Source organism: Pongo abelii, chromosome 3 (genome assembly GCF_028885655.2).
Source record: "Pongo abelii isolate AG06213 chromosome 3, NHGRI_mPonAbe1-v2.0_pri, whole genome shotgun sequence".
NCBI classification, from domain to species: Eukaryota; Metazoa; Chordata; class Mammalia; order Primates; family Hominidae; genus Pongo; species Pongo abelii.
In genome coordinates this window covers 3,579,467-3,651,328 of record NC_071988.2, presented here as the reverse complement: position 1 = coordinate 3,651,328, position 71,862 = coordinate 3,579,467, and the positions used below count along the sequence as shown (strand labels likewise).

Here is a 71,862-nt window from a genome sequence, read left to right as displayed (position 1 = left end):
TCACACACACAGGGATGCCTGCCCTGAACCCCTCAGGGACCCCCACCCCTAGAACTGTCCTCCAAAATCCTCTCAAACCCCCACAGTCACTGCCTCCTCCTGCCCTACACCCTTTAAGTATACTCAAACAGCACCAAGAGCTAATTAAGGCAAGGTGGCTCCATGACTCCAGAGCTCCGTGGGACCCTGGGGACACCCTACACGCAGAGTGGGCTTGGGGAGCAGGGTCTGCTCTCAAGGTCTTGGGTCTGTGAGGCCGTCTCCCACATGTGGGCCCACGTCCCTGAGCAGAACCCACAGGCATCCTCGGCTCTGTCTCCACACCCCAGGAAGACACAGTCCTCGCCCCCGGCCTTCCCAGACCACGAAACCCTCAGCTCCACGAGGACTGACAAGTACCTTTCCCTCCTGTAACCTGCCGCTGGGCCCCCAGGGCGAGGCACCCTGAGAGGATGCCTGTCTGCCTAGCCTCGCTCTCCGCACTCCACACACCAGCCTGTCTCTCAGCCCCTTAGGCTGGTGCCCAAGGCCGCTCCCATGAGAAACCTCCCCCAAAAAATAAAGGAAGTCCCTGCTTTTCTTCTTTCTCTGGTCTCCACAACCTGAGGAACTTGCAGCCTGGGTGCTGCTGGAGGCAAGGGCGCCAACCACCCTGCCCCATCAACCCCAGTACACAGCAGAGCCCGTGTGCAGCTCCAGGCTGGGCTCCAAGCTAACAGCCAGGCCAGCAAGTGCGAAGAGCCTCTCTCAGCTCCCGCTCAGCTGGGAGCCTCCCCAGGCAGCAGGGTCAGGAGACGGGGCACCCTGCTGACCCCCTACTCTCACTCAGGGGCCCTCACTGTATGGGGGCTCCAGGACAAGGAGCCCCCTGGGCAGAGATGGTGAGAGCAGGAGGCCAGGCCAAGGTGTCAGAAACCATCCCCACCTCGATGGAGGAGAAATCCCCCTCCTACAGAGAGCAGGGGCTGAGTGAGACAGGGGAGTGGCAGGACAGTGTGAGGGGAGGGCAAACATCCCTGCCCGTGTGTGGGTGCTCCTGGAGGCCTCTGCCCAGGAACACGCACACACAACACACCACACACACACAACACACTTACAAACCACTCACACAAACCACACAACACAAAGCCTGAGGTGAGCACAGTCTTCCCGAGACACCCAGCATGGCCCCAGGAAGATTGATGGTTTGACAAGGACAAGTAAGGGGAGAGGAAATACCTGTTTAGACAGATGAATGGATGGGTGACGGATGATGGGTAGATAATGGATGGGTGGATGGATGATGGATGGGTGGGTGGATGATAGGTGGTTGCATGGGTGTATCATGGATGATGGCTGGATGGATGGATGAGTGGATGATGGATAGATGGATGGATGGATGAATGGGCAGATGGATGATGGATGGGTGAATGGATGGTGGATGGGTGGGTGGATGGGTGGATGGATGATGGATGGGTGGATGGATGATGGATGGGTGAATGGAGGATGGATGGGTGGGTGGATGGGTAGATGGATGGATGCATGGGTTGATGGATATTCAGGTGGGTGGATGGATGGGTGGATGATGGGTGGTTGCATGGGTGTATCATGGATGATGGCTGGATGGATGGATGAGTGGATGATGGATAGATGGATAGATGGGTGGATGGGCAGATGGATGATGGATGGGTGAATGGATGATGGATGGGTGGGTGGATGGGTAGATGGATGATGGATGGGTGGGTGGATGGGTAGATGAATGGATGTGTGGATGGATGTTAAGGTGGGTGGATGGATGGGTGGATGATGGGTGGATGGGTGATTGAATGGGTGGATGGATGATGGATGGATGGATGGGTGGATGGGTGGATGGATGATGGATAGGTGAATGGATGATGGATGGGTGGGTGGATGGGTAGATGGATGGATGCATGGGTGGATGTTAAGGTGGGTGGTGGATGATGGATGGATGGGTGATTGAATGGGTGGATGGATAATGGATGGATGGATGATGGATGGGTGGATGGATGTTCAAGTGAGTGGATGGATGGGTGGATGGTGGATATATCACTGATGATGGATAATGGATGAGTGGATGGTGGATGGGTGGGTGTATAATGGATGAGTGGATGGGTGGATGGGTGGGTGGATGATGGATGAGTGGATGGAGGATGGATGGATGCATGTTTGAATGGATGGATGATGGATAGATGGATGGATGGTTATATCATGGATGATGGATGGATGAATGGTACATAGGTGGATGGATAGATGGATGGATGTTCAGGTGGGTGGATGAATGAGTGAGCAAATATTTGGGTCATAAATGAAAAGTGTGTGATAAGTGAAGGGACAATGAGTCAATCAAAGGCCCAAACTGGCACCATATCCTAGCAGAGTGTGGCCAATGAACAGAGGCCAGATCAAGCAGCCCCCAGGGTAGGGCTGGGCAGCTGTCAGAAACACCCTCTACAAGCCCAAGCCATGGGACAGGCAGCAGCAAAACAAGGCTGCACAGCCATCCAGGCTGAGCCTCACCTGCCTGTGTGCGTGCATCTGTGTGTGGCTGTGTGTACACATGGAGTTGCGTGTCTGAGAGTTCAAGTGTGTGTTTCTAACTGTATGCAAACCTGTTTGAGTGTGCTCTCATGGATGAATGTATGTGTGCATGTAAGTGTGTGTTGGGGCATAGCTGTGTCTGTGGTGTGTGGGTGTGTGCATGTGTCTGTCTGCCTGTCTGAAGTGTCTGTGTTTTCGGGTGTTGGATGTATCTGCATGTAAGCGTGTCTATATGTGCTTGCATGTGCTGGGCATCCTCTCCACACCTTCTGCCTGGGACCCCTCTCTGTTCTGAGCTCTCCCTCTTCCCTGTCAGTGCCATGCTGGTAAAGATTTAACAACTGGCTCTGCATCGGGGCTTGGGAGAGCCCTGACTTTAGCATTTGCTGGTATCCATGGTGTAAACCCAACCATAGCTGACTTTGAGCCCCCAAGGCACTGAAAGCAGCATTGGGAGGAGACACAGGAGCACAGCCAGCTCTCCAGAGCCTGTGTCACTGACTCCAGATGTTTCGGCCTGGCTCTGACCCCTCATGCATCAAAGCCCTCCTCACGTGGTTCTACCTTGGACCATAGGCTCAAGCACCTCCACGGTGGCCTGGGGCCTCTGCTCTCTTTGCACAGTCAGGGGCCAGCCTGAACCGTCCAGGTATGCTGGGTCACAGAACTCTACCCAGGGGTTCCAGGGGCAGGACAGGGCAGGGCTCTGCAGAGGAGGGGACCAGCAGCTCCCCAGGGTCGGTGCCTACAGGCCACAGCCCCGGAGCTAACCCTGCCCTGAGAGAGTGGCCATCCCATGATCCCTCCCTGCCCCACTGCCTCCAAGAAGCCCTCCCTGCCCCACCAGCCACCTCTCATCTTGCAGACAGCAGTGCATTCATCGTGGAACCCTCGAGTCTCTCCTTGAATGTGTGCCATGCTGACTCAAACCCAGGGTGGGGCTATGGGACACCACTGCTGATCCATTCTACAGAAAGTCTACTCTCCTCCACTCGGTTCCAAGCATCGTGCTAGATGCTGAGAGTACAGAGACAAATAAGGTCTACCCCACTCTCATGGAGCCCCCTAAAATGAGCCCCACCACTGCAAACTTTCACTCCTTCAAGCTCAGCCTGGCCCCTGGCCAAGCTATATCCAGACCTGACAGCTGCATGTTAATAAGCCCCTCCCCTGCCGTGGCCACAGTGCACACTGAGCAGCCCCACCTGGCCAGTGGACACACCACCCCTGCAGGCTGCCTAGACGAGGGACAGCCCTGCTCACCCCCCGGGCCCCCATCTCTTACGCACACACGGTCGAGGGCAGCACAGAGCTCAGCTCCCTCTGCCCAGGGCTGCCTGCCAGGTCAGAAAGCAGTGCCCCCACCTCAATGGAGAGGGAGGAAGGGTGCGTGCCCTTGGCAGACAGTGCCCGGGACGGGGGCAGGCCCTGGAGTCTGCACAGATGGAGGAGGCCTCTCCACTCTTCTGTGTCCAGCGAGGTCAGATGGCCCCTGGCACAGTCTCCCTGCTTGTGAGTGTCTCACCATCTGTGCACAACCTTGGCCGCCAGCTCAGCCCTGGGCCTGCTCCCAGCCTGGCCCTCCTCTTCCCCACCCGTCATTAACTTTCTCCGGGGAGGGTTTGTCCAGCATGGCTCTGCCTGTAGCTTCTGTGGCTTCCCATTGCCCTCGGGACAAAGCCGGGACTCCTATGCAGCTAGCACAGACCGTCTCCTCTGTCCCGGGCCAGGTCTGGCTCTGCTCTCCACATAGACCATCTCCTCTATCCTGGGCCTGGCCTGGCCCTGCTCTCCGCCCAGGCTCTGGACACATCCTTCCTCTCCCCTGGACACTCAATGTGCGGCCTCGGCCCTGTCCTGGGTTCACGGCTCCACACGCCTGTGCATAGCGCGTTTTGCACTGCTCCTTGTAGACCACTCCTTCTTTCCACATGCACTCCGAGTGCCCAATCCATGCCAGGAAAGCCACAGGGAGCAGGAGCAAGGGTGCATGAGAGACAAAACCCATAAAACAGGGGGGTCACCTGCAGGGGAGACCTCGCTGGGGGTGCTTAGGGAGAAACACGGGGGCCGGGGAGGGAGCCAGGTGGACACAGGGAGTCGTGTTCCAGGCAGCAAGTGCAAAGGCCCTGAGGCACCAGCTTCCAGCAGGCTGAGGAAGAGTCTGAGGGCAGGGCAGCCGCGTGGGGTGAGGGCAGTGGGTGATGTGCTTGGGAGAGGACAGGGCCGCCGGGCTGCGGAGTGGGCATGCCGGGCGCGAGAATTCCATAGGATGGGCTTCTGGGAGCAGCCCACAGAGTGCCTGGCCCAGTGATACTGATACCTAATCGGGCTTCCCATGTGCAGGCCCCGCCCTACATACACATTCATGCACCACAGTTATGCAATCCTCACAGCTCCCCCACTAGACCCATTTTGCAGATAAGTAAGCAGAAGCAGAGAGATGAAGTCACAGGCCCAGGGCCAAGCAGCAGGCAAGGGCAGAGATGGAAAGCAAACCCAGGCAGGCAACTCTGCATCCACCCACGTGTCCCACCCCACTGTGGCTTGGTCCCTGGAAAAAGGGATGTGTCCTCCTCCTCCCCGAGCCTGGCCCCGGGCCAGTGAGGCCCCATCTGCGTGGATCATGAGGTGACAGCTTAGCACCCCACAGCATCCAGAGACCTCCCAGGAACTCGCTGAACTGAGGGACCTAATGCACCTTCGTCCTCCAGGGTCTATGGGCTCTGAACTCACTAATTCATTTCTTCATTCCCTCACTCATTCACTCACCTAGTAACTCATTCACTCACTCACTCATTCACTCACTGAGTCATTCACTCATTCATTCGCTAACTCATTCATTCATTCACTCACTCATTCATTTACTCACTTATTCACTCATTCATTTGTTCACTCATTCACTCACTCATCCATTCGCTCATTCATTCATTGACTCATTCACTCACTCACTCATTCACTCATTCATTCACTCGCTCACTCATTCACCTGTTCACTTATTCACTTGCTCACTCACTCACTCACCCGCCCATTTGTTCATTCACCCATTCACTCACTCATTCAGTCGTTCACTCACTCACTCATTCACTCTTTCACTCACTCATTCACTCACTCATCTATTTGACAAATCTAGCCTAGCCCTACCTACTCCCTGGGGCCAAGCTAAAAGTGCTGAAATGCATCATTGTTGTCCCACCATGGGGACATCTCAGGCTGGTGCTCATGGACACAGACAGGGACAATGAGGGAGGCCCAGGGGTGTCTGAGCTCTGAGGAGACCTCTCTGCTGGGCAGAGTCAAAGGGCACTCCCCTGCTAGGTGGGATGGTGACTCTCTCTACTCTGTAGGGCCACAGTGTCCATTCCTGTCCCAGGTGTCTCAGGGACACAGAGACCCTGTAGTTTCCTGCCTGGCCCCACATCCTGCTCTATGTCCCTCCCTGAGAAAAGAGGAGTCACCTGACAGTGTCTACAGTGATGGCACGCAGCCTGCCTGCCATTCCAGCCAGCATCAGAGACCGCTGAGCTCAAGGGGCCGGCAGACGGACTACAGCAGGGGCTGGCTGTGCCTGGCAGGCCCTCAGACAGATGGAGGCGGGCAGGGGCTGGTCAGGCCAGACCTCAGGCAGGGACCTGGAGCCAGGGTCTCTGGAGCCAAGACAGACTGGGAAAGAGAGAGGGTTAGTTGTCCTTGCCTCAGCCCACGGGGGAGGGGGTGGCTGAGAGGGGCTGGAGATGTGGTCACCGAGGGGTCCCAGACACCAGACAACCCAGAAGCCTAAAGCAGAGGGAGCCCTGCGCGGCACAGGACAGCCCAGGGAGACTGCAGACATCGGAGCTGGGGTCCTGCCTGGCTCATTACTCCTGGCTGCACAGGCTTGGGATAATGGTGACAGCCGGCCCATCTGGAGCAGTTACTGAGTGCCAAGGCCACACCTGGCCTCACCATCTTTGACTCACTCAAGCCTTTTAACAACCGGTGAGGTCTCCGTGGTTCCCACACAGTTAACTAAAGCTCAGAGAGGCCAATGGTCTCCTACACAGGGGCCTATGAGCCCAGCACAGGTGGGGAGCCAAGAGCCCCTGCTCCCTGCCCCTCCAATCCCTTACCAAGGAAAGGGGACACATAAACATTCCCTACGGACATTCCCTAAGGAGGCCCAGAACCTGCCGCTTCACTAGTAGGGTCCTGGGCCCAAGACCTTGTGGGATGGCTAGGCCAGCCCCAGGAGCCCTCCCTGCGAAGCTTGAAGTGCTCTGACCCACGTGCCCAAGAAGGCCAGCCTAGGGAATGACGAGGGCTCCAGGCATGCCCTGCCTGCCTCTCCCTGGCCCCTGCCCTGGGGCAGCTCAGCTCACTCTCAACCCACTGGCTCCCTGACCACCTATAGGCCCCAGTCCGCATCCCCACACAGCTCCCACAGCCCCACTGGAGGCCCCCGGCTGCCCCACCTCTGGTCCTCAGACATCCTAGCAAGCCCCTCCCAAGCCCCTCCCTCTGCAGGAGTCCTAGGGACCTGGAAGGGAGGTGGGGCACTGGGAGGTCCCACGAGAGGCTTCTAACAGGAGTAGCCTGGTCCTGGGCTCAGACCTGTCCAGGTCCCACGAAGGCCAGCCCGGTGTGGCCAATGGGCTCTGCCTCAGAACCAGCGGGGAGGTGATAAATGCAGGTCCCTCACCTCATTCTGACTTTCTGAGTCCGGATCTCCAAGTGGAACCTGGAAACTGGATTTTACAGGTGCCAGGGCCTTCTTAGCGGGAGGCTGGTGAGCTGAGAATGCTGGTCCCAGAGGCCTGGCGAGCCCCAGCTCGTGAGCCCCCGCCCGCAGAACAGCAGCTCCTGAGGCAGAGCCCGAAGGCCACTGCCCCCCACGCCCTTGGTGCCCAGCACAGTGTGGGCAGAGTAAGGAGCCAGGAGGATGAGTGAATGAATGAATGAATGGGTGGGTGAATGAATGAATGAGTGAATGAATTCAAACTCCCTTCCAATTCAGCCAGTGCCACTGCCCCGTGCCCTCGGTGCCCAGCACAGTGTGGGCAGAGTAAGGAGCTAGGAGGATGAGTGAATGAATGAATGAATGAATGGGTGAATGAATGAATGAGTGAATGAATTCCAACTCCCTTCCAATTCAGCCAGTGCAACTGCCCCCAAGAGGCCTGATGCTAATCCACAATAACTTGGAAGAATGTTGACCCCTGGCCCAAGACCCTCAGCCACTCAATGCACAGGGCCTCCCCATGCCCCCTCCCACCCTGAGGTCCCCGCTCCCCTGACGAGAGACATCAGAGACCAAAGTGGCCGAGACAGAACGACTCAGGGTTAATTTCCTTGTTCTTTGGGTGGTGTGCCTCAGAGCCAGTAACTCAACCTCTCTGAGCAGCCGTTTCCCACTTCTGAAAGCCCCACTTACTTCCCAGGGGTGTTTGGGGCCCAGTGAGATAACAGATAGTCTGGCCAAATGGGGAAGCGCAACCCACTGGAAGGCCCTGTCCAGACAGGGCTGGTACGGCAGCGGCACCCTCACTCCATGCTCCACACACACAGCCCTGAAGCCGCTGGGTCTCCCTGCCTGGGGCTTTGCACACACATAGGCCCAGAGAGGTGAGCACGTTGCCAGAGGTCCCAGCTCCTCCAGGTGTGGGGCAGGATTTGAACTTGGGGCTCCCTGGCCTGTGAGCACTGTTCTGAACTCTTCTGCCAGCACAGGTACCCCATACACACCACACTGGCTCCTCCACAGCATTCCCTCTGCTTGGAATGCCTTTCAAAGTTCAGCACAGACCAGCCACCTCCTCCAGGAAGCCTTCCCTGACTTCCCAGCCCCACAAGCTACTGGTGTACATGCCACCTTTCTGGCAAAAGCTACTCTAAAGACACATGCCCTGTTGTTGGTTCATTCAGCACACTCTGTGCAGGCACCATGCGCCTCTCGGGTCTTCTCTCCATTCCCTGGCAGGCAGTAGGGCTGGTACTTTGCTGGCGCCGTGCTCCATGGGTCCCTGTCTGAATCATTTCCACCCTTGGGCAGCTATGAGTAAATGCTGGGACCTCCAGCCAAGATCTTTTCATTGGCTCTTTGTTTGGACTGTTTTTGCCCTTTTAAAGTAAAAATAGTTTATTTTTAACATATTGATGCTGTTGTTTTCTTTTTAAGAAGGTGCAAAAATAAAAAGCCAGGCTGGTTTCTCCTCTTGGCCAGTATGTCTGTGGCAGCCCTTATCAGACACCCGGAAGCTCTGTCAAGGACCCCCAGGCACCCAGGGTTCCCGGAGAGAGAGTGGAGGGGCTCAGGATTGGGGGCGCTGCCACCAGAGGTAAAGGAGGCATGGCCTGTCCTCTTGGGGACAAACCAAAGGTGCAGGGGAGGACCCAGGAGGACCCTCTCCCCCTGGAACAGGGGCCTCTGTGAGTGGAACCAAGAGCGGGAGAGCTGCCTGGGCCATCTGGAAGACGAACAGCAGTCCTCTCTGCAAGTGCCTCTGGGCAGCGCCTCCCTAAAGCCAGCTCTGCCCTTGGGAATCTCACAGGACAGAGGGGGAGGCAAGGGGAGTGGAGGGCTGAGGCCAAGTAAGGAAAGAGGAATAGGGACACAAAGAGGAGCCCAGGAAGGCCTCTTGGGAGAGGTGGCTCCTGAACCAAGCCCTGAAGGATGACAAGAGTTATGCAGATGAACGAGGACAAGAAAGGACACTGCAAGGAGCCACCCCCCTGAGACGAGAACCATATCCCCCACCTAGAGACTCAGTCTCCTACGCTGTTGAATGGGACAGTCCTAGTGGGTCTGGCAGGGCAGGGTTCTCACAAGGACCCAGCAGTCTCACTACCCATTTGTTCATTGCTTTCATGATCAATTGTCACCTGTCTTCTTGGCCGCATCCCATGCCAGGGCCCTGAGAGGCCAACAAGGATCAGATAAGGCCCTGGAGGGTTCTGGCTACTCCCAGGCAGGAAAGGAAGATGGATGAGAAGAGATGATGACAGTCTGCTTTCCAGCGGGGTCTCCAGAGGGGGAGGGTCTGAGTCTTTCAGGGACATTCACGTCCACTTTGCTACTTGACCAAGGATGAGGAGGAGGTGGGTGGCTCAGGCAGGCCAACAGGGAGATATACTGAACGAGGAAAAGTCCCCAGGTAGGGCCCCTAAAGCAGAAAGCCGAGGCGGGAGCTCAGGGACCCACCCTGGCTCGAATGTGCCACAGAGGCAGCAATGGCTGCACTGAAAAGGCGGTGGGACCCAGTGCAGCCACCCACAGCTCTGCCTACACTGCTGTGGCCCACAATTGCCCAGTGATCCCCACAGGGACTTGCTGAGGCCTGGAGTGGGGCCCACTCCCCAGGGCAACCAATCAGAGACAGCTGTGGCACATGGACATGAGGCCAAGGGCCGGAGCAGCTCCTGTCTGGGTCTCAGTTCCCTCCTCATCTCCCCCGTGATAACATAAAGACAAAGTGAGGCTTCCAGGAACTCAGTGCTGCAGAGGTGGCTGTCACCATAGCAGTCTGCCCTGAGCCAGCAGGACCTAGTTCCTGATGGGGAGATGGGAGGGGGAGAAAGAAGAGAGAAGCAGGTGCAGCCGGTCCCCTGCCAAGGCACCAGGGCCCAGCGCTGGATGCAGGGGATCCCCGCAGCGCACCGTCTGCCCTACACATAAAGACTTTCTGACCACTGCCTAGATGTGGTTCTCCGGGCTGGGAGCGGCCTCCTTCCTGCCCTGCAGACCATTCTCCAGCAGCAGCCAGAGGGGTCTTTCAAACGCCAGAATCACCCCCAGGCTCAAAACCCTGGGAGGCTTTGTCTTTGGAACACGTTTCACAGTCCTTGGCCTGGGAAGCAGCCTGGCTGGGAGTTTCAGGCCTGGGCCTAAATCCGACCTCTCAGAGCACCAGCCATGCGGGTGTGGTCAGTGCTCCTGCAGCCGGGCCCAGGGCCTCCCTCACACACAGAGGAGGGTCCATGGCGTCAGAAAAACAAAGAAAGAGTATATATGGGCCAAGCTCCTTGCTGTCAGGCACACACAGCCCTCAAGGACAGAGTGGACGAAGGCACAAGCCTCAGCCCTGGACCCAGGCTTCCCCTGCGCACGGAATCCCTCAGGCTTCCTGCCCTCAATGAGGTGGGTCTGGGCACATGAGGCCCCTGCTCCCTGTCCACCGGGCTGTGGGAGGGCCACCTGGGTCACCCCAGAGGTCCAGCAGCTCCTGGAAATCAGTGCCCACCAGGTGCGGGAAGCGCCTCTGCCCTTGCCCCTCCAGGCCCAAGGCAGGGAACAGTAATTGTCCAGAGAATGTCGAGGTGAGGCTGCTCCTCCAGGTGCTCCCAGGTAAGTTCCAGGTAAACGGGTTTTCCCAGCCCCTGCTGGTTTCCCTAACCACCCCTCTCACCCCAAAACATCCTTCATCAGCCCCACGATTGCCCACTGGAGATTCTGTGTCTCCTTCACACCAGGCCCCTGATTCATGGAGAGTAACTCAAAGGGAGACAAACTAGAAAGTAGAAGTCTTGGCCGGGCGTGGTGGCTCACGCCTGAAATCCCAGCACTATGGGAGGCCGAGGCAGGCAAATCACTTGAGGTCAGGAGTTTGAGACCACCCTGGCCAACATGGTGAAACTCCATCTCTACCAAAAATACAAAAATTAGCTGGGCATGGTGGTGTGTGCCTTTAATCCCAGCTACTCGAGAAGCTGAGGTATGAGAATTGCTTGAACCCGGGAGGCAGAGTTTGCAGTGAGCTGAGATCACGCCACTGCACTCCAGCCTGGGCGACAGAGGGAGACTCCGTTTCAAAAACAAAACATAGAAGTCCCATAGCCTCAGCCCCGGGAGGCTGTGGGGGACGGCCCGGTCCCCACCCTCACTCCCTGCCTGGCCCAGGGAGCAAAGCCCCCACAAAAAGCAAGTGCAAAGCAATGCATGGGCAGAGGTGCAGGAGGGGAACTAGGCTGGCAAATGCGAATTTAAACGAGCCATTCATTGCCAAGCAGTGTGTCATGGCACTCAGAGACTTATAAAGGGACGCTTGACATAAAAAGGACCCCCTTAGCTCCAGGCCCACCTGCTGTTCTTGTTCTGTCCAATCCTTCACCTGTGGGCATGAGGCTGGGTGGGGTGTCCCTCCCCTTCCTATGATTTCTCCTGCAAAAAGCATCCAGGGCAGCATTTATGGACCACCTGCAGCATACCTAACCCTGGGCTTAAAAAAGTAAGGAATGTCAACTGCCGTGTCTGGGAAGCCTTGCTGGTGCTGGTGATCAGGGCAGGACGCTGGGTGGACACAAACTAGGGGAAGGGCGGGGCTTGGAGTTACCATCGCCGGCGGCCTCCCACCTCTGAAAAGGTCCCTGTCCTCGGGCTGGGCCCACCAGCCGCATAGCTCAAATTTATCTTCCTGCCTCCCCAGCCTGTGGAGAGGGGAGGAAGCTCTGAGGGCCTGGGACTGCCTGGGACTCCCACTAACACTATATCTGGGAGAGCAATGCCACACACACAGATGCACACAGACACATGTGCACACCTGACCCACACACACACAGACACATGTGCACACCTGCCCACACACACGTGCATACCTGCTCATACAGACACATGTGCACACCTGCTTACACACATACACATGTGCACACCTGCCCACACAAACATGTGCACACCTGCCCACATGCACACATGCACATGTGCACACCTGCTCACACACATGCACTCCTGCCTTCACATACATACACATGTGCACACCTGCCCCCCCCACACACACACAACTGCTCACACACGGACATGTGCACACCTGCTCACACACATACACATATGCACACCTGCTCACACACACGTGCACATCTGTTCACATGCACACATACACATGTGCACACTTGCTCACACTGAGACACGAGTGCACACCTGCCCACATACATACACATGTGCACACCTGTTGCCATGCACACATACTCATGTGCGCATCTGCTCACATATACGCATACCTGCTCACACACACAGGCACGTGCATACCTGCTCACACACATACACGTGTCCACACCTGCTCACACACAGACATGTGCACACCTGCTCAGACACATACATATATGTTCATGTGTGCACACCCCCAGCAGGTGCATGTGCTCTGTGGTTCCCTGACTTCCACACCACAGGCTTATGGAAGTGATGGGTGCTAATGTTGCCAGCTGCATCTCTGGGCAGGTTTCCTTGGCAACCTCTGTCCTACTCTCTCAGTTTGGGTCCCAGTGTCTCTGTGAGAGCATCAGAGCCATCGGGAGCAGAGTTCTGTAACCTCTTAAAAAGATGTGTCGGAGTTGACAAACACATCTTGGCACAGCACCCAATCATGGAGCTCTGCGTTTGAGGTGCTGGCCTCATGATGGAAACCTGCTTGGACCCCAAAACGCTGTGCAACCTTCTGGGAGACTCGGCGTTTCTGAACCCCCGCTCTGGGGCTGAGACCACGGGAGTGCTGCTGCTGCCTCACAGGCTGGGTCCAGCACACGTGGCTGGGAAGGGCAGCCAGTCATCCCAGGAGCTGCACCTGGGACACGCTCTCCCTTGCAGACCCAGGAGGGAACCATCCCTGCTCACACCTTGACCTCGGATTTCTGACCTCCAGAACTGGGAGATGATTCATTTCCGTGGCAAAAGCCCCTTGTCTGTGGCATGTTTTCCCGGCCACCTTGCAGCCATCAGCCCCACCTCCACCTGCCCCGCCCACCAGCTCTGTTGCAGGAGCCTCAGGTCCCCGGGCCTGTGTCAACTAACCCAGGGGTCATTCAGGAAGCTTTTGAGAGCAGCTGAACTGAGCCGCGAGGGGCCAGCCAATTGGATCCGTCAGAACTGACCCTGCCTTCTGATGGATCGGACACCTTCTGGCTACAGGATAGAAAGTGACCTTGGCTGTAGGGCCAGCTGCACATGGAAGACACCTTTGGAAAAGCTCATCCTGAGACCGGATCCCCGGGGCCTGCCCCTTCAGCCTGGATCCTGTCCTGCCAGGCCCGGGTGCCCCTCCCCTGCCTGACTCAGCTTCCCTGACCCCACCCTGGACTCTGCTTCCCCAGCCTCACCCCATAGGCCAGGCCTTCCCGACCCTGTTGGGCCCCTGCACCGGGCCCCCGAGTCTAGCGGAGCCTTCCCGCCCCTCCCTTCTGCTCCAGCGTCCACAACTTGACCCTCAGCTTGGCTCTCCGGGTCTCTGCGGCCTGCCCCTCGCAAGGTGACCCCCCGCCAGCCTCCTCCACCCCACAGGCCCCTCCTGGACCTGCCGCCTTCCTCTTGTCTGGATGGCACTGAGGCAGGGGCTTTGTCCTTCCTGCACAGTCTTCGAGGGGCTGGAGGGTCCTCAAAGGCAGAGCTCCTGGGGACGGTGTGGCCGTCACCTCAGTGGCAACAGCAGTCCCACGAATCATTCACCAGGCAGACGGGCTGGGGGTTCTGGGGCTGGCCTTGCCCCTGGTAAACCAGGGGGCGTCGTGAGTCTTGCCTGAGTCCCTCGAGGAAGGGGTTCCTTTCAGGAAGCCTTTTTCCAGAACACACAGTAGGGGGTACAACCGAGCCTGTGCTGAGCGCAGGTGAAACTCAGCATTATAAGAACAACTGGATAAACATTTAGAAAAGATAGAATGGGATCTGACTTTATGGCATATCCCAGAGTAAACTCCAAGTGGATCAGAGGTTGAAATGTAAAAAATGAAACCACAGGGCCTGGCGCAGTGGCTCACGCCTCCCAGCACTTCGTGAGGCTGAGGCGGGAGGATCACTTGAGCCCAGGAGTCCAAGATAGGGACTCAACATAGGGAGTCCTCAACACCCAACATAGGGAGTCCTCGTCTCTATTTAAAAAAAAAAAGAAAGAAAGAAAGAAAAGAAGAAATGAAACTACAAATGATCCTAAGGAATTTGCAGCATGTGAATTTCTTTATAATCTAAGAGCGGGAATAACTGTGGCTCCGAAGTCAGAAGCAATCATGGAAGATACTGATGATATTGATGTGTGAATGTTACAATTACATATAAAAAATTGAGACCTTGCCAAAAAGCAAAATATAAACAAAGTTAAAACACACATATCAACACAGAGGGGAAAAAATCCACAATTTATGTCACAGTCAAAGGGCTGATCTCCCTAACACAGAAAGAGCTCTGATCAAAACAGGGAGGGAAAAAGACCAAAACCTGATCAGAACAAAAGGGACATAAAAGATGTCAACAGGCAGGTCAGAGAGACACGCAGACATGCAGACCACCCTCAAACAGAAGCCATCAGAGGGACCTCACTTAACAAGAGTGCCTGGGAGCTGCCTGGAGACACCGCTTCTTCCCCATCAGTGGGCGCTGCCCTGGGGCTTGACCACGTGCGCCGCAGGCAGCTGTGCGGAGAAGTGGGCCCTGTCTCCCACCGCTTGGCGCGTACACAATGGTACCATTCCTGTGGGGCGCAAAGTGCCGCAGTGCGCAGGGAAGATCCAGCAACCTATGAGCAAAGTACAGGTGCAATCGCCTGATGCAGCCGTCTCCAATGTAGGAAATACATTGCCCAAGGGCATTTGTCATGGCATTATAAGCAGTATCAAAACAATGGAGACACCCCAGCTGTGCTTCAGCAAGGGCCTGGTCAGATGAACCAGGGTGCGGCCATGTGGTGGGCACCAGGCTGCCACGAGGAGGAAGCAGTCCGCTCTCTGCGCTCTCCCGCAACCTGCTCTCCAGGATGCGGCCTTCAGGGACAACACAGAGGAACAAGGAGTGCAGAATGCCCCCTTCTGTGCAGCGGAAAACATACACTTGACCTTCTGCTTCTGCCATGACAAACGGGCATGCACAGGACAAGCGTTCCTACCATATACCTGACTGGCAAGCTGCGCAAAATCGACAAAGCGGCTGTTTGCAGACACTGGGCCACAGGCTGTGCCACTGTGCCCTGTGCTGTCCCTAACTTCTGCCTGGAGGCACTTTCCAGACACAGGATGGGCAGGTGGAGCCCAGGCAGAGCACAGGGGTCTCACTGAGCTCGGTCAGTCTGGGGAGACTGAGGCAGCTGGGATTTGCAGGGCAGAGGATCAGAGAGGAGGGAGCTGCACAGAGAAGAGATTCAGAAATGCATGGAAGGTCCTCTAAGGGCTTCTGGATACTGAGCTGCCCACATGAAAGGCAAGGTGAGGCCTGACAGAGGACATCTCTGAATGAAGGGACTGGAGCTGAGGACAGCCTGGAGGTGACATGCTGCTGGGAGTCATTCACGTCCCAACCAGCCAGAGCGGGAGGCCTGGGCGCCCAGCAGGAATGCCAGGCATTGGGAGTCGGCTTCCTGGCCCTAGAGTAAAGGCAGCACCAGACCCACCCTAGCAAAGCTGAAAAGCAGCTTGGCAGGACCATCTGACCCAGGAAAATGCCCACCAGCGAGGATGCACTGCTGCAAGTCCAGATGCAACCGTGGAGCATCTTTAATGTCCAGCCTATGTTAAAAAAAAAAAAAAACTACACATGGAGATTTGGGAAAATCTGACACACAGCCAGGGAAAAGGACTAACGGTAAATAGAAATACACCCAGAGACACTGGAGTTCACAGACGAGCACTTAGAAATGGCTATTACAAATATGTTCAAGAGCTTAGAAGAACAGATGGTGATGATAAGCAAACAGATGGAGACTCTCAGCAGAAATGAAATGCCCTGAAACAAAATGGAAATTCTGACACTGAAAACTACACTCTCTGGAACAAAAACAACCCTGGGCAAGCTTCACAAACAGATTGGAGACGGCAGAAGAAAGAATCAGTGAACTGAAAGACAGAGCAACAGAAATTTGCGATGTGAAGGAAAGAGAGAGAGAAAGCATTCAGAAAATAGAGAGATTCAGTGAGACAACATCAAGTAGTCTAACATAAGTGTCAATATCCACAGAATCCATTCCTGGAGACCCAGAAAGAGAGGAGAAAAAGACTGCAGCTGGGATAAAAAACGTATTTGAAGAAATAATGGACAAAATTTTTCAAAATATCATGAAAAATGCCAGGCACAGTGGCTCACACCTGTCATCCCAGCACTTTGGGAAGCTGAGATGGGTGGATCTCCTGAGGTCAGGAGTTCTAGACCAGCCTGGCCAAACTGGTGAAACCCCGTCTCTACTAAAAATACAAAAATTAGCTGAGTGTGGCGACGTGTGCCTGTAGTCCCAGCTACTTAGGAGGCTGAGGCAGGAGAATTGCTTGAACCCAGGAGGCAGAGGTTGCAGTGAACCAAGGTCATGCCACTGCACTCCAGCCTGGGTGACAGAGCGAGACTCCATCTCAAAAAAAAAATCATGAAAAACATCAACCTACAGAAGAAATAACAAATCCTAAGCATAACGTGCATGCGTGCACACACACAGACACACACACACACACACACACAGACACAGAAACACACAGACACACACACAAACATACAGACACACACAGAGACACACAGACACACACAGAGACACACACACACACAAACACACGGACACACACGGAGACACACACACACACACACACACACACACCATACACAGACACACACATAAACACACAGACACACACAAACACACAGACACACAAACACATAGACACACACACAAACACATAGACACACACAGAGACACACACAGAAACACACACACCATACACAGACACACACAAACACACACACACATAGAGACACATATACAGAAACACACACACCATACACACAGACACATGCACACCACACACATACAGAGACACACGCACAAACGCACACCACACAGAGACAAACACATGAACACACACATACACACACACAGACACACACACAGAGCCACACACCACACACACAAACACACACACAGACACACCACACACAGACACACACACACCACACAAATATGTGCACACACACACCCCACACACAGAGAGACACACACACACCATACACATACACAAACACACCAAGGCACTTTATAACAAATACTGAAAACCAAAAATAAAAATACACTCTGAAAAGCAGCTAGAGAAAAATTAAACATGACATGTAGGAGGGCAAGAAAAGAAATACCTCCAGCTTCTCATTAGAAACAATGCCGGCAGGAGACAATGGATGACATCTTTGCAGACTGAAAAAATCATCAGCCTAGAATCCTACATCCCACAAAAATACCTTTCAAGAGCGAAAGCAGATTTCCAGTTTCAGCTTGAAGACAGCAGAAAGAGCCTTGCTTTAGCCCTTACAATAAGAAAAAAGGCTGAGAAACTGCAAGTTAATGATTTTTCATCAGGCCTTCAGAGAAATGGAGTCACAGGGGAAAAAGCAAGCCAAAATCTGGAGAAAAACAGACTTCCGGGGAGAAACAGGACCTGAGCGTGTTCTCACCTGGGGCAGATGCCACTGAATCTATTACAAGCTGGTAGATGTAGATCTATATTGGGTAGAAGTGTTTAAGAATTTACTAAAGGCCAAGCATGGATAAGCATGGGAATATGACACCCCTGGGGCCACAGACATATGTGAGGTTCTCACCCTCTTGAAGCTTTTCTTCCAAGGATCCCACCAACGGCTCCCAGGGAAGACACAGGGAAAATCTTAGGGAAGGTTTACCTGGGGTACTGGTGGAAGGAAACACATTTACCCCCAAAACTCTGCCCAGACCCATCCCCACTCTCTGCCCAATGGAACAAAGTCTGCAAAGAAAAACAACAACACAAAAATCCGAGCCTGTGTCACTGGTAGGAATTCATGGAAGCTGGGAGAGGAAAACAGAAAAAAAGAAAAAGCTCTACCCTAGGAGAGGGTCAGACACACATGCTAACCCTGGCACCACCCCAGAAGAGGGCAGGCACACGTGGGAAGAGGCTGGAACAACATTGGATGGCCTAACATACAAGCAGTGCAGTTCCAGAAGGAGAAGACACAGAGAAGAGGCTGGAAGAAGTATTTGAAGACCTGACGGCTAAAAATTCTCCAATATGAGTGACAGACACCAGATCACAGATTCAGGAAGCCCAGAGAACACCAAGAAGGGTAAACACCAGGAAAATCCACACCTGGACACATCTTCAAACCACCACAAATGAAGGACAAAGACAATCTTGAAGCTGGATGGGGAAAAAGATACATTATCTACAGAGAAACATAGTTAAGAATTTCCACAGACTTCTCATCAGAAACCATGCAAGCAAAAAGACAAAAGAGAGATTTCTTTTTTTTTTTTAAGAACTGAATGAAAAATGAAGACTTCCAAAAAAAAAACAACCTGAAAGAATTCATTACCAAAAAACCCACTCTATACAAAAAATGTTAAAGTTCTTCAACTGGAAGGAATATTATATAGACAGAAACTTGAATCTAGAAAAAGAAACGATGATACTGGAAATTGACTGAAGACAAAATAAAATCATTTTTAAATTTAATTTCCCTAAAACATGATTGTTTGAAGAGAAGATTATAATAATTTATTGTATGTTTGTGGCATATGTCAATGCGAAGTGTGTAATAAAAATGACACAGGAAGAGGAGGGAGGAATTCCATGTATACTGGTCCTTACACTTCACTTGAAGAAGTACAATATTATTTTAAGGTATGCTCAGATTGTTCAAAAATATATATTGTGGGCCGGGCACGGTGACTCACACCTGTAATCCCAGCACTTTGGGAGGCCAAGGCAGGTGGATCACAAGGTCAGGAGATCGAGATCATCCTGGGTAACATGGTGAAAACTCGTCTCTACTAAAAACACAAAAAATTAGCTGGGCACGGTGGCAGGCACCTGTAGCCCCAGCTACTTGGGAGGCTGAGGCAGGAGAATGGCGTGAACCCAGGAGGCGGAGCTTGCAGTGAACCAAGATCATGCCACTGCACTCCAGCCTGGGCGACAGAGCGAGACACCATCTAAAAAAATAAAATAAAATAATATATGTGTGTATATATATATAGTGAACCAGAAGAAAACCTCTAAAAAGTTTTTAAAGAGGCACCAATAAGTCAATAGAGGAGATATAATGGTATAATTAAAATGCTCAATTATGATCAGAAGATGGAGGAAAAGATGGGAAATGAGATCAAAAACAAATGTAATAACCTGTCACATGGTCCTAAAGCACAGCAGCATGAAGTATAGTAGTACAAAGAACATACCTTCACTTATGGAGCATAAAGTGAATCCTTATAAAGGTTTTATACCTAAATTTCAATTTACAGAAAAGACAGGGAGACAGAGGAACAAGCTGAGACTGTCATGAGGAAACAGAAGAACACCAGCTGTGGTCGCTCTTCAAGACATAGCCCTTCAAGAGGAAAAGTCAAGAAAATAATGTCAAGAAACTATATGTTTAACCTAAAACTTCCAATCTAGAAGGAACAGGAACTTTTCTAGTTTTAGAGACAGGTGAGGCAGTGCGTGAAACTTGGTTAAGTCTTGGTTCAAAGTCACAGCTGTAAGACATGTAGGGAGCACTGGGCACTTCTAATCTGGACAGGATATTAGATAGTATTTGAGAACTGATTCTTAATATCCTTACATGGGATCATGGTACTGTGGTTCTGTAGAAAATGTCCTTCTTTTTAACAGATGCAAGTGAAGGGATTGGGAATAAAGTGTCACAGTGCCTCAAACTCATTGTGAAATGCTCAGCAAAACTTTAGAGGAAGGAAAGAGAAAAATATACATGGCAATATGCTAATAATGGTTGAACCTAAGTGGGAGAGATACAGGTTTTCATATGCTATTCTTCATTTATTCTTCCATAATGAACATTTTCATAATTTAAAAAATCCTGCCATTATCCACAGACCCGATTTTCAGGAGGTGCTGCCATCTGGTTCACAGGCATATGCCCAAAAGTAAGTGAGGAGCTCTGAGCAGCCAGTGTGGCAGTCACCAAGCCCTCCAGGCTGCGACTCCCAAAGTGGGTGTTTATTGATTGAGCTCAACATCTGCTCCCCTTTCCCGTGTGCTCTGACTTCCGTTTGGAGATCCACGTGGTTTAGGAGAAGCTGGCTCCACCCCAATCTGAATATTCTATCCCCTGACCACAGAGAGTCAGAGACACACATGTAATCTAAGGCAGTCCAGTCCCCCCACAGGGGGCAGGATTTGCCCACAACCAGCTCAAGAATGTAGAGGAACCAGCCCTAAGACAAAGCCAATCCTGCAGAAGGAGTGCCCAGAGGTTAAAGGACCTTGGGGACATCATGGAGAGCCCCTGGAGCATCCCTCACCCGAAGCCACCACGTCCTCTGGATTGGTCTGTTGAAGAAGCCAATAGATTCGTTTAGGCTGCGATGCTGCTGCTTGCAACCAAAAGATGCTGAGTCATACAATTCCATAGGAGAATCCCTCAGGCCCTCAATTTCGGCCGTAAATCAGTAAACAATGTTCAGGTGCAATTCTGAAATCTGTATCTTGTTTCCAGGAATTCAGGAGTGGAGACCCTGTAGACTAAGAGAGGCAAGGGCCGTGCAGGCAGGCATGCCACCCACAGCCACAGTGAGCGCTGACAGCCCGCAAGCCGGCAGGCTCTTCCCAGGAGAGGAAGCCTGGCACTCAGCTTCTGCATAATTAGAGAAATGGAAATTAAAACCACAACAAGATCCACTTCACACCCACCAGGCTGGCAAAATCTCCAAGCCGGGATAATAGCCAGTGCTGGCAAGGATGTGTGACACCTCAAATACCCAAATGCTGCTGGTAGGAGTGTAAATTTATGGAATTCACGTTGGATGGCAATTGGCAGATAGCTACATATGTTATATGCACGTGTATATACATGTATGTGTGTATGTATGCGTATGCTTATGTGTGGATGTGTGTGTGTGTGTGTATTTCCATGCACAGTCATGTGCCACATAACAGCACATCTGTCAAGAATGGACCGCATGTACAATGGTGGCCCCATAAGATTAGAACAGAGCAGACCTTGTACAGGTGTACTGTATTTTATCTTTTATACCATATTTTTACTACACTGTTTCTATGTTTACGTATGTTTAGATGCACAAATACTTACCATTGTGTTACAATCACCTGCAGCGTTCAGTACAGTACCACCCTGCCTGGGTTTGTAGCCTGGGAGCAGGAGGTCCTGCCATACAGCCCAGGCGTGTGGGAGGCGATAAGTCTGTGCCATCTGGGTTTGAGTAAGTTCACACTATGATGCTCGCATAGACAAAATCACCTAACAGCGCCTTCCTCAGAACCATCCCTGCCATCGGTCGATGCATGACTGTATGTGTATATGTGTATACACAGACATGTACATGTATACATACAGTGCAAAATATTGACAGTTGGTGACTCTAACTGAGGGCATGCAAGTGGTCCTTGTCTATTCTTTCAACGTGTCTGTTTGCTCGAAAATCCTCAAGGTAAGCTGGGGAAAATCATCTAAAAAAAGGCAAGAAAGGAAAGAAGTTATACACAGAATCTGCAAACAAATCGTATGCATAAAAGAAAACAGCAGCTCCAAACTTAGATGTATCAGTAATTGCATTAAATATAAACAGATGAAGAGCTCTACTTGTGAGCCAACGTCATTGACTCTGTGTGTGTGTGTCTGTGCGTGTGTGTGATGGATTTGTCTGTATGTGTTTTCTATTTTTTAAGCCAACATTGGCAGAGCAAATGCAGTTACCTGGAGCTGTCCAGCAAAGGTAGCCTGATACCCAGCATCCTCTGCATGTGGCATGTTTGGGGAGTGTTTTCTCTAAAATAACTAAGAAAACAAAACAACGCATTCACACATGGAGGGTGTCTCTAGCTGTCACGCCATGGACTTAGGGGCTGAGGCTTGGCTGACGCCCCCACCCCAGGTGGCACTGCTTGGCGCCCTCCCCAGCAAGGGTCTCCTAGCCTGGCTCACTGGGAAACCCCACCACAAATCACCCTGGATCTGCTTCAAGGAGAGGGGTTTGCTGAACTGCACTAACACACACCCCAGAGACCCAGGTGCCAGCCAGATGCCTTGTATTAGGTGACCTGAGGGATGGGCCATCCGGCAGCCAGACCTTCCTGTCACTGGACCAGAGCTCTCCTCCCTGGGGACAAGTCCAGTGGGAAGGCATAACCACAGGACAGCTTAGGAGCTGGAGCCAGGCCAGGAGAGGGGGCAGCTTCAGCCAGGTGCTCACCTCCAAACAGGGGCAGTGGGGCAGTTGGAGTTGGGGAGAGGAGACCCTCCACAGTGCTGCTGGGGATATGTTCACCTACACGTATTCTAGACTTCCTGGCTGTGTTGAGACTGGGATACCTTTGGTCAGGTGGCTTTGTCCTCCCCTCCATGTCAAATGTCTGCATGTCCCTCCTCTGCACCTGCCACCGCCATGTCTATCCACCCTACCCAATCCTCACTGACCCTGGAAAAGCCTACCTCCCAAGACAGCACTCAAGGTCAAAGGTCAAAAAAAGCCAGACACTTGTGGAACGCAGCCTAGGTCTCTTCTGCCTGGAAATTCACCTCAGAGTCTGTGCCTGGAGGTGCAGGTGCACCAGGAAGTTCCACCTAGAAGTGCAGGCCCTCAAGGGATTCTCACCAGGAAGTATGGGTGCATCAGGAAGTTCACCCATAAATGCAGATGCAGCAGAACGTCTTACCTAGAAGTGCAGGTGCATCAGGAAGTGCAGATGTGTGAGGGATTCTCACCAGGAAGTGCAGATGAACCAAGAAGTCTGCACCAGGAAGTGCAAGTGCACCGGGAAGTCTCATGTGGAAGTACAGGTGCACCTGGAAGTCTCATCTGGAAGTGCAGGTATGCCAGGAAGTCTCATCTGGGAGTACATGCACCAGGAAGTCTCATGTGGGAGTGCAGGTGGACCAGGAAGTCTCATGTGGGAGTGCAGGTACACCCGGAAGTCTCATGTGGGAGTGCAGGTGCACCTGGAAGTCTCATCTGGAAGTACAGGTGCACCAGGAAGTCTCATCTGGAAGTGCAGGTGGACCAGGAAGTCTCATATGGGAGTGCAGGTGTGCCAGGAAATCTCATCTGGGAGTACAGGTGCCCCTGGAAATCTACATGTTCCACATGAGGTGACTCCTGGGCCTGCTTTCTGATTCTGTTTCCAGCCCTGCCGACATTAATCCACCACCCCAGTGTCTCTCAGCTCTAAAGTCATGACCCCCTCACACTCCACCCTTCTGGCCTGGCCTATGCCTCTTTGCCCCTGTGACAGGGAAGGGTGGCGGAGCAAGTGCTGCCCATAGGAGTCCCGGGCTGGCCGGTGATGGCCACCTTGGGCCCAGGCCTCCTCCTCTTGTGAGGAGGCAGGCAGACAGCCAGTGATGCCTGGGCACCCTTCTGACACTGTGCCCTTCAGGGAGGACAGGAGTGCCAGGCCTGGGGGTGGAATATGGAAGCCTCAGAAGTTGCCTGCTCTAAGAGCATGGGGGGCTGGGCCAGGCTTTCTGCCCAGCCGGGAGGACCCAAGGGCCCCTTGTTTCCGAGGGCCCCTTGTTTCCGAGGGTCCCTTGTTTCCGAGGGCCCCTTGCTTCCGAGGGCCCCTTGTTTCCGAGGGCCCCTTTTTTCTGAGGGCCCCTTGTTTCCGAGGGGCCCTGCACTTTCTGAGGAACTTCCTTGGATTCAGGCCTCTGCCACGTCTCAAATTCTCTGCCTGCTTCTGCTACACGCAGCCATGAGGTGGGGCCCACCCAGCAGCTCCCAGCTCCATGACAGCGAGGCCACGGCCATCTCCAAAGACCACAGTGGCCTGTCCACGTGGATGTGACATCTTTACTGCCCACTGCTGAGACCTTTCTGCCTCTTGTTTCCGTGCTGGGGTGTTCAGGGAAGGCCTGCCATGCCCAGGGCCTCGGGACAGAAGCTCCATTTTCACCAGAAGCTGAGAATGAAAGGAAGGTTCAGGTAGGTGCAGAGGTGAGAATCCTGCAGGGGCTGAGCCGGCCCAGCCCAGCCAAATCCCAGCCCGGGGACCAGGGGCAAACTGTTTAACCTCGGTGCCCACAGTTATAAAGCAGCAGTGATGGCAGCTCCAGGCTCCCACACACTTAGACAGGCGCATGGTGGCCTAAGCTAAGGCAGGCCGCCTGCCCAGGGCCCCCGCTGCTGCGGCTGCGTTCCTTGTTGGTGCTGTTGGCAGTGTCCTATCAGAACCACCCGGGCACACGCCACAGCAGGAAAGCCGGAAGTCTCATCTGGGACTCTCATCTGTGGCTTCCGCCCTGGCAGAGCCATCTGGGCTGTTCTGAGCACAGGTTCACCCACGACCTAAGGAACGGGAAACTCCTCACATTCGACGCCTCTTAGCTTGTTTTAAACAAGGTCCACGGCTTCCATTTCCCTACACTATGGCAGGCCATGAGCTTTACTCATGCCTCCCACACAACAAAATCAAATAAAATAAATCCTGGGTAATTTGTGAACATTTCTTTAAAGTATTGATCAACTGACAAAGAAGCTTTATTCCAAGAGCTCGGGTTAGAGTTCAGTAGGGACTGACAGGGCCTCCAGGAACACGGCAGACGTAAACACAGATCCCTTCTGTACCACAGGACCCCCAGCACTTTGGGAGGCTGAGGCTGGCAGATCACCTGAGATCAGGAATTCAAGACAAGCCTGACCAATATGGTGAAACCCAGTCTCTACTGAAAATACAAAAATCAACCATGCATGGTGGCATGCACCTGTAGTCCCAGCTACTTGGGAGGCTGAGGCAGGAGAATTGCTTGAACCCGGGAGGCAGAGGTTGCAGTAAGCCGAGATCGCCCCATTGCACTCCAGCCTGGGTGACAGAGCGAGACTCCGACTCAAGAAAAAAGGAATTCAGATAATCAGATAATGGCCTTATCACACACAGAGGACGAGAAATTAGAGGACCAAAAAGATTCGAAAAATAACTATGCCCACCCTGAGAAGCTCTCCTAGAATGAAAATACATAACTGAAATTCAAAGGCAATGAATGCATTTAACTGCAGAGCAGACACAGCAGAGGAGAGGATGGATGAGCCTGGGAGAAGTGGAAGCCGTTCTCCATGCAGCACAGGAAGTCAGACAGAAAGTGCGGAGGAGAAAATGGGAGGAGGGGAAGCCGGCAGAAAGGGCCTGGCACACATCCACGTTGACCCCCGGAAGGATAGAGAGGAAAATACAGAGTAAAGTCTGAAAAGAGGGTGACTGACCACAGGTCTGTCTGATTCTGTCAAGAACAATTCAGAAGGAGCTGCAAATAAAGCACTTGGGTTAATGAGTTTGGCAGGTTTGCCAGATACAAACCAAAATGCAAACATCTGTTGTGTTGCCATATATGAGCAACAAAAAAAATAGAAACTATAACTTTTTAAATGATGCTGTATTAGGGCTGGGCGTGGTGGCTCATACCTGTAATCCCAGCACTTTGGAAGGCCAAGGCAGGCAAATCACTTGAGGTCAAGAGTTCAAGACTAGCCTGGCCAACAAAGCGAAACCCCATCTCTACTAAAAATACAAAATTAACCGGACATGGTGGCACACACCTGTAGTCCTAGCTACTCAGAAGGCTGAGGCACAAGAATCGCTTGAACCCAGGAGGCGGAGCTTGGCAGTGAGCCAAGATCATGCCACTGCACTCCAGCCTGGGTGACACAGTGAGACCCTGTCTCAAAAAAAAAAACAAAAAAAGATACTGTATTAGTTAGGATTCTCCAGAGAAACAGAACCAACAAGATGTGTGTGTACGTGCATGCATGCATGTGCCTGTGTGTGTACGCATCGTGCATGTGTGTGTGTGCGCATGTGTTTGTGTACACAGAGAGATTATTAATTTTTTTTTTGAGACGGAGTTTCGCTCTTTCACCCAGGCTGGAGTGCAGTGGTACGATCTCAGCTCACTGCAACCTCTGCCTCCCAGTTTCAAGTGATTCTCCTGCTTCAGCCTCCCAAGTAGCTGGGATTACAGGCACCCACCACCACCCCCAGCTAATTTTTGTATTTTTAATAGAGACGGAGTTTCACCATGTTGGCCAGGCTGGTCTCAAACTCCTGACCTCGTGATCCACCTGCCTTGGCCTCCCAAAGTGCTGGGATTACAGGCGTGAGCCACTGATTTTTTTTAAGGAATTGGCCCACACAATTGTGGAGGCGTAGCAGGTCCAAAGTTTGCAGGGCAGGCCGACAGTCTGGAGACTCAGGGAGCCGTTGGAGTTTGAGTCCAAAGGCCGCTCGCTGGCAGAATTCCCTCTTCCCTTGGGGAGGTCAGTCTGTGTTCTAGTCAGGCCTTCACCCGATTGGACGAGGCCCACCCACATCATGGCGCGCCCTCTGCCTAACTGAAGGTCAACTGATTTCACTGTGTATCTTATCCGAAAAGCAGCCTCACGGCAACATCCTGACCAAGTACTTGGGCACTGTGGCCCAGCCAAGCTGGCATACGATTAGCCATCACAGACCAGTACACTAGTACAGATGGCAAGAAATAGCTAGGAATAAACCTAACAAAATACGTGCAAGATACACAGAGAACAAATATGAAATTTTACTGCATGTCATTAATGAATATTTAAATAAATGCAGAAATAAAATATATTTGTTTTCGAAAAATAAACACGTATCTGGATTGGAAAACTCAATATTATAGAGATACCAATTTTTCCCCAAAATGATTTGTAGAGCCGCTATAATGCCAATCACAATCCCAAGTGGTGTGTGCATGTGTGTGGGTGTGCATGCATGTTCATATGTGTGTGTGCATGCGTGCATGTATATGCATGTGTGTATGCATGGGGGGGTGTGTTTGTGCGTGTGTGTGTGTTTGTAGACTTTAACAAGATGATTCTAAAATTTACATGGAATTAGAGCAGGCACCACCGTGAACCTATTCTGATTCTGGTGCTGGGTGAAGATCTTTTTTAACTTTTTAAAAAGAGCCAGGAATAGCCAAAATATTCTTAGTGAAGAACAAAAAGTGGGAAGGTTGGTCTTTCTGTTCCCTAAGATTTCCTTTAAAGCCTTAGCAAAGCAGACAGTTAGGTATTGGCGCACAGGTAATGCATACCAGATGGAAACAGAGCAGGCCTGGCCGCTGGAGGAGAGAGGCAGATCGATGGGGACAAGACAGTCCCATTTAAAATCAGTTTGGAGAACTGATTATCCATAGAGGGAAAAATATTACTTACACTCCTGCTCTGCACTGTCCACAAAGGTCAATGCTGAGAAAAAATAATTATAAATCAAAAATCAACACCAGGTGGATTAAATATAAAAGATGAACCCACAGATCTTTTGGAAAGGCATAAAGGAGAAAATCTTCTGACTTCAGAGTAAAGAGACATTCCTTAAGCAAGACACAAAGGACACAAGCCATAAAGCAAAAGAGGAATTAATTGGACTTCATTAAAATGTACTACTTTCTGTTCATCAGATACCACATTGAAATGGAAAGATAAGACACATGGGAGAAGATGTCTGCAGGACGGATAATAGGCAAAGAGTCACTTAGGAAATATATAAAGAACTCTCGTAACTATTCACCAAAAAACAAAAAATATTTAATGGACAAAAGACTTGAACAGGTGCTTCACATAAAAGAAAATCCAGATGGCAAATACATATAAGCAAAGATGCAGAACCTCATTCCCTCCCAAGGAAATGCAAATTAAAACCACAGCAAACTAAAACCACAGCTAGTGCTACTTCACATTCACTAGACCGTCAACATGGTAAAATCTCAGGAAGCTGGGAGAATTGCTTGAGCCCCGGAGTTTGAGGCCAGCCTGGGTGACATAGCAAGACCCCATCTCTAATAAGGAAAAAAAAGTTTAAAAATGTTAAATTCAGACAAAACCAAGTGTTGACAAGGATGTGGAGCAACAGTAACTTTTATAGGTTGCTGCTGAGTATGCACTTTAGAAAATCATTCAGCAGTATCTAGTAAAGTTGAAGCTGTCCAAACTGCTGACAGAGTAGCTCTGACTATTTTCAGTAAATACCTGCTTGGAAAAGATGGTTCCAATGTTTACAGTGGCCACAGCAGCATTTCTTTAGTGGTGCAGGCATACCATGGAATACTACACAGCCAAGAAAATGAACAGTGACATCTGCAAAGAGGAGTTGTCAAGCATAGGCTGAGCAATAGCAGCGAGTCATGGAAGCATTCCCAGGATGCGATCCCATCAGGTAGCATTCGAAAACAGATAAAAACTAAACATCTGTTTAGGGGTGCCTACGTAGGTGGGAAAATTGTAACTAAAAGGGAGAAAATGATTACCCTATAAGTCAGGTGAGTGGTCCCCAAGGGGAGAGGGAAGGAACCCAGGAAGTTTCTGGGGTGGTGGTAATAGCGTGTCGCCCAAGGGGCTCACATTACCATTCGTGTGTGCCATTCACTTCATGACAATAAAATCATATTGTTTACAAGGATGCCCTGCTCTGCCCAGTGGTCTGGGAGGGGCTGTCTGGCCCTGTGCAGAGAGAGTCCAGGTGCAGAAGTGCAGAGGGACCAGGGTTGAGCCCAGTTCTGGGACCAGACTGCCAAGAGACCAGAAGCACGGAGGCCAGGGCCCTCCCTGAAGGCATCTAATTTGACTGAGTCACGCACGGGGCTGCACGTGTGACGGCCACAGAGGCCCTGCAGCTGTGCCTGGCAGACACCTCCCTGCACCGGAAGGGCTCCACCGTCTCTGATCAGTCCCCGCATCGCACCTCCTCTTATGGGAGCCCAGGAAAGAGCCCAGGCAGGCACCTCTTCTCCTCCGAGGCATGGCACAGCCCCGGTCACAGAAATGGGAGAAAGTCTGCTTTGACCACCCTTCAGTGTGCCCCTGTCCCCACTGACTCAGACTCCAGCTCTGCCCCCCCCCCACAGCCCCCTTTGAGGACATATTGGTCCCCTCCCTTTACAGAAGAATCTCAGACTCGCTGGCGCTGCACCTACCCAAGCCCCACGGCAGGAAACAGGCTTTGCCTGGTGCCTGCACCCTGCCCCCTGCCTGTGCCCGGCCCTTTTCTAGAACATAATGCAGGACCGGCCCTGCCCACTGTGAGAGCCTGGAGGAGGCAGCTGGGTGGGGCAGGGGCAGGCTTTGAGGATCCAGGGGACCATCTCCACCAGGCTGCCCAGAGGACAGGCAGAGTGACCAGCAGGCTCCTGGCGCCAGAGGGACCATGGGCCTGGCAGATGGCGGTGGATGGGGACAGTAGGAGCTCCCCACGGGACAGGCAGGCAGAGGGTCTCAGGTGACCCTGGAGCTGAAAGCATTTAACATGACCACAGGGGCCGTGGGGCCGCAGGACCAGGGCAGTCCCGCAGAACACAGGGAAGACGGCTGATTCTCGAGCCCTATCTGGAGCCAGGGCTGGGGCCGTACCTCAGGGACCCACGTTGGGGACACAAACTGCCTGTCCCCAGGCCTCTCTGCACCCTGTGCTTCCTGGGAGGAGCTATGGGCATGGGCTGTCTACTGTGCCTTCCAAGGCCAGCTCATTATTCCTGGTCAGTCCCTGCAGCCCAGACATGGCTGTGCCAGGCCCTGAGGGCAGTGCAGGGAGAGCTTAGAGGAAAGCCCCCAGAGAGACTGGATTCCCTTTGGTGGGGCAGAGGCTGTTCAAAATGGAAAGCCACCCCCTTCTCTTTATTTCTCAGAGCAACACATTCAGCCCCACTTAGCTCTCTTCACAGCTGCAGTAGGACTTTGGTCTGTGTCCAGAACCCCCAGAGGCTACCCCGCCTCAATGCACACACATGTCGGGATGAGCCAGCATCTAGCAGGATGCCTGGTTGTAGCTCAGCACAGGCAGTGTTGGCAGGGGCAGGCCACAGTCCAGGCTCTGCTCCCACACACGCCCACACGCACTGACCCGTGGCCCTCACCAGGAGCCTATGAGGTCGGTGCTCCTTTGTCTCTGTGGACCAATGTCATCCAGCGAGCAAATAGTGGGGGTGGGATTTCAACCCAGGCCATTGGTACCATAGCCCACACGCTAACCACTGCTCATGATCGCCAGATCACTGTAGGGGGCGAGATGGCAAAGTCAAGGAAAAATGACAGAGCAGAGGGACAGGGCTAGTCTCTCCCAACACTGAGAAGTCAGAAAAGTCTGTGGGTCCAGAAGCAGCTCCCCTTTAGGTGTAGGTACTTTTTTTTCTAGTGTCTGCTGGCTACTAGGTCCTTTAATAAATATTTCCTAGGTAGATAGGTGAATGGGTGAATGGACAAGTAGATAAATGGATGGATGGATGGATGGGTGGGTGGATGGGTGGATGGATGGATGGATGGATGGATGGATGGATGGATGGATGGATGATTGGAGGATGGAAATGGGTGGATGAATGATGAATGGATAGGTGGGTGGGTGATGGATGGATGGATGGATGGACGGACAGACGGATGGATGATGGATGGAGGATAGAAATGGATGGATGGACGGATGGATGATTGGAGGATGGAAATGGGTGGATAAATGATGAATGGATAGGTGGGTGGGTTGGTGATGGATGGATGGATGGATGGATGGATGGACGGACGGACAGATGGATGGATGGAGGATGGAAATGGATGGATGAATGATGAATGGATAGGTGGGTAGGTGATGGATGGATGGATGGATGGATGGATGGATGGACGGATGGATGGTTGGATGGGTGGAGGATGGAAATGGATGGATGGATGGATGGATGGATGGATGGATGGATGGATGGATGGATGATTGGAGGACGGAAATGGGTGGAATGGATAGGTGGGTAGGTGATGGATGGATGGATGGATGGATGGATGGATGGATGGATGGACGGACGGATGGATGATTGGATGGGTGGAGGATGGAAATGGGTGGATGGAAGGATGGATGGATGGATAAATGGGTGGGTAGGTGGGAGTGTTAAAGGACAGGTGGATAGGAGGATAGAGAGAAGGGAGAGTAAAGGGTAAATTGAGTGGTTGGATGGATGGATGGATGGGAGAATAAGTCGGCATGGTGCTAATGTGATATTTATTTTATGTCCTCAAAGGCATTTTTTGTACATATGATACATTATTCAGAAATTACTTTGGGTTTTAAAAAATTAAAATTTGTACGTACTGATGATACGAAATCAGAAATGTATGTTTTTCTCCCTTAAACTATTGAGCTGAATCTACAAATCTTATCATTATAAGTTTAAGAAATCTCAAAACTCTTTCTAAAAGTTCTTTCATTAGCAGTACTTCCTACTACTTAATAAAACACCGTCAAAAACTTAATTACATTAACAAACTTAATATATTAGATCTTGCCTGACAAATCTTCCCAAATTAAGTAGTTCTTTTAAATTTAAAAACATAACTTCCTAATATGATGAAACTTAGATTCTCTTAAATGTTCTAACATTTTATATAAACTTTATGATTTCAACTGATAGTCATAAGTCTAAATCAGGTAATTAAGTATATATTTCAAATTTTAATTAAAAGGCCGAACTGTCCTTCTAATAACCCCAAATCTCTTAAACATCACAAATGCTTATAATACCAAACATGCCCGGATTCCTTCACTCAAAACTATAAATACTGGAAGTTGATACCATAAAACATTTCTGTACCTAAATCTAAATATTCCCTTGGGTTTAAACATTTTTTTTCACTAAGGAAACAACCAAGATATTTGAGTAGCATTATCTAGATAATTGGAGGTTAGAAAATACTAGCATTATCAGTTAGTGTGCTGATGGTATTTTCATCTACCACACAGACGGGACTTGCAGAAACCTATTTATGTTTTGTTACAGGGACTCCAGATCTTAGAGTTTGGTTTTGAACCCTCAACCCCATATAGAACTTGATCCTGTTCCTTTCATGCACATCTATAAACTCCACCCAGGGGGTTCAGATGGGTTTTGCATTTATCAAACTTCTCCATGATTGGCATAGTCTTCCTGGTGAGACCTGGAGTGTGGCTCCCAGGCACCCAAACTTGGCTGGAGCCCTGAAGCAGGCGCAGCTAATCTGGCTGATCTACTCCTTCACACTCATGGAGCAGAAGGGGAAACAGACCAGAGGGGCAGCCCAGGAAGCAAATTTGGATGATCCAAATCTCAAAGCTGAGTTGGAATCTGTGGACAAAGCTTCTAAGGTCATACCAGTGATGTGTGGTGTTTGGATGGATGGATGGATGGATGGATGGATGGATGGATGGATGGATGGATGAATAGATAGATAAATAGGTGGATAGAGGATGGATGGGTGGGTGGGTAGATGGGTAGATGGGTGGATGGATAGGTGGGTGGACCACAGTCTGATGGGTAGATGGGTTGATAGGTGGTTGTTTGAGTAGGTTGATAGAATGGATGGATAGAAGTTTTATGAGTGTATGGGTGAATGAGGAGTAGTGGATAAGTAGGTGAAGCAGTCAATGGGTAAGTGAGTGAATGTGTAGGAGCATCATGCATGAATGGGTGGGTGGATGTCACGGGTATTATGGATATAGGAGAGGTAGATAAGTATGTGTACAGATGGGTAAAGGGATGGATGTGGGCGTGTTATGGGGTGGTTGGGTAGGTTGACGGATGGATGGGTGGATAAGTATTGTGTTACATGGGAGGAAACAAGTTTAGTTAGGTTGGTGGGTGAATGGATGAGTGAGTAGTTGGATGTAGACATGGAAGCTGGCTGGCTGGGTGGATGGATGATGGGTGAGTGGATGGATGATGGGTGAATGAATAGATGGGTGGGTGATGAGAGAAAGGGAGGATGGATGGGTGGATGGATGGGTGAGTGAGTGAGTGAATGGATAGGTGGGTGAATGGAATAGGTGGATGGATGGATGGATGGATGGATGGATGGATGGATGGATGGATGGATGGAGAAAGAAAGAAAGGATGAATGGATAGGTGGGTGAATAGAATAGGTGGATGAATGGATGGATGGGTGGAAGGATGGATAGATAAGTGAATAATGAATGGGTGGACGAATATGTGGATGAATGGATGGATGGGTGGATGGATGGATGATGAAAGAAAGAAAGGATGAATGGATGGGTGGATGGGAGAGTGAGTAAATAAATGAATGGTTGGATGACTGGGTAGATGGATGGATGGGTGGATGGACGAATGAATAAGTGAGAGGATGGGTGGGTGATGAAAGAAAGGAAAGAGGAAGGGGTGGACGGGTGGGTGGATGAATGTATGATAGGATGGAAGCTGGCTGGATGCGGGGATGGATGAGTTGAATGGACAGATGGGTAAGTGGATGAGTAAGTGGGTGGATGGTGAAGGAATTAATAATGTTGTTATTATAAACATTATTATTATTACATGAATAAGTTTCCGGTTTAGAAGACTAGTATCCTTCTGAGAGCTCTCTCAGAAGGTCAGGCTCTACAAATTCGCTTCCTGGGCTGCCCCTCACTGGGTTGTTTTCCCATTTGCTCCATGAGTGTGAAGGAGTAGATTGGCCAGATTAGCTGCGCCTGCTCTGGGGGCCCAGCCCAAGCCCAGGTGCCTGGGAGTCACATTCCAGAACACTCGACCCCTGCCCTCTGGGGCCAGGGTCAGCAGCCTCTGGCCAGACCCCTCCTCTTAAAACAAGCTCAGGCAGGGAGAGAACACTGCCCTGCTGGTGGTTGCCATGGAAAATCCTTCATTGCTTGTTTTTCTCCTCGACTGATTAAGGAAAGGGAGTCATAAAATGACAGGGCGTCACTGGGCCTTGCCGCTGGCCAGCTTTGACTTATCCCCTGACATTTCCCAGGAGCCAGCTAACCTTTTCTGCCACAAATAGACTGAAGTGGGTCCCTTGAGGCAGTCTAGCCTGAACAGAGTCCGTCTCAGGGGAGGCAAGGACCCGGGACACAGCAACAGGAGCTGGGTCATTCGAATAACCAGGAAGGAGAGCAGACGGTGCTGGGACCAAAAGCACAGCGAGGACCCTGAGGAAGCCACCAAAAAACAGCCTTCACAACAGTCAGGACTGCTGTGAGGACCACCAGGCAGAGCCCAGGGAGCAAACACCTGCTCTCCCTCCCTGGGGTCCCTGCTGTGTTCCCAGGCTTGACACTCGCCTCCCAGCGCAGCAGCCTGGCTTCTGCTCCTCTCTGGGCAGAAACGACACAGGGATGCTCCCCTGACAGTGTGCTGGGGTCCTAGGGGCCTTGGCGACGCCGGGGCAGGTTCCACCATAGATCCTGCTGCCTCAATCCAGAGGGCTTTCGGAAGGCGCCCCTGCTGTGGCATCGCGGAGGGAGGAGACCCGGGATGTGGCCCAGCAGGGCTGTGTATACGCCAGGAGGCCTCCGTCTGCCCTTCCAGCTGTAAATCAAGACTCACCGTGGAGAGGGAGGAGAAAGTCCACAGGGGCTGAGCCTCCTCCCCGGCCCTGGTCTCAGCCTCAGGATAGAAGACTTTAACCCCAGAAGACCCTCAGGAGGCCAGGCAAGCTGACACCCTCGAACCTGTGCCACGATGGGGGGCGATGGGGGGAGGACAGAGCCTGGAGTCACAGACCAGGAAACAGTTGCCTCAGCTCACCCAGGGTCCCAGGGCCAGGACAGGGCAGAGCTGAGACCGAAGTCCCCGTGAGGCCACCCTCATGAAGGGACTCGGGAGGGTTCACTGGGTGAATGGATGAGCACAGCGAATGAAGGCCGAGCCCACGGCTGGGAGCTACCATCCCCGGCTTCCTCCAAACACAGACAGCCTGATGCGCAGGCCTCAGATCTGGGAGGGGGCCTGGGCCACCTGACCCCGTCTCTTCATTTACTGATGGGGAAACCGAGGGGCCAGCCTGCCACAGCAATGCCGTGGGTGCCTGAGTCATCTCCTCCTCCTCCTCCTCCTCCTCCTCCTCCTTTTCCTCCCCTTTCCTCTTCTCCCCCTTTCCTCCTTCTCTTCCTCTTCCTCCCTTCCTCCCACCCATCTCCCTCTCCTGAGCCCCAGCTCTGCTCTGCCACCAGGCCTTGTCCTTCTTAGGGTCCAAAAGAGCAGGTCCTGCCCTGGGGCCAGTCAGCACGAAAAGGAGTGACCATCTCTTCCTCCCAAGGACAGGGACTCTGTGCCCCAGGCACTCCGAGGTCAAACCTGGCTCCCACTCAGACTATGAAGACAGTATCCACTGGGTCAGAGTCATGAAGCCACAGGTCCCAGGGGACAGCTCAGGTGGCCTCAGGGCCAGACTGGCAGGCTGCCCTTTGCCTCCTGTTAGCACAAATGCCCCTCCCCTCAGGCCTGAACTCTGACATGAGCCAGTGGGCACCAGGCCCTGACAGGAACAGGAGGAGGCCACAGCCATCCTCAGGAGAGAACAAAGGACACACAAGCCTCCAGGGAGAGCAGTGGGTGGCAGTGACAAGAGGGGCTACTCAGGATTCATGAGCGAGGGCCAGGCAGTGTGGCCACCTTGGAGAAGCCGCTGCACCTATCCAAGCCCAGGTTTCCCTGCTGAAGGCAGCACCGTCATCTCCTCCTGGGGGTGTTGAGTGGGTCATCCCAGGCCAGGGAGGTCGAAGGGCTCTGTGAGCTGTGAAGCCCTGGGCACCTGTGGGGCGGGGGCATTCGTCCTGAGGTCAGGCTGCCCTGGAGGGCGGAACACCTATGCACTGTTCCAGAGGGAGGGGTATGGTGTCCAGTGAGGCCCAGTTCCCCGAGCCTTTCCTGATGGCACTGGAAGACAGGCAGCATCCCAGAAGCACATAAAAGGCCCAGGGGCTGGTGCTGGGGGCACATGGCCGGGGCGACCCTGGGCTGGGCTGTGTACCCCCGGAGCACTGCAGCAGACAGAGCAGGGATGCGAGCTCCAGGGTCCCGGGGTCCATCTCCTTCCCTGCATCAAACCCCTCTCTGCTGAAAATCCCTGGAGTGGTTCCTCCATCCTGCTCTGAACCTCCTTGACTGATCCTACTGACCAGTGCACTGCACAGCTGCCTGGAGGCCAGAAGATTCCATACGTCTCCCTCCACCCGCCCAACACCCCCATGCCCAGGAGGTTCCCCTCCATAATTCTGGCTTTTCTGCGTGTTTTTCCAAGCACAGGGCACTGGAAGAATGTCTGCATGAGACACTGTTGCAAGCCAGAGCCCTCCAGAGGCATCCAGGAGAGCAAAACCTCCCCACTGTGTCTACAGATTTGCACACATTCCTGGGAAATAAACCTGCGGCCCCTCCTCTCCCCCAGACGTTGGTTTATCTTCCAGGGCAAAAGGATGCCGTCTTCCCTGCGGCAAAGACGGGGGCAGGATGGCTAGCCGTCCCCTTAGAAGATCAAGGGTTTCCTCGGCTGACACAAACCTGCTCTGTTTGCCCCCTGAGATGTGGGGGACAAGACAGAGGGATAAGGACATGCTGTACCCTGAGTAATAAATGGTCAGGACCCTCCAGCCTTGTCGCTTCCTTACTGGTCACATTTATGGAAGTGTGGCACAAACATGGCCGCTACTTGGCCACTTGACTGCGAGTTCCCGTGCCTCTCAGGTCACCGGTGTTTCTCCCTGGCTGTGCCCACACCTCACCTGGCCTCCCAGGCCCTGTCTCCCTGAGCTTCTCACAGCACGCTCCCCCGCGGTCTGTGTACCACCTCTCGGGCCGCCTTCCACGCCTTGAACCAGCGGTGAGAGTTCCTACCGCAGGCCCGGTGCAGGCTCCTGTGGCCCCGCTCAGCCCGTTCTCATCCTTCAGGGAGTCTCAGATTGTTTTTGTTTGTTGTTTCTTTTTTTTCTCCTTCCAACTTTTATTTGAGGTTCAAGGGGTATACACGTGCAGGTCTGTTACACAGGTAAACTGCATGTCACGGGGGCTTGGTGTACAGATTATTTCATCACCCAGGCACTGCGCATTGTACTGACAGGTGGTTTGTTGTTTTTTTTTTTCTGAGATGGAGTCTTGCTCTGTCACCCAGGCTGGAGTGCAGTGGCACGATCTCAGCTCACTGCAACCTCTGCCTCCTTGGTTCAAGCAATTCTCTGCCTCAGCCTCCCGAGTAGCTGGGATTACAGGCACCCTCCACCAAACCCGGCTAAATTTTTTTGTGTATTTTTAGTAGAGACCGGGTTTCACTATCTTGGCCAGGCTGGTCTTGAACTCCTGACTTTGTGTTCCACCCGCCTTGGCCTCCCAAAGTGCTGGGATGACAGACGTGAGCCACTGCACCCAGCCAACAGGTGGTTTTTCTATGCTGACCCTCCTCCCGCCTCCGCCCTCAAGTGGGCCGGTGTCCACGTGTCCATCTGTACTCAGTGTTTAGCTCCCACTTACGAGCGAGAACATGTAGTATTTGGTTTTCTGTTCCCGTGTTCCATCACTTGGACAGGAGTCTCAGAATAAACACAGCGTCCTCAAGATAGGCCTTCCCTGGTCCCTGGCCACTTTCCCAAAACTAGTCACTCACTCTCCCTGCCCCTGTCACTCTTTGGCATTTTCATTCATTCATTCATTCATTCACTCATTCACTCACAGAGCATTCACTGTGCCCCACACTTACAGGCTCCGTCTAGGCTCACAGGATACAGCCGTGAGCAGCACACACGCCCGGCAGTCACGGAGTTAAATCCCAGTGGGGAAACAGAAGAGAAATCAAACACGGAAATGGCCACTGGGATCTCTGGTGCTCTGCGCTGAGGTTAGGAAGGGAGGCCAGGGCAGAGGCCGCCCAGGTGTGGGCTGAGCTGAGCGGAGGGGACACATCACACCCCTCTCCCATCCGCCTCACACCCACACCCCTCTCCCACCCACCTCACACCCACACCCCTCTCCCGCCCGTGTCACATCCCTCTCCCACCCGCGTCACACCCCTCTCCCACCCGCCTCACACCCACACCCCTCTCCCACCCGCATCACACCCCTCTCCCACCCACCTCGCACCCCCTCTCCCACCCGCCTCACACCCACACCCCTCTCCCATCCGCGTCACACCCCTCTCCCATCCGCCTCACACCCACACTCCTCTCCCACCCGCGTCACACCCCTCTCCCATCCGCCTCACACCCACATCCCTCTCCCACCCGCGTCACACCCACATCCCTCTCCCGCCCGCCTCACACCCCTCTCCCACCTGCGTCACACCCACACCCCTCTCCCACCCGCGTCACACCCCTCTCCCGCCCGCCTCACACCCCTCTCCCACCTGCCTCACACCCCTCTCCCGCCCGCCTCACACCCCTCTCCCACCTGCCTCACACCCCTCTCCCGCCTGCCTCACACCCCTCTCCCACCTGCCTCACACCCCTCTCCCGCCCGCCTCACACCCCTCTCCCACCCGCCTCACACCCACACCCCTCTCCCGCCCGCCTCACACCCCTCTCCCACCCGCCTCACACCCACACCCCTCTCCCGCCCGCCTCACACCCCTCTCCCACCCGCCTCACACCCACATCCCTCTCCCACCCGCGTCACACCCCTCTCCCACCCACCTCACACCCACATCCCTCTCCCACCCATGTCACACCCCTCTCCCACCCGCCTCACACCCACATCCCTCTCCCACCCGCGTCACACCCCTCTCCCATCCGCCTCACACCCACACCCCTCTCCCACCCGCCTCACACCCACACCCCTCTCCCACCCGCCTCACACCCCTCTCCCATCCGCCTCACACCCACACCCCTCTCCCACCCGCCTCACACCCACATCCCTCTCCCACCCGCGTCACACCCCTCTCCCATCCGCCTCACACCCACACCCCTCTCCCATCCGCCTCACACCCACACCCCTCTCCCACCCGCGTCACACCCCTCTCCCATCCACCTCACACCCACATCCCTCTCCCACCCGCGTCACACCCACACCCCTCTCCCATCCGTGTCACACCCACACCCCTCTCCCACCCGCGTCACACCCCTCTCCCATCCACCTCACACCCACATCCCTCTCCCACCCGCGTCACACCCACACCCCTCTCCCGCCCGCCTCACACCCCTCTCCCACCCGCGTCACACCCCTCTCCCACCCGCCTCACACCCACATCCCTCTCCCACCCGCGTCACACCCCTCTCCCACCCGCCTCACACCCACATCCCTCTCCCATCCGCCTCACACCCACACCCCTCTCCCACCCACCTCACACCCACATCCCTCTCCCGCCCGTGTCACATCCCTTTCCCACCCGCGTCACACCCCTCTCCCACCTGCCTCACACCCACATCCCTCTCCCATCCGCCTCACACCCACATCCCTCTCCCACCCGCGTCACACCCCTCTCCCATCCGCCTCACACCCACACCCCTCTCCCACCCGCCTCACACCCACATCCCTCTCCCACCCGCGTCACACCCCTCTCCCATCCGCCTCACACCCACACCCCTCTCCCATCCGCGTCACACCCCTCTCCCACCCGCCTCACACCCACACCCCTCTCCCATCCGCGTCACACCCCTCTCCCATCCGCCTCACACCCACACCCCTCTCCCACCCGCCTCACATCCCTCTCCCACCCGCCTCACACCCACATCCCTCTCCCATCCGCCTCACACCCACATCCCTCTCCCACCCACGTCACACCCCTCTCCCACCCGCCTCACATCCCTCTCCCACCCGCCTCACACCCACACCCCTCTCCCACCCACCTCGCACCCCCTCTCCCGCCCGCCTCACACCCCTCTCCCACCTGCGTCACACCCCTCTCCCACCTGCGTCACACCCCTCTCCCACCTGCGTCACACCCCTCTCCCACCTGCGTCACACCCCTCTCCCACCTGCGTCACACCCCTCTCCCACCTGCGTCACACCCCTCTCCCACCTGTGTCACACCCCCTCCCACCTGTGTCACACCCCTCTCCCGCCCGCCTCCCACCCCTCTCCCACCTGCCTCACAGGCCTCTCCCGCCCGCATAGCCCTTCTCACTCTCATTTTCATGCCATTTTATTCCAGGTCCTCTGCAGAGCAGACACCAAGCGGGATTAAACGTGCAAGCAGACTTTAGAATGGAGGGGTGCACCCACCCCGAGTGGCAGCACGGAGACTTTAGAATGGAGGGATGCACCCACCCCGAGTGGCAGCACGGAGACTTTAGAATGGAGGGGTGCACCCACCCCCAAGTGGCAGCACGGAGGCCAGGAAGGCTGGTGAGCATGAGACCTCGATGAACAGGGGGAGGCCGGGCAGAGGCCCCTGGGCCCTGGGAGGCTGAGGAAGGTCTGCAAGGCCATCTGGATGACCATCAGCAGAGGCCTGCCTCAGTGTCCCGGCCACACAGGGAACATCTGTGACGTGGGATCTCAGCCTGGCCCTCTGCAGCTGGAGGTGGGTGAGCCAAGTCCTATGAGCCGTGGACAGATGCTCTCCACACTGGAATGTCCCCCGTCCCAGGCACTGCCCAGCCCGGAGCCCAGAGCTGCACCGGCATGCAGCAGATGCTTCATTGATGGGTGAGTGGGGTGTGTGCTAAGGGGCAAAAACAGCTGAAAGCCCCCCACCCCACATGCTGTGTGCACACCCCTTTACATCTTTCCATATAACTCAGGGACTCCATCAGGGAATAGACCATCTTTCTCCACCCCTTGACAGGAGCCTGGCCGTGCGACCTGCAGTGCCACAGAAGCTGGAGAAGCAGGCAGAGGGAATCATCCCCCACCAGGCAATGCTGGCGGGTAACTCGCAGTGGGACTCACCGAGTGCAGGCACAGGAGAAAGGCCTCTCTTCCTCATACACTCACATGAAGCGGAAGTGCAGGGCATCCTGGCACTGTTCTTGCAACTACGTTCTAATTTCCTCTCTTCTATTCTCGCTCCATGAGCCCCTCTGCAAGTGCCTCTGCCAGCATGGCCTGCTGCGGCACGATCCTCTCTGCCTGCTGTTCCCACAACCAGGATGATTCCTGGAGCTCCAGTTGGAGCATCCAGTTGGAGGCGGGCGGCAGACAGGGGGCAGCAGGGACAAGGCCACGCATGGGCCTGGGAGGCCCCGGGCAGGGACCTGCTTTGCGCAAAGCTTCGGGCACTGCTGTGCTTCTTAGGGTACCACCTCTGGCCATGTCCTGGGGCTGGCTCCCCCCTGCTTGCAGGAAGCCTGTGACTCCTCCACGTGAAGGTGCTGGGGCTCTGGAAGGTGACACTAGCCCAGTCATCTCCATCTCTCCAGCTGACATCAAGCCCAGCACCAAACAGGGGAGGGAGACCATCTAGAACTTCCAAGCCACCGGCTGACCAGAGAGACTGCCACCAGCTGAGACCGGGGAAGCTGTCACCTGATCCAACAAGCATCAGCTAAATAAGATAGCTGGTGTTTTAAGCCACCCAGGTGCAAGAAGTTTTATGCAGCCAAAGCTAGGGAGCCCAGACTGCTCTTCCTCGGGTCCCCATGGGCACTGCAGGCCGAGGCTGAATGCAAGAGCCCAGTCCCCCCGGAGATGCAGACGCAGCACCCCCCACACCTCCAGGACAGGGCGCGGGCTCCAGGTTCTGCTGCTGTCCGCCTCCGTCAAGTACACACATGAGGAATTCCACAGGACAACACGGATATGCTTCCATTCATCACCCAGCTAGTTCCCCAAACTGGAAAAAGATGGTGCTGTGAGTTTTTATTTCCCTACTGCCCAACAAAAGTGAAGGAGAAGGCCAGGCAAGGTGGCTCACGCCTGTAATTCCAGCACTTTGGAAGGCAGAGGTGGAATGATCACTTGAGGACAGGAGTTTGAGAACAGCCTGGGCAACATGGCGAAACCCCATCTCTACAAAAATAAAAAATTAGCCAGGCATGGTGGCATGCACCTGTAATCCCAGCTACTTGGGAGGCCGAGGGGGTGGATTGCTCGAGCCCAGGTGGTCGAAGCTGCAGTGAGCTGAGATGATGCCACTGCACTCTAGCCTGGGTGACAGAGCGAGACCCAGAAGCAAAGAAGAAGAATCATCCTGGTCATGGGAACAGCAGGCAGAGAGGATCCCCAGGCCATGCTAGCAGGGGACTTGCAGAGGGGCTCACGGAGCGTGTACAGAAGAGAGGCAATCAGAACACAGTTGCGAGAACAGCGCCAGGGTGCCCTGCACTCCAGCTTCCTCCCTCACCCCCACGGCCTTGGGGCAGACACAGACACAGACACAGAGACACACACATCTCTAGCATTGCTAAATCATAACTCATTGTTAACATGGACACGATAATGATGCCTAGTGCGCAGCAAATACTCAAAATGTCCCAATTCTCCAAAATTGTCCTTTCCAGCCACATATACATATATAGGATCCAGAAGTCCCGGAGAAACACACGTTGCAGACATTGACAGGGCTCTCCAGTGCCTCTTACACCAAACGAGCTCTTTTCCTTTAGTGACACCACCAGCTTCCAGGGTCTGGCCAGCTGTCCAGTAGGATGCAGCATAACCCGGACTGGCCCAGCATGAAATTTGGGTGTGGCGTTTTGCGCAGCAACACTCACAGGAGACGCTGTCCTCCGCCTGTCACAGCAGGAGACATGTCAGCTGTCCCTCCCAGGTGATGCTACATCCAGTCGCAGGGGAAGGACTGTCACCAGCTGCTCCTGTGTATGTCCCCCTCTCCTTTGTAACTGATGGTCCTAGGAGCGTGAATATCCTGTTCCCCAACAGCCCTTAACTCAATGGCTTTGGCACCCGAGTTAGTTGCCTCTGGCTGCTGTAACAGATTACCACAAACAACACAAGTGTGTTCTCTCCCAGCTCTGTAGACCAGAAGTCTAAAATGGGTCACACTGGGCCGAGATTGATGTTGGCAGGACTGCATTCCTTCTGCCTGTGTTCCTGGGCACCTGTGTGGCCTTTTCCTCTGTTTCCAAATCCCATCCCTCCAAGCTCCACATCCATCACTGCATCCCCTCCTCAGGCTCTGACCCTCCTTCCTCCCTCTTAAAAGGACTCTGAAGATCACCAGGGCCCACCTGAATAATCCAGGGTGGCCTCCCCATCTCCAGGTCCACTTAGCCACATTTGCAAAGCCCCTCTTGCCGTACGAGGTGACATGTGATTACAGGTTCTGGGGCTTAGGACAGGCACCTGCCTTGGGGATGCTATTCAGCCGACTTCAACATCCGTTGCTGATCTTCATGAGAATGTGTTCATTCCAGGGGTATTGCACAAATGGGGACTTTCAAACCCATCGCCTCTCCCACGTTGGCTGGATTGTTCTAGGAGGAAGTGCTCCCTCCTTCTAGGGCCACCATGCACTATACTGTTTATCCAATGCTCTTCATCCTATGTCTCAAATTTGGCCACCAGAGCCCCTTCCACCTGGTCTTTTTATCCTGTTGAGGCATCCCCGTCCGTCCTCAAGTGCGTCCACTCTCCTGGTGCAACACGATCCATACTCCGGCTCATCCTGTGCCCACGTCCACCCAGATCTGGACTTAGGCCCCATCGTGCCGCACAGCTTCGGAAACCACCCGTGTGCCTGTGTGCTTGGGTAGCACCAATGTTAGCTCCTTTCAGCGGTTAGAGACAGAAAATGGATTTTTTTTTTAATTATGAGTTATTGCTGCCGCTTCCGGTCCAAGCACAAGCCCCCAGGAACCTTCTTTGTCTCCCGTTCCACATCCCTGTCTCCCGCCCCACATCCCTGTCTCCCACCTCACATCCCTGTCTCCCACCTCCCAGTGAGAGAAAGAGTCCTGGTTCCGAGGAAGACCACCAAGCTGCTGGGGGTGACCAGCCCTTAATCCACAGACAGTGATTTCAGACAACCACAGCAGCGCCACTGCTGCAACAAAGCCAGCCTGCGACGCGGAGCTGTGGGTCCCCACAGCCAGAGGCCCCTTCGAAAGCCGCTTCCATTCTTTTTTCCATCTGGTGTTGCTGTCGATTGTTTTAGGTTCATTGATTTCTGTTTGAATTCAATGTTCTATTTTTTTGTGCTTGTCAATTTAATTCCATTTCTGAACATGAAAACATTTACGTGTTTCAAAAGTCAACACATATGTAGAGGATTCTCCGACTTTTCACTCCACCCAGTCCTCCCACCTGGTGGTCATTTATGTGTGTGTGTAGTTTCTGTGTGTAGTTTACGTGTGTGTGGCTCGTGTGTATGCTTTATATTGTGTGTACAGTTTGTGTGTGTGGTTTATGTGCATGCGTATAGTTTGCATATGTAGTTTGTGTGTAGTCTGTGTGTGTAGTTTATGTGTGTATAGTTTGCATGTGTAGTTTATGTGTGTAGTTTGTGTGTGTAGTTTATGTGTGTATACTTTGTGTGTGTGGTTTATATGCGTGTGTGTAGTTTGTGTGTGTATCGTTTATATGAATGGGTAGTTTGTGTGTGAAGTTTATGTGTGTGTAGTTCGTGTGTGTGGTTTATATGGGTGTGTATACTTTGTGTAGTTTGTATGTGTGTGTATAGTTTCTGTGTGCAGTTTATGTGTGTGTAGTTTGTGTGTGGTTTATATATGTGTGTAGTTTGTGTGTGTATCGTTTATATGAATGTGTAGTTTGTGAAGTTTATGTGTATGTAGTTTGTGTGTGTGGTTTATATGTGTGTGTAGAGTTTGTGTGTGTAGTTTGTGTGTTATTTACATGTGTGTATAGTTTTTGTGTGTAGTTTGTGTGTGTGGTTTATATGTGTGTGTATAGTTTCTGTGTGTAGTTTATGTATGTGTAGTTTGTGTGGGTGGTTTATATGTGTGTGTATCATTTCTGTGTGTAGTTTACATGTGTGTACTTTGTGTGTGTGGTTTATATGTGTGTGTATAGTTTGCATGTGTAGTTTATGTGTGTGTACTTTGTGTGTGTGATTTATATGTGTGTGTATAGTTTGTGTGTGCAGTTTACATGTGTGTACTTTGTGTGTGTGGTTTGTATGTGTGTATAGTTTGTGTGTGTGGTTTATGAATGTGTACTTCGTGTGTGTGGTTTACATGTGTGTGTAGTTTGTGTGGGTAGTTTATGTGTTTGTGTATAGTTTGTATATGTGGTTTATGTGTGTGTGTAGTTTGTGTGTAGTTTATATGTGTGTACTTTGTGTGTGGTTTATATGTGTGTGTACAGTTTGCATGTGTAGTTTATGTGTGTGTACTTTGTGTGTGTGATTTATATGTGTGTGTATAGTTTGTGTGTGCAGTTTACGTGTGTACTTTGTGTGTGTGGTTTATATGTGTGTATAGTTTGTGTGTGTAGTTTATGAATGTGTACTTTGTGTGTGTGGTTTACATGTACGTGTAGTTTGTGTGGGTAGTTTATGTGTTTGTGTATAGTTCGTGTATGTGGTTTATATGTGCGTGTGTAGTTTGTGTGTAGTTTATGTGTGTGTACTTTCTGTGTGTGGTTTATTTGTGTGTGTAGTTTGTGTGTGCAGTTTACATGTGTGTACTTTGTGTGCGTGATTTATATGTGTGTGTACAGTTTATGTGTGCAGTTTACATGTGTGTACTTTGTGTGTGTGGTTTATATGTGTGTATAGTTTGTGTGTGTAGTTTATGAATGTGTACCGTGTGTGTGATTTATACGTGTGTGTAGTTTGTATGTGTAGTTTATGTGTTTGTGTATAGTTTGTGTATGCGGTTTATATGTGTGTGTGGTTTGTGTGTAGTTTATGTGTGTGCACTTTGTGTGTGTGATTTATTTGTGTGTGTATAGTTTGTGTGTGCAGTTTACATGTGTGTACTTAGTGTGGTTTATATGTGCGTGTAGTTTGTGTGTGTAGTTTATGTGTTTGTGTATAGTTTGTGTATGTGGTTTATGTGTGTGTGTAGTTTATGTGTGTGTACTTTGTGTGTGTGGTTTATATGTATGTGTATGGTTTGTGTGTGTACTTTGTGTGTGTGGTTTATATGTGTGTGTGGTTTGTGTGTATAATTTGTGTGTACTTTGTGTGTGTTTTTATATGTGTGAATAGTTTCTGTGTGTAGTTTATGTGTGTGTGGTTTGTGTGGTTTATGTGTGTGTGTGGTTTGTGTGTGTAGTTTGTGTGTGAATAGTTTGTATATCATTTATATGTATGTGTAGTTTGTGTGTGAAGTTTATGTGTGTGTAGTTTGTGTGTGTGATTTATATGTGTGTGTACAGTTTGTGTATGTGGTTTATATGTGTGTGTAGTTTGTGTGTGTAGTTTATGTATGTGTACTTTATGTGTGTGGTTTATATCTGTGTGTAGTTTGTGTGTGTAGTTTATGTATGTGTGTAGTTCACATGTGTAGGTGTAGTATGTGCCGTGTGTGTGCATGTGGGTGATTTGTGTGTGTATAGTGTGTAGTTTATATGTGCGTGTATAGTGCGTGTATGATTTGTGTGTATAGGTTGTGTGTGTAGTTTATGTGTGTGTAATTTACATATGCATGTGTAGTGTGTCTGCCTGTGTGATTTCTGTGTGTAGTTTATATATGCGTGTGTAGTGAGGGAATGTGTGATTTGTGTGTGTGTACTTGACGTGTGTGGTGTTTGTGCATGTATATGATTTGTGTGTGTGTGGTTTACATGTGCGTGTATGGTGTGTGCCATGATTTGTGTGTGTGGATTATGTGTGTGTATGATGTGTGTGATTTGTGTGTGTGTGATTTATGTGTGTATGTGGTGTGTGTGACTTGTGTGTGTGGTCTCCATGTGCATGTGTGGTGTGTCTGATGTGTGTGATTTGTGTGTGTGGTTTACATGTGCGTGTGTGGTGTGTGTGATTGTGTGTATGGTTTACATGTGCATGTGTGGTGTGTCTGATTGTGCGGTTTGTGTGTGTGGTTTAAGTGTGTGTGTAGTGTATGTGATTTGTGTGTGGTTTACATGTGCGTGTATGGTGCATGTGGTGTGTGATTGTGTGTGGTTTACATGTGCATGTGTGGTGTATCTGATGTGTGTGATATGTGTGTGTGGTTTACGTGTGTGTGGTATGTGATTGTGTGTGTGGTTTACGTGTGTGTGGTGTGTCTGACGTGTGTGATTTGTGTGTGTGGTTTATGTGTGTGTGTGATTTGTGTGTGTGGTTTGCATGTGCATGTGTGGTGTGTGTGCATGTCCCCTTACATCCCCTTCTCACCCGCCTGCAGACGCCTTTGGCGCTGCACCTGCCCCAGTAAGCAGCCTGTCTGCACTCCCGCACTCCGGTTCCCTGAGTTCTCCCCAGGCCCCCCAGGCTCCCCAGGCTCCCCACGGCCACGTGATGCCCCGCGCCGTGGCTGTTCCTGTTTGCACAGCCCTGCCTGGTGAATGAGCACTCAGGTTGTCCCCAGTGTCTCGCTGTGATAAGTGAGGCTGTGCTGCATCCCTTAAGCATGCTCTGTTCCCTATTTGCAGAGGTGTCACCTCGGGAGAAATTCCTAGAAATGGAATCGCTGGGTCAAGGGGCAAAGCCGGTGTAATTTTGTTAGCTACCGCCACCTTCCGCTTCCTCGGGGGAAGGACAGTTTCCCTCCTAGTGTCTGAGGGAGCCAGTTTCCCATAGCCTCCTCCACCGCAGTCGCGCTTTTGAATCGCTGCCAGTCTGATACGTGAGAAACTACATCTCCGCGTAGCTTGTATTTGCATTTCTTTACTACGAGCCTCTTTCTCTATATTTCAGAGCCATTTGTTATCTTGTTCTACACACTCTGTCCATAGATTTTACCCACTTCTCTGTAGAGTTTCCGGGTTTCTCCCATTGGCTTGAGTGAGCCACGCACACAGGGAACCAGAGGCAGAGGGAACGTGAGACCTGCCCACGGGAGGATCAAGGAGGCGACTGCCCCACAGACGGCCTGGGGAAGCCCACCCAGCTGGGAGACAGTGGGCGCGTCACCTTGGCTCTGGAAGCAGTGGGAAAAGCAGAAAAAGGTCACCCCAGGCAATTCCAGTCACAAGCCCACCTCAAGGACAGTGTGGCCAGAACTCACGCTCACTGGATGACCGGAAAAACCTCAGGCCAAAAATTTAGTTTGAGGGAGTCCTGGCAACCCAAGCTTCTGAGAGAAGTAAAGGCGAAACCTTTCCAGAGAAAGGCATTGGAAACCCGGACCTCAGAGAATCCTCGCAGACGAGGGTCCAGGGAACGCAGCCTTGCCACCTTACAAGTTACCCACACGCAGGAGAAAAGCTGCCCTCCTCATGACAGGAGACCCCTGCAACGGTGTCTGGGAAACATCAGGTCCACTCTGCCAGCCACGAGGCCCCTGGAAGCAGCGTGGCCTGGGTGCAAAGCGGCCGACACCTTGCCCGCACCCCTGGGCCTCCTGAGGAAAGAAAGCCCCAGGTCCCCAGAGTGCCTGTGCGGCCCCTCATCTCCTTGCATGACAGCCCCTTTGGCTGTGACCTGGGGGAAAGAAATTGAATCCCATCATTTGGGACTTTCACTTAAAACTCAAAGTTCTGAGCTTTGGCTTTTAAATGGTGAGGGCAAGAAAATGCATTTTCACTTAAAGTCTAGCAACTGTAATTTGCAAGGGCGTTTGACCTACAGACATCTTCCATCAAGTAATGCAGGAATGGAAGAGCCCCCCACATTTGGGCCGCTGTGTGTCACAGTCTTGCCGTCGCCACGGCGGAGCTGCAATGTCACGTGACTGTGCAGCTGGACACCGCGTGGACGGCAGGTGGGAGGCGTGAGTTCCTGCTTTGGCACAAAGGAGCTTTGGGTCGATTTCATTAATCCTGGTGTAACTGCCCAGTGTGTTCACCTCGCCGGCTGCCTAGACACAGCCGATTTATCAAGACAGGGGAATTGCAAAGGAGAAGGAGTAACTCACACAGAGCCAGCTGTGCGGGAGACCAGAGTTTATTTTTACTCAAAAGAGTTTCCCCGAGCATTAGGGGATCAGAGTTTTTAAAGATAATTTGGCAGGTAGGGGCTCAGCAAGTGGGGAATGCTGGTTGGTCAGTTTGGAGATGGACTCATAGGGGGTCAAAGTGAGTTTTTCTTGCTGTCTTCTGTTCCTGAGTGGGATGGCGGAACTGGTTGAGCCAGATGACTGGTCTAGGTGGTGTCAGCTGATCCATGAGTGCGGGGTCTGCAGAATATCCCCAGCACTGATCTTAGGTTTTACAATAGTGATGTGATCCCCAGAAGCAATTTGGAGAAGTTCAGACTCTCACAGCCAGGGGCCACAAGACCCCTAAACCATAATTTCTAATCTTGTAGCTAATTTGTTAGTACTACAAAGGCAGACTGGTCCTCAGGCAAGAAGGGGGTCTATTCGGGAAAGGGTTGTTATCAATTTTGTTTCAGAGTCAAATCATGAACTGAATTCCTTCCCAAAGTTAGTTTGGCCTACACCCAGGGATGAACAAGGACAGCTTAAATGTTAGAAGGAAGATGGAGTCGGTTAGGTCTGATTTCTTCCACTCTCATCATTTCCTGTTATAATTTTTGCAAAGGCGGTTTCATAGGGGGTAAATCCAAACAGCCCCCTGCAGTCCCGGGAGTGGCTTCATGAAGGGGACCCCGACAGCTCTCCTCTCCCTAGGGGCGGCCCCCCAGCTGACCACAAGTGTGACCACGAGGCCCTTGGGCAGGGCAACAAAAGGCCAAGGAAGGTGGGGGTGTCCTCCCCAACTCCTGAGCCTCCTCCCACGTGGTGAAAACTGACTTCTCCGACCCCTGCCTCTCTCCCACCATTTGTCACCCACCCCCACACAGGGACGGGTTGGCAAATCCAGGTGGGGTCTGCAGGGCAGGCTGAGCTCACTCTCCGCTGCCACCTGCAGGGGCGGCCTGCTCTGCTGAACAGGAGGGGGCTCCCTGGAGGCTGACCTGGGCTGTGCCTTTGGGCAGGCGGCCCCTCCACTCTGGGGTTCAGGGAAGGCCCCCTTGGCCTTCACTCTGAGCCTCGTCCTCCGACCAGCTTCCATTGGGAATAACGGGCAGCCTGGCATCACAGCCTCTGTGGGCCCCTCCTCTGGGCTAAAGTATTACAAATGATGTTTCATAACTGTGTTGGTAGAAAGATGACTACAGCCCAGGCTGCACTGTGTTTATTCTGATTTTAGAAGACATTAAACCACTTTCCTGACCCCTAAAAGTCTCCTGGGCCCTGGCACTAAACCTCCTACACCCTGTGAAAGGAAAATCAATGTCGGGCCCCAAAATTACCAAGCCAAGGGAAGAGTCAAGCTGGGAACTGCACAGGCAAACCTGCCTCCCGGTCCACTCCTGAATAAGATGGCTACAGAGACTAAAAAGCCACTACCTCCCTCAAAATTTGCCCACAAGGAAATTCCTCATAGACAAATGGCAGACAGAACCCAACACCATCCCTCTGCTCCCCTGAGACAAATGCATATCTGATGGCTTCCTCTGCCCTATTGTTGATATAAAAATACAGATTCCCTGAGCCAGACTAAATTGTGTATCAGTGGGAGGCCAATCAAGGTCTCAAAAGAATGCAACAGTTTGTCTCTTACCTACTTATGACCTGGAAGTCCCCCAACCCCGCAAGTTGTCAAGCTGTCCCGCCTTACCTGACCAAACAAATGTACATCTTACACATATTGATTGATGTCTCATGTCCCCCTAAAATGTATAAAAGAAAGCATGGTGGCTCACGCCTGTAATCCCAGCACTTTGAGAGGCTGAGGCGGGTGGATGACGAGGTCAGGAGCTCGAGACCAGCCTGGCCAAGATAGTGAAACCCCGTCTCTACTAAAAATACAAAAAATTAGGCAGGCATGGTGCTATGCACCTATAATCCCAGCTACTGGGGAAGCTGGGGCAGAGAATTGCTTGAACCTGGGAGACGGAGGTTGCAGTGAGCCAAGATCGCACCACTGCGCTCCAGCCTGAGCAACAGAGTGAGACTCTGTCTAAATAAAATAAAATAAAATAAAATAAAAATAAAAGCAAACTGTACCCTGACCACCTTGGGCACATGTCGTCAAGACCTCCTGAGGCTGTGTCACAGGCCCTTACTTAAACTTGGCAAAATAAGTTTTTAAAATTTATTGAGGCCTGTCTCAGATACCTTTTGGTTTACAACCTAATGGAGGGGTTGGCACTGATAGAAGGGTTTTGGGTTTCCAGCACCTGCCTTCATGCCTTACTTCTTGGCGGGTTCAGGACTCAGAATGGAAAAGAGTCCCAGGAGACCCCAGTAACTCTTCAACCCTTTTACTCTCGCTGTTTTCTCTCCTTTACAGCAGACACCACTATCTGCAAAGAGTCCTGTTCGCTGCTCCTGCCTGCCAGGAAGCACAGCCTAGAGGGCAGTGTCCACGACTGTCCTGAGTAACCACTGGGTCCCCAGCATCTCAGCTTCACAGCTGTTCCATAGTGACCTTCAGATGGAGGGACGAGGCGGGTGGGTGGGTGGATGGATGGACGGATGCATGGATGGGTGGATGGGTGGATAGGTGAGTGGGTGGGTGGATGGATGAGTGGGTGCATGGGCGAGTATGTGGATAGATGGAAGTATGGGTAGATGGATGGGTGGATAGATGGGTCAATAGGTGGATGGGTGGGTGGGTGAATGGGTGGATGGATGGATGGATGGATGGATGAGTAGATGGATGCATGAATGGTTGGATGGATGGTGGATGGATGGGTGAGCAGGTGGATGGACAGATGGGGAATGGATGGATAGATGAACAAATAAGTGATGGATGGGTGGGTGGATGGATGGATGGGTGGGTGGATGGGTGGGTGGGTGAATGGATGGATGGATGGTGGATGGATGGGTAAGTAGGTGGATGGACAGATGAGGAATGGATGGATAGATGAACAAATAAGTGATGGATGGGAGGGTGGATGGATGGATGGATGGATGGGTGGGTGGATGGGTGGGTGGGTGGGTGGATGGATGGATGGATGGATGGATGGATGGATGGATGGATGTGTAGATGGGTGGATGGATAAGTGGATGGATGGGTGAATGGGTGGATAAGTAGATGAATGGGTGGGTGGAGAAATACATGAGTGGGTGGATGAATAGGTTACAGAGTAAAATGCCACCACCAGAGTAGTGCAACAGCGTGCTTTGCACTCAGCTCTGCCATGGAAAAAGTGGTTCCTTCCCAGGCTCTCACCAGGCTCACATGGGCTCCAGACCCCTGTACCCCCAACCAGACTGGGGACACAGGGACTGTCTGCTCAGCTCTGCATCCAAGCACCTGGCCAACACCAAGCGAGTCACAGGGAACCAGGCAGCCTGAGAGAAGGACCGATGACAGATGGCCTCACCCATGTCGCTAGGAGGCTTGGGTCCTAGTCCTGTGGCCCCACCAGCCAAGAGCTTGTGGACATTCAGAATCAGGCTTACTGGTTTAAGCCTGGGCATGCAGCACCAACACTGTCTGCCCATGAGCTCTCTGGGTCGGGCCCTGCCTGACTCAGTCCCTGCATCACCAGTGCCAGGCCAGGCACAGACAGGCTCAGTGGGGTGGGCTAAGTAGTGCTGGGGACCCAAACCAGGCATCAGAGGGATTGAGATGCCCCCAGGCTGACTCCCACTCGAGCGGGTCCCCCCGCCTCCCCCCGAGCCCATCCCCTCTGTCCACCTGCTGCCACTCTGACAGCTACAACCCACCCAGGCTTGGGGCTGCCTGGACTCTGCCTATAACTTCACAGGCTCACTCCCGTGCTGTCCTTCACACCTGGAGAAGTGCCAAGGTTACCAGTGCCACAGAACAAACAGCCGCATGCACTCTGCACCCTGCTCAGCCATTGAGACAGCAGATTCTGTAGCTTTGGGCAGTTCCCACATCCTTCCAGTCCTGATCTTTCCCCTGGAAGCCATGGAGCATTCAGCGCCTTCTCTACTTGCTCTTGGCCCCTGTCCACAACAAAGGCCACAGGTCCCTTGTTGTGGAACTACGAGTGAACCCAGCGTTTTCCCCAGGGACCCCAGCACAAAACGAGCTCTCAACACATATGAGTGAATAAAATTGTCCCAGAAAGCGGGAGACTTTACACAGTGGCTACAATGTCCCTAGTACACTACCTCAGTCCAGAAGGGAGAGAAGGGGCTGTGCACACCAGGAAGCCAGAAGCCCACATGCACGTGCCCAGGGTCTGTGCATGGAGCCCCGGCAGGTCCAATCTCTTGGCCTTCAGAATAATGATGTAAATACAGGGACAAAGATGGAGCAAGTGCCACTCAATGTGCAAACCCTCCCCCTTCTTCCAGTGAGGCCAGAAGTACCTAGGTAGGAGCAGCCCCTACCTCCGACCACCTCCCTCCCTGCAGTGGGAATAGCAGCCCAACCCCCAGGCTGCAGGGATCCACAGGCCGTGCAAGTGTCGCTCTACCCCCAGCATGCCCTGGTGCGAAGCTGTGCCCAGGGAGATGTTATCTGCACCCCAGACTGCCTGTGGTGCTGCAGAGTGGTGCAGAGGAGGGAGCAGGGCACATCTGGAGTCTATATCACCTGCCTTCCCTAGGGGGTCTTGGGCCCTGTCCACATTCAAGGCGAGGGGAGAAGAGGGTCTCCACACAGGCCCCCTGAGCACCTCCCTTCTCTTTTTGCTGATAGATAACCCAAGGCTTAAGGGGTTTTGGAACCAAGACATGGTCACTGACATTAGAAGAATGGCTCGCTCTCCCTCCTAGCATCCCTACCTGGTAATGGGGGGCAATTGACCCTTTCCTGTAGGAAGGAGAATGGAGCCATCGGGCTGAGCCCACTGGCCTCCTTCAGCACTCGGGCTCTCCCCTGCAGACAGCCTTCCTCAGCAGCCGCACAGCTCAGGGCTGCTCCTCCCTGGGTGCCAGTAAGCCCAGGTAAGCCTCTGGCTGCCCAGCAATTCCAATACCCAGAGGGAAGAGCCAGCAGGGCAGGCCATGTTCTCACCAAGCCATCTGCAGAGGGGTCAGGTCCACCCTGAGTCCTCCCTTCTCAGTAACAACCTGCTGCTATGTTTTCCATTGTCCCACAGCTGATTTGTCAGTCGGTGCAATCACAGCGAGGACAAACACTAATGCCCCTCCTGAGACCTCTCTGCCAGCTGATGGTGTGGACCCTGACTCCACAGCAGGTGTCTGCAGGCCCTCCAGCTGGCCCTCGGTGGCCTGGAGTGGCTCGTCCTGGACAGACTCACTGCTCTGATGCAGGGGGAACTGCCAGGAGTCCCTGAGCGAGGTGATCTGAGAAATGCCGTGGCAGTGTTCTAAGCCAGCAGCCTGGCTTACCCACAACCTCTCTGCTGTGTGACCTTGAGCAAGTGCCTTAACCTCTCTGAGCCTCAGCTTGCCCCTCTGTTAAAGAATGGTCATATATGACACCTAGCAAGGTTATGTGGAGTATCAGCAACAAGGAATCCACTGCAGCCAATGTTGCAGGTGCAACTGGCTGGGGCGGGTGTCACGGGTGGTAAAAGAATTTACTGAGACAGTGGTGGGTAAAGACAGTCTGAAGATACCTTGCAAGAGAACAGCCGGCAGCATGGCGGAGAGAAGGCCACCTCCCCAGGGACAGGGGCCAGGGGCAAGTTTGATAGGGTCACACTGGAGAGGCGACATGCAGACAGGGTCATGCTGCTGGAGCTATGTGCAGAGCGAGGTATTTGGTAACAGGAGGTTGTGCAAGCAGGCTGCTTGCGGTTAGGCATTTCTTAGAACAATGGCTCTCCCCCACCTTAGTTCATGTTCTTGCCAGCTAGGGCCTGTAGTGCCATGGAATTGTGCAGAGGAGGGAACCCCTTCCTCATTTCTATCAGCTGATCAGGACTCCACAGTTTGGTTTCGCTGCATATAACAATCCCAGCAAAAGAAGCATAAAAAAGAAAGAAGCTGATTTCTTTCTGAAGGGAGAATCTGGGGATGACTGATTGAGGGTGAGGTGGCAGCTCCGTGATGTCCTCAGGGACCCAGATCCTGGCTGTCCTGCTCCTCATCCTCCACACAGGGTGTCTAGCCTCAAAGCCACTCCATGGTCCAAGGTGGCTGCTGGTGCTCCAGCCATCAAGACCACAGGACAGGTGGAAGAAAGCTGGAAAAGTATAGGGCAGAAAAGGGCCCCTCCCAGAAGTCCCAGCTGAGTCAGCTTGTTTATTAGCCATCTTCCTGGAAGTCTCCTACAGCACTTCTGCCTTTAACCCACTGGCCACGACTTAGCAGCTCGGCTCCACTTAGCGTCAGGGAGGAAGCTGAGAGATGCAGGTTTTCATTCCGACCAGCTACATGCCCCACCACGCATCAGGGTTCTGCTTCTGCGGAGGAAGGGAAGAGGACCGTGTCTGTACAAGAGGAGCTAGACCCACAATAAACATGAGCCAGGCTAATGTTTTCAGCATCCCCAAAACAGCCAGCAACACAGCCTCGCATCACACCCAACCTCCCGCCAGCCTCCAGCCTGGGCAGTGTCCTCACTGCACCGCAGCCTAGAGAGGGAGCTAGGGTTCAAAAGGGACAGAAATGGAGAGAACTGGAGGCCAGGCTGACCCGAGCAGCCAGGGACGGAGGACAGACCCGGGAGGCAGATGGGAGTTCAGGGCAAGGAAAGTCTTGGGGGCTGCCTGGGGCAGGGGGAGGGAGGTGTGGGGGGCAGAGGTAGGGGTGAGCTGCACCTGGAAGGGAACACGCACTCTCTTCCTAAGGAGACCCTGAAAGGCTTAGGGGAGACGGTGGCATGCAACAGCACCCGCTGCTCCCCTCTGCAGGAGGCCAACTCCACGGAGGACCATGCTCTGGCAGAGGAACCCAAATACGCATTTCTCCCACACCTCAGCCTGTCCTGGCCCCAAGGCAGGCGCAGGCTCAGAGCTGGGGAACCGGCTGGAGATTTTCCTCTTTTTGCTGACTCTGCCCTGGCATATTCTGAGATACAGGGGTCAGGACTTCAGCATATGAATTTGGGAGTCACAGTTCAACCCAGCATGCTATACAGATCTCAAGGGTGTCACTCAGGGATTTGACAAAGGCAGACTCCACCAAGATAAGAACCTGACCACCCCCGAGATATGTGCTCATCAGTCCCCACTGCACCCCCTCCAGAGGCGACTTTTCATTGCATATTAGCGTGACCTGTTCTAGAGCTTCCTACAGGCAGAGTCAGGCTGCACTGGCCCGCCCCAGCTCTCAGAGGCCTGCCATCACTGTGCACCCACACACCACCAGCTGTAACCCAGGCACAGGACATCGAGGTGGGCCGGCTCAGCTGCCAACAGGAGCGAGTGGTGCTGAGGTATCCAGCAGGGCAGCATATGGTCGTTGCAGGAGCCATGGCCCAGCACCTCCTGGCTGGAAAAGCCATCCTATTCAAATAAACGAGTAACAAAAATGGGCACGCTCTCCACTTTCAAAAGCAATGCTGGCCAGGCACAGTGGCTCACGCCTGAAATCCCAATGCCAGAGGCGTTGGAACCAGAGCAACTCCATCTTGAACAGGAGCTGGGTAAAGTGAGGCTGAGACCTGCCGGGCTGCATTCCCAGGAGGTTAGGCATTCTAAGTCACAGGATGAGATACGAGGTCGGCACAAGATACAGGTCATAAAGACCTTGCTGATAAAGCAGTTTGCAGTAAAGAAGCCGGCCAAAGCCCACCAAAACCAAGATGGCCACGAGAGTGACCTCTGATTGTCCTCATGGCTCATTATGTGCTAATTAGAATGCATTAGCTGCTAAAAGACACCCCCACCAGCGCCATGACAGTTTACAGATGCCATGGCAACATCTGGAGGTTACCTTATATGGTCTCAAAAGGGAGGGGAGGAGACCTCAGTTCCTCTTCATCCCTTTACTTTCTTGATAAACTTGCTCTCACTTTACTCTGTGAACTCGCTCTGAATTCTTTCTCGCATGAGATCCAAGAGACCTCTCTTGGGGTCTGGATTAGAGCCCCCCTTTTCCAGTAACACCAGCATTTTGTGGGAAAGACAGAGGCAGGAGGATTGAGTGAGGCCAGGAGTTCAAGATCAGCCTGGCCAACATAAGGAGACCTAAGCGTCTAACTTAAAAAAAAAAAAAGGCCAGGCACGGTGGCTCAAGCCTATAGTCCCAATACTTCGGGAGACCGAGGTGGGCAGATCACTTGAGCCCAGCAGTTCGAGACCAGCCTGCAACATCATGCAACCTTGTCTCTACAAAAAAAAAAATACCAAGAAATTGCCGGGCACGATAGTGTGCACCTGTAGTCCCAGCTATTCAGAAGGCTGAGGTGGGAGAATCGCTTGAGCCCAGGAGGTAGAGTTTGCAGTAAGCTGAGATCGTGCCACTGCACTCCAGCCTGGGTGACAGAGGGAGACCCTCTCTCAAAAAAAATTAAAAAAGGAACCCGGGCAGACATGGTGGCATGCCCCTGTAGTCCCCAGCTACTCCGGAGGCAGAGGCAGCAGAATTGCTCACGTGCAGGCTGTAGGTCAAGGCTCTAGTGGGTTATGATTGTGCCACTGCACTCCAGCCTGGGTCACAGAGCAAGATGCAGTCTTACAAAATAAAAATGAAAAATACAAGCAGTGCTATTTTCCTACAAATGAAGAAATCTCATCAGACAAATACTGCCACAAACCAGATGAAAATCATGATCTAATATTCCAACAAGAACTTCAGCTCTGAAAGGAGACCACAGCACAGAATAAGAACAGAGGAGAATAAGCACAGAATAAGAACGCAGGGAAGAGGTGGCCAAAGGGCAGCGGAGTCTGTGGTAGGAAATGACAGAATTCAGGAAGGAAACTGAAGAAAAAGACAAAAACATTTCAGAAATGAAGAAATGAAGTTACAGGTAATATGAGAGTGCAGACACCACGAAAATCACATAAAAAAGGAAAAAGTGAGCAAATGAAAAGAAAGAGGAAAGAGATTAAAAAGGATTAGAGAGAAAGTGACTATAAAAGACCAGTAAAGGGCCGGGCGTGGTGGCTCCCACCTGTAATCCCAGCTCTTTGGGAGGCAAGACAGTTGGATCACAAGGTCAGGAGTTCAAGATCAGCCTTGCCAAGATGGTGAAACCCCGTCTCTACTAAAAATACAAAAATTAGCCGGGCATGGTGATGCGTGCCTGTAATCCCAGCTACTCGGGAGGCTGAGGCAGGAGTATCGCTTGAACCCAGGGGGCAGAGGTTGCAGTGAGCTGAGATTGTGCCATTACACTCCAGCCTGGCAACAGAGCAAGACTCTGTCTCAAAAAAAAAAAAAAAAAAACAGTAAAGGGGCTCCAGCGTACACATATGATAGGCAAAACTCTAACAGATCAGAACAAGTATTGACTGCTTGATTTATGTGAGAGGTGATCTCATATAAGTTAGTGTTGCCCAGGCTGGCCTTGAACTTCTGGCCTCCCGAGTAGCTGGGACCACAGGTGTGCACCACAGCACCCTGCTAAACAAGGATTGAAACTATCATTCAAGACCTCTTCATTGAAATGCAGGCAGACTTGCACCTGCCTGTAAAAGTGTATGCTGTATATTTGGGTGTGTTGGCCCAGAACAGTCAACACAAAACATGCCTTTGTAAAATCACTGGACTTTAAAGATAAAGAAATAATCCTTTAGGCAGCCAGACAGAAAGACTAAGTATCTTATAAAGCAAAGAAAACCAACTTGACATCAGACTTCTCCACAGTGACATTCAATACCAGAAGAAAAAAGAAGCAATGCCTCCTTATCTAGAATTTGTGGGTAGAATTCTGTTCCCTAAAAAGATATGTTACACTTTGGGAAACTGAGGCAAGCAGATCACTTGAGATCAGGAGTTCGAGACCAGCCTGGCCAACATGGTGAAACCCTAGCTCTAATAAAAATACAAAAATTAGCCAGGCATGGGGGGGTGGGTGGGGGCGCCTGTAATTCTAGCTACTCGGGAGGCTGAGGCAAGATAATTTCTTGAACCCAGGAGGTGGAGGTTGCAGTGAGCCGAGATCGCGCCACTGCATTCCAGCCTGTGTGACAGAGCAAGACTCTGTCTCAAAAAAGTAATAAAAATTTTAAAAGATATGTTAAAGCCTCAATCCCTGGTACCTATGAATGCAACCTTTTTGGAAATAGGGCCTTTGCAGATATAATCAAGTGAAGACGCAGTCACACCTGATTGGAGTGGGCCCTGATTCAATACAACTCACCTCCTTATAAGAAGACAAAAAAGGTCGGGCGTGGTGGCTCATGCCTGTAATCCCAGCACTTTGGGAGGTCAAGGTGGGCAGAGCACTTGAGGTCAGGAGTTCGAGACCAGCCTGGCCAACATGGTGAAATCCCGTCTCTACTAAAAACACAAAAATTAGCCAGTCGTGGTGGTGGGCGCTTGTAATCCCAGCTCTTTGGGAGGCTGAGGCAGGAGAATGGCGTGAGCCCGGGAGGCGGAGCTTGCAGTGAGCAGAGATTGTGCCACTGCACTCCAGCCTGGGCGATGGGGCAAGACTCCGTCTCAAGAAACATAAAAAATAAAAAATAGAAGATGATTCGGCTCATGATTCTGGAGGCTGGGAAGTCCAAGTTCAAGGGGCTGCATCTGGTGAGGGCCTTCCTGCTGTGTCATCACATGGCAGAAGGCATCACACGGCAAGAGAGTGTGAGAGAGAGAGAGAACACATGCCCAGCCTCGAGGCCTTTTGTCACCTGCATGAATCATCCATGGATCATGCTAAACACCTCCCCTTAGGCCCTACCTCCCAACACTGTTGCATTGAGGACTGAGTTTCCAACACGTGTTTTTAGAGGGACACATTCAAATCACAGCTTCCTCCCCGCCCCACCACCCATTTTAATCCTGGGCTTTGCCTGGCTCCAATTCCTCTCTTATGTAAAGCAATGGATCAGACACACAGCCTCGGGGGAACTGTGAGAACTGAAGGGGCTGGGGCCTCTCTCACACAGAACCCCAAAACCCTCCCATGCCTCCAGGACCCCCAGCAGGGAAGAACTCCACCTAACTCAGGGCCCAATCAGAGGCAGGGCCAAGGGTTATCCCTGCCCTCAGACTGGTTTTCCCAGGCTAGGGTCTGAGAGCCCCAAGCAGCCAGTTCTTCTTCCCATGGGATGCGACTGGGCAGGGCCAGTGAAGGAACCCAGAGGCATGTTAGTCAAAGTGGGTTTCAGGCTCTGGGTGAGGGGTCCCGCATGGTGAGAAGCTGGGCCCACCTCCCACAGATCCCACAGAACGGACTCAAACTCAGACACCAACAAGAAGATGCCAAGGCTGGGGAAGGCAGGCCCAGCCCGCAGAGTTCCCGCAAGGACTCTTCCCTGGCTGTGGTCAGAGCGGTTGCTCAGGAAATCCCTGGCAGCAGAGTGGGCACCCCCTCCGGGCACCAGGAGGAGAGGGGTGCAGGGGGCATTCCGGGTCAGCCATTGGGATTTGAGACTTGCCTGGACACCCACATCCACTTCTCCCCCACCAGGCGTTTCTCCCATCAGGGAAGAGGAATGCTCAGATGGGCCCAGAAACCATGCAGAAAGAAGGAGGCCTCGCCCGGGGCTGAGAAGGCGGTGATGGGAGGCCGGCCCCAGGCTTGGGGTGTGGGTGGTTTCAATTGGAAAACTCTTATAATAAAAAATTGGAAGAAAGAATGTAATTCCCTCTACAAAAATATGTCCTCGTGATGCCACGTACCCACCTACACCCACCTGCCCTGACCCCAGGCGCCTCCTTCCACAGCCAGCCACTGCAAAAGAGGCCAGGGAATGTGCCTTCCAGGTGCCCACGAAGGAGACACAGGGCTGGAGGGCATGGGGACCCAAGGTTCCAGGCTTCGGAAGGGAAACCGTCCACAGGGACCCCACAGTAAGGACAGCCTCTGATGGCAGCCCCCACTGGCCAAACTACATCCCCCTGGGCAGAGTGCACCGGGCCTGCCTTCCGTCCATGCTGGTTCCAACTCACAGCCGGGGTGAGGCCGGGGCGAGGCCAGGTCCCCCCTCACAGGGAAGGCTCCCTGGGTGCTGCCCTGGCCAGGGCTGTGCATTCTTTTCACCAGTCCCTCCCTGACCCCCAGTGACTCTGGCTGGGCCTCCAACCCTGCCCAGACCCACCCCACCACAGAAGACCCTGACCTACCATTCACTCTTTTTTAAATATTTTATTTTTTCAGAGACAGGGTCTTACTGTGTTTCCCAGGCTAGAATATAGCGGCTGTTCACAGGCGTGATCATAGCTCACTGCAGCCTGGAATCTCTGGCCTGAAGCAATCCTCCTGACTCAGCCTCCTGAGTAGCTACAGAGCCAGAGGCCACGCCCGGCTCTCAGCATTCCGTCTTTTACTTTATTTTATTTATTTATTTATTTATTTATTTATTTATTTATTTTGAGGTGGAGTTTCACTCTTGTCACCCAGGCTGGAGTGCAATGGTGGGATCTCGGCTCACTGCAACCTCCGCCTCCCGGATTCAAGTGATTTTCCTGCCTCAGCCTCCCCAGTAGTTGGGATTACAGGCACCCGCCACCACATCCAGCTAATTTTTGTTTTTTTTTTTTTTTTTTTTTTTTTAGTAGAGATGGGGTTTTGCCATTTAGGCCAGGCTGGTCTTGAACTCCTGACCTCAAGTGATCCACCCACCTCAGCCTCCCAAAGTGCTGGGATTACAGGCGTGAGCCACCCTGCCTGGCCGGCTTTCCCTCTTGAGCACATGCATGTAGGCAGGAATCCCAGCCCCCTTTGCAGATGAGCAAACTGAGGCACAGAGAGGTTCAGCCACCTGCGAAGGTTGCACAGCCAGGATCCACTGCCTTCTCACAGCACCCACCCTCTTCCCAAAGAGTGCCCAGTTCAGCAAGGCAGGTGACACCAATCCCAACTGGGCAGCCAGGTTTTATGAGGCTAGGACAAACAGCACTGATTTGAAGCCTCGTAGAGGGGTTCAAATCACAGGCCCTGCCACAGGCTGGCCTCAGGGTCCTGGGGGAGCTGTGGGCATGCTTCTGAGCCATAGCTCCTCTATCCACCCAAGGTAGCTGGTAGCACTGGCCTTAAGAGTGTGCTGTGAGCTCGGGAGGTTGCAGGTGGGCATTGAATGATTCCGGCCACCTCACAAATACCACTCTGCCCCTCCAACGGGGGCAGCCTGGAAGTTACACTCAATTGCATCACCCCCAGGAAGATGGAGAGAGGCCCCCAAGACCTCATGAGGGTGGTTTTCTGCATAATGAGATGCCTTGGATATTCCTAGAGGTCCGAGCCTAGGCCTCTGTCAGCACATCAGTGAATGGAGCCCTGCTGGACAAGTTCAAGAGGACTCCAGGATCCCGAGTGACAGATTCCACATCCACGCAGGCAGACCGGGGTCTGCAATTACAGATGGGAGGTCCCAAGGTCCAGGCGGGGGCTCCCACATGTTCCCAGGAAAGCACCAGGCAGGGGGCGTGGTGGGCAGCAGTTCTGGGCTTTGCTCCTCCCCAGGCCCTATTTCTTCATCTGTAAGATGGGGAGAAAATATTTTCCCTTCCTAACTGCATTGGAAAGACAAGATAAGCAGCCAGCTGGGGAAGGTGGAACTTCCCACTCACTATTGGGCGAAATAAGTGGGTTCAGAGCCTGAGCGGTGGTGCTGGCCCCAGCCACTGGTGTGGATGCAACACGTCACAGGACTCAGCCCATTGAACCCCTACCCACCACTGCACTGACGCCCACTTCCCCCTCACGGAGCGCTGATGCCCGGCCATCCTGATGGCAGGAGCTCCCCTAGGCCTCCACAGCCCTGGTCCAAACGAACCCTGCACTCCACACCAGGGCTCCTCACCACTGGGGCACCCTGAGCTGCCCTCAGGGCTGGCACTCTCGGTGGCGGAGGCTGTCCCATGCCTGGTAGGATGCTGAGCGGCACCCCCGGCCTCCACCCAATAGACGTTGGTAGCGCTCATTGTGACAACCAATTTAAACCCAAACATTGCCAATACTGCCCCCAGTGGAGAACCAATTACGGGTAGTCTAGACTGTCTGTGTCACCTTCTCTTAGTCCTTCCCCAGACTGGGATGTCTCACAACCAAGTCCTTGTCCCACCACACTCTCTACATCCTGGCATCCAGCACTGGCCCCTGCTGAGGGCTCGGCCAATGTTTCCTGAATGAATGAGTGAATGAATGAATGAATGAGTGGCCCCTGGATGTGAGCACAGGTCACACAGCTCATGGTGATTGGGTGGGGGTTTCTCGTGAGTAGAGGGGCCCCCACAGGCCAGGGCCGCACTGAGCAGGAACGTGAGTGACTCCCTCTGTGAAGGCGGCCACTTGAGGCAGGATTCTAGGAGCCTCTGTCACACCCGGCAGTGCACAGGATGATTCAGGGAGAGGCCATCCCAAGGCCTCCCGGCTCACCAGTCACAGTCTTCCCAGTCCTCCCGCCACCCTCCACACAGCACCACTGCCACCCACATCCCTGCTGGGCAGGAGAGGTGGTTGGTCAGGCAGACACAGGGCAGTGGGCGAGTCTGATCCAGGTTTTGTGGGGCCTCCCTATAAAGAAAAGAATACAAACTTACAAAAACAAAATTAGGTATGACAGTGAATATTTCTTTAGGATGAGGAAAAAAAAAAGCAAACATACAAAATCCAGAAAACCAACATCGTGTTTTTATGAAGGGCCTGCTCCATCTCTATAACACTTCTTCCTGCATTTTTTGGCTGCGTACTTTTTATCTATCTCATTGTTTGAGAATTTTACATCACCTACAATAGAAGGAATAGAAACATAATTGCTCTTCCTCCAGCATGGCTGATAGAAATTTGTTTTTCTTATTTATAATTAGAACGCATAGAACAGATGACTTAACACATGTGCACACAGCTTTGCAGTACAGCTAAAGGTCTGTGTACATTAAACAACAAGTTCTGATCAATTCTATTTACAAGATTCCTGTTTGAAAAAGGAAGCAGGCCAGGCATAGTGGCTCCCACCTGTAATGCCAGTACTTTGGGAGCCCAAGGTGGGCGGATCACTCGAGCCCAGGAGTTTAAGACCAGCCTGGCCAACATGGTGAGATCCTATCTCTACAAAAAAAAAAAAAAAAAAAAAAAGCTGGGTGTGTAGTTCCAGCTACTCAGGAGGCTGAGGCAGAAGGACTGCTTGAGCCTGGGAGGTTGAGGCTGCAGTGAGCTGTGACTGCCCTACTGCACTGCAGCCTGGGCAACAGAGCAAGTCCCTACATCAAAAAAAAAAGAGGAAGCAGCAATGCTGGGTGCACATTTATAATTGTATACGATGCATTATCAACAGACCATTTCTGCTCTGGAGAGGCCCTGATGAGAGCTGAATACTCTGCTTACAATGGCACACGCCCGAGGACCATCAGAGGGTCCACCGGGCGCTTGGGCTCCGTGTGTTTCAGACCAGCCTGGCCGACATGGTGAAATCCGCATCCATGTGCAGCGCAGAGCATGGCAGGGGTACATTCTCCTCCTCACGATCTTTCCCAAGCACCTTCAGGTCATGACGCCGAAGAAACCATCTATGCCCAGGTCTTAATCCATAAAGGTGCCTAAGAGAGGTCAACGCTATTGAAAGGAAAGTCTAACATCGCTCTTGAAACATTCGCTAGAAATGAGAGATGTGGCAGGCCCTGCAGGGTGGCAGGGGGAAGCCGCAGGCAGACCAGGAGGCAGAAAGGAGTGAGGGAAAGGCCAAGCCACAGCCTCTGTTGGCTTCCCTGCGAAAGCCGGGCAGAGCAGGGGAGACAGCTTGGAACGGGCTGATTTGTCTGATTCTGGGTTCCGGGGCTGCCCTTGTGGTCTGGTTCTGGGCCTGGGTTGACACCGGGCAGGGAAATATTGGCTGGGGGTAGAGAAGATGAAGGAAGTGGTTTGGAGCAGGGGCTCTGGGCAGCAGGGGAGGTGCCAACAGTCCTGGCCAGGATGTTGGCTCCGTCATCGTGACCGCAAGTAGCCAAACGCAGGATCTAAGGAGGCACAGATCAAGGACGAAGCCAGCAGGAAGGTCAGTGGGGATGAGGGGCACTTGGGGTCTTTCTTCCTCTGCCTCCTGCCCCTTCCCACACCTGAGGGTAAATTGTGTTCTTCTGGGAAAGCCACAAGAACTCTCAGACACCCAGAGACTTCACACACAAACACAGGAAAAGACACAAGTCGTATGACCGTCTCAACAGATGCGGCCGAGTGTTCGATGACACTCACTGTCTGTTCTTAAGGAAAAGCTCAGCCCCCTGGGAAGAAAAGGCCCGTTGTTAAGCTGATGAAGGCCATCTATGGAAAAAGTCAGAGCTGCCAACAGAGCTAATAGGAAAATGTTGAAAGCTTTCTTTACAAGATTGGCAAGGGGACAAAGACACCTATTAGTACCATTGCTATTCAATATCAGCCTGGATGTGGCAGACTGCACAGTGAGTTAGGTAAAGTTTGTGAAGAAAAAAACAAAACTGTCTTTATTCACAGATGATATGGTTGTGTATGCAGAAGAGTCTACATAATCCACAGGGAAATTCTGAGGATTCAGAGGAGTTTAGCAAAGTTGTTGGGTTCAAAATCCATAGGCAAGATTCCATTTTCTTACTATATATTAGCAACAATGTTGGAAAAATAAAATTTATAAAAAGACATAATAGCATAAAATATCAAGAATCTAAGAATAATGTACAAGGTCACTATACAGAAATGTTATTAGTAGGCATTAAAGATGGTCTAAACAAATGGAGATACCATGTTCATGGATTAGAAGACTCAAAATGAATTCTTCCCAAATTAATTAATTTTTTCCAAATTGATTTGTAGAACTAAAGAAATTGCTATCCAAATCCTAACCAGGTTTTTGCGGAACTTAAAATATTTACTCTAAAATTTGTGTTGTTTTCGTTTTTGATTTTTTTTTTCTTTTTCTTCTTCTTCTTATATTGAGACAGGGTTTCTCTATGTTTTCCAGGCTGGTCTCAGACTCCTGGGCTCAAGCCATCCGCCCGCCTCAGCCTGTCAAAGTGCTTGGATTACAGGCATGAGCCACTTCATCCAGCCTAAAATTTGTGTGGAAATACAAACTCAATTTGACAAATATTTGGCCGGGCATGGTGGCTCATGTCTATAATCCCAGCACCTTGGGAGGCTGAGGCGGGTGGATCACTTGAGGTCAGGAGTTCGTGATCAGCCTGGCCAACATGGTGAAACCCCGTCTCTACTAAAAATACAAAAATTGGCTGGAAATCACTTGAACCTAGGAGGTGAAGGTTGCAGTGAGCCGAGATTGTGCCACTGAACTCCAGCCTGGGCAAGAGAGCGAGACTCCGTCTCAAAAAGAAAAATAATAAATAAAAAATATTTATTGAGCCCCTTAGTCCAGGGACTGCTTCTGGTACTTGGGATGCCTCTGAGAACCCCACCCACAAAGACCCTTCTTTGTAGACCTTAGAAGGAGAGACACAGTAAAGAGTAAACACAATACATAAGCAAAGTACCCAGTATGACAGGAGGTCATAACTGTTTTGCAAAAAACCAAGACTACAGAGGGCAGGGTCACCAGGACGTATAGGGGCAGAGGTGGAGTGAGAATCCAGCCTTCCACACGGGCCATCTCAGGGACTCATCTCTGTGACCTCAACAAGAGGCCCCTCGCCGGCCATCCCATTCTCGCTTCTGATGTCCTGATGTAGAAGCGGTTCCTCTGCAGCTCTGAGGTGAGAGGCCAAGCCCTCCATGACCCCAAAAGACCAGGGCTCCCCAACTGTTATCCACAAACACCCTTGTGGGGACTGCAGGCTCCTACAAGGTGCCCTTGCACAGGTCCCTTGCAGAGCTTCTCCACCCACTCTCTGGGCCCTGACACAGTGGGAGAGTGCCTGTCCTTACCCCAGCCGGACGTCCCACCACACTCCTGCCTGGGGACTTCTGGCACGCAGGAGAGGTTGGACACGCTGGCTGCAGAGAGGCTTGCCCCACTGCCGTTGCCCGTTTTACCTTGATGTTCGTGGTTCTTTAATTCTTGCTCCAAACTGTGAGTCAACCTTTAAAATATATGACATTGAAGTTCCCCTTCAGCCTCAGGTCTTTCATCAGAGTTAAATCCAGAGATTTAACTAGCAGTAGATAAATCTGCAGTAGAAAAAAGTGCTCCAAAGGTGGGCGCGCCAGGCTCCCATTTGGAGCTGTTTATAAATGCTTTTACATGGACCCCTCCTAGATGACGAGGGATGGCCTCAGAGCAACCCTGGGAAGGATGAGGAGGGGCCTGGGGACTCCAGATGAAATCACACAGCCGCCTACCGTGTGAGTGGAAACCCATGCTGCTTCTGCCTGGCCTAGGATCCGCGTTCAGGGGAAGCCGCGTCCCTGGGGTCATGAGACGTGATTGTTCAGACCAATGGATGAGGCTGAGCAGAATCATTTCATTTCCCCCGCACTTGCCAAGGGCAGGGACTTTCCTGTTTGTCCCTGCCCCATACGCAGTAAGGGCTCAGAACTACTTAAGAACAAATCAATGAACCTACGGCTTTATGGCAAATACCACAGAAACAACCTTAGAAATGGGCTGAGGAGGCTGTCTGGCCTCTAACAAACGACCTCATCTCTCTGAACCCCAATTTCCTCATCAGTAAAGCGGCAGCACAGCCCCTCCCTCACAGGACGCTCCCTGGCAGAGTGCAGCCCTGCCATGCAGCAGCCGGTATGACCTCATCCTTGTGATCAGGAGGGCCCTGTTGAACTGTTTCCACCCCGCAGGTGCCTACGAAGCCCGCGAAATGATGTGGCCTTCCTGGAGCCATGCAATGGCACTGTTGTCACCAGGAAAAGGGCCTGTGGCACCCACCTGGCCACTCATGTCCTAAACGAGACAGGCCCTCTTCACCGGCTTCAGTGGCTCATTGAGATGAGGACTTGGGAATTTTGCTGTTTAACAGAGCAACTGAGCACCCAGGTGGCTGCTCCAGCGGGCCCTGGAGACGTTTCAGGAGACCTGGCAGGGACCCAAGCCTCTGCCACTGCACCAGGCCCTGGCCAGGGGGCTGGGCTCAGAGCCCTTTATTTATTTTTTATTTTTATTTTTTAGAGAGAGAGTATTGCCCTGTCTCCCAGGCTGGATCACAGCAGTTGAAACCATACCTCACTGCAGCCTCAATCTCCCAGGCTTAAATGATTCTCCTGCCTCAGCCTCCAAGTAGCTGGGACCACAGGCATATGCCACCATGCCAGCCTTATTATTAAATGTTTTGGGTAGATGCCATCTCCCTGTGTTGCTCAGGCTGGTCTTGAACTTGAGCGTTCCTCACACCTCAGCCTCCTGAGTAGCTGAGACCACAAGTGTGTGCCACCGCACCTGGCCCCAGAGCCCCTTTTAAACTGCAACTCACAGTCTCCAAGTTAGACTCATAGAGAAGATCTAAATATGTGTCTCCTTGAGGGAGGCTGAGGAGTGGAGGAGGATGAACTCTTACAAAACGTCAACCTTTTTAAAAATGTGTTTTCAGTAATTGCTGTTCTGCGCCAAGTTTTATCCTAGTGGGAGTTTCATGTTGGAATTACTAAGTAGGAGTTCGTAACAGACAAGTTAATCACCCTTGTGTAGGGGCGAGGCACCGAGCGATGATCTCTGTACCCAGGTAGGTGCTTCCTGGCTCTGCAAGCACAGGAGATGGCAGGTGGGGAGTGGGTGGGGGGTTATGAAGGGCAGCCGAGGAGGGGCAGGGGGCAGGGGGAAGCAGGATCTCTGATGGTAGAAGGGAGTGGTCACTACGCCCCCAAAACACCCCCTTCATGTCCCCGCTATAGCCACACACCACAGGGAAAAGGCTCCAGGCCAGCCCCCATCCTCTCAGGACCATGATGTGGGCATCTGCAGAAATGGGTTAGGGCTGTCTGGCCTGAGAGGCCTAGAGCCAGAAAGAGGTGGTTTAGAGCTGCCCTCCTCCTCCAACCTCAGCCCCAACCCCCTTCCTCAGCAGCAGATCCCACCTGAGTCTCTCCTAGGCCTGTTCTGGATCCGAAGTGAGTATGAGACATTCACCATCTATTCCTTTGCTCCGCTATCACCAGAGGCTTTGTGGTACCTTATTTTTGAGAACAGGCAACATATTCTAGGACCAGGCCGGGAACAAGGGAGAAATTCATCATGCATGCCTCCATTTATCCATCCATCCATCCATCCATCATCCATTCTCCCACCTACCCACTCATTCCCCATCCAGCTACCCACTCATCCATCCATCCATTTGTCCATTCACCTACCAATCCATTTATCTATCCATCCATCCCCATCCATCCATCCATCAATCATTATCGATCCATCTATTCACTCGTCCATCTGTCCACCTACCAATCCATTCATTATCCATTCATCCCTGTCCATCCATCCATGTATCTACCTATCAATCCATTCGTTATCCATCCATCCACCACTCATCCATCCATCCACATACCAATCCATTCATTATCCATCCACCCCATCCATCCATTCACCTACCAATTCTTACATTATCCATCCATCCACCAACTCATCCACCTATCAATTCATTCGTTATCCCTTCCCATCCATTTATCCACCCACCCACTCATCCATTTATCATCCATCTATCCCCATCTACCCATCCACCTACCCATCCATCCATCCACCCATCCATCCATCTACCCACCCATCCACCTATCAATTCATTCATTATCAATCCATCCCCATCCATCTACCCATCCACCCACTCATCCATTCACCATCCATCCTCATCCATCCATCCACTTACCCATCCATCCGTCCAACCCATCTACCCATCCATCCATCCACTCATCCACCTACCAATGCATTCATTATCCATCTGTCCACCCACCCACCCATTCATCATCCATCTATCCCCATCCATCCATCAACCCACCCACCCATTCAGCATCCATCTATCCCCATCCATCCATCCACCCACTCACCCAGCCATCCACCCATCCATCCATCCACCCACCCATCCACCTACCAATTCATTCATTATCCATCCATCCCCATCCATCTACCCACCCACTCATCCATCCATCCATCATCCATCTATCTCCATCCATCCATCTGTCCCCACCCATCCACCCATCCACCTACCCATCTACTCACTCATCATCCATCTGCCTACCTATCCAGCCACCCATCCATTCTTCATCTGGATGGACAAATCTTCATTGAGCACCAATTCTGTGCTGGGCAACAGGAGACAGAGATGCAGGAAACACAATTTCTGCTCTCAGAGAACATGCTTTCCAGGGACAAGAAGACATGGACAGAAGTACCAGGTGAAGATGCCAGGACATGGCTGATCTGTGGTCCACATCCTGTTGAGGAAAACTGGGGGCCTGGGGACGTTGGTCCAATGAAGAGAAGACTTGGAGGAACTGGCATATGCTGCTGAGAATGTTTGGTGCCCACCATAATACCTGGGAGGGAGGAGGGATGACAGAGGGGTGACCACAGTGAAAATGTGGAGGGATCAGTGGAGTGTAAGCCCAGCCATTGAAGGGAATGTTTAGGTGAGGCCCTGGAGAAGTCAGCTGGACACAATCAGGAGTGAAAGTGTTAAGGAAAGAGGAAAGAAACACAAAAAGCAGCCTTGGGGCTGACATATCTCTGGCCGGAGGGGAGGTTATCTCGGGGCTGGCATGCCTCTGGTGAGGGAGGGGTTTGGAATGTTTTTGGTCCGAGATGTTATTTGTGGTTTATGGTCATGCTGACCTTAGCCATTAGGCTGGTGCCTTTTGGATTTAGGCGGTTTTTGATCAGGGTGAACTTAAAATGGCAGTGCTTGTCCAAGATGGCGATACTCCTGCTCTGTCAAGGAGGTCACAGCTGCTGGTTGGCGACTTGGAATTGTGTTCGTGGAGAGAGAAGACTTTGTGGTCATGCGCCACAATATCTAGGCTGTGGCCATGGGAGAGGAGGGCTGGGGTAGTTTTGAGGTCAAGACCATCAAAGGAGAGCAGGCCAGGGTTTTGCAGGGATCACCCCCTGGAAACGGAAATCACCAAGAGTTATAAGAAGAGGAGGAGTGCTGGAGAGCGATGCGGTCCTTGAGGGGCGAGCGGGTGTCCATCTCCAGTTACAGCACAGTCAAGGGGATGCTCAAAGTGTTGACAAAAAAGAGTCAAACTCTGTAAAATATTTGAAGAGAGTTATTCTGAACCAAACCTGAGTGATCACGGCCCATGACGCAGCCCCCGGGAGGTCCTGAGAACATATGTCCAAGGTGGTCAGGGTGCAACTTCATTTTACACATTTTAGGGAGACATGAGACTTCAATCTAATACATTTAAGAAATAAATTGGTTCAGAAAAGCAAGAGAACTAGAAGGCGGGGGGTGGGTGAGGGGAGGACTTCCAGGCTATAGGTAGATTTAAAAATTTTCTGGGTGACAACTGGTTGAGTTGATTTAAAGACCTGGGATCAATAGAAAGAAAATATTTGGGTTAAGATAAAGGATTGTGGAAACCATAGTTCTTATTTGCAGAGGAAGCCTTCAGGTGGCAGGCTTCACAGAGAATAGACTGTAAAATACTTCTTATCAGACAAAAGTATGTTGATGTTAATGCTGGAGCGATAATCATGCAAGTCCGACCCCCACTTCCCATCATGGCCTGAACCAGTCTTTCAGATTACATTTTAAGAGCGTCCTGGCAGAGGAGGAAGTCCATTCAGATGGCTGGGGGGGGGGGCCTCAGAATTTTATTTTTGGTTTACAAAAAGTTTAGGATATGGGGGACGTTGCTCATGGCTGGTCAGGAGTTCGAGAGTGGGAGGGTTTGGGGGAATTGGGGATGAGGGAAGGGGTCTGAGAATGGGATATACA

General features: G+C 52.3%; 2 long non-coding RNA genes across 3 annotated transcripts in view; one reads left to right on the top strand and one right to left on the bottom strand.

The window, feature by feature from the left end:
• The first annotated feature begins 24,025 nt into the window (after nucleotides 1–24,025).
• On the top strand, nucleotides 24,026–36,795 carry LOC129059231 (uncharacterized). Its single transcript, XR_008524969.2, has 2 exons — nucleotides 24,026–24,383; nucleotides 36,447–36,795. It is a non-coding gene; the product is annotated as an uncharacterized LOC129059231 (long non-coding RNA).
• A 26,820-nt stretch (nucleotides 36,796–63,615) lies between these two features.
• Nucleotides 63,616–71,862, bottom strand: part of LOC129059230 (uncharacterized) — a 9,941-nt gene continuing 1,694 nt past the window's right edge. Inside the window, exons 1-6 of one of the 2 annotated variants that reach the window (XR_008524967.2) lie at nucleotides 70,752–71,862; nucleotides 70,159–70,456; nucleotides 69,011–69,105; nucleotides 67,325–67,390; nucleotides 66,911–67,065; nucleotides 63,650–63,790 (exon numbers count right to left, since the gene is read on the bottom strand). The exon at nucleotides 70,752–71,862 is cut by the window's right edge and continues 1,694 nt beyond it. This is a non-coding gene — a long non-coding RNA (uncharacterized LOC129059230). Of the gene's footprint in view, nucleotides 63,791–66,910; nucleotides 67,066–67,324; nucleotides 67,391–69,010; nucleotides 69,106–70,158; nucleotides 70,457–70,751 lie in introns of both variants that reach the window. The other variant, XR_008524968.2, reaches the window with a different exon arrangement.